This window comes from Prosopis cineraria, unplaced genomic scaffold, assembly GCF_029017545.1.
Source record: "Prosopis cineraria cultivar Desert tree isolate PC_DT_omini unplaced genomic scaffold, ASM2901754v1 PC14, whole genome shotgun sequence".
NCBI lineage: Eukaryota > Viridiplantae > Streptophyta > Magnoliopsida > Fabales > Fabaceae > Prosopis > Prosopis cineraria.
The window spans coordinates 26,525,262-26,596,915 of NW_026555345.1; the positions used below are offsets into that span (position 1 = coordinate 26,525,262).

The 71,654-nt window shown below is 31.9% G+C and overlaps 7 protein-coding genes and 1 pseudogene across 12 annotated transcripts; 6 read left to right on the forward strand and 2 right to left on the reverse strand.

Moving 5' to 3' along the window:
• Positions 1-1,917: 1,917 nt before the first annotated feature.
• On the forward strand, positions 1,918-6,224 carry LOC129293160 (eukaryotic peptide chain release factor subunit 1-3-like). Its single transcript, XM_054930960.1, has 6 exons — positions 1,918-2,057; positions 3,072-4,547; positions 4,765-4,877; positions 4,981-5,061; positions 5,390-5,468; positions 5,969-6,224. The coding sequence occupies exon 2, from the start codon at positions 3,097-3,099 to the stop codon at positions 4,408-4,410; it is 1,314 nt and encodes a 437-aa protein (XP_054786935.1). The 5' UTR covers positions 1,918-2,057; positions 3,072-3,096; the 3' UTR covers positions 4,411-4,547; positions 4,765-4,877; positions 4,981-5,061; positions 5,390-5,468; positions 5,969-6,224.
• Positions 6,225-20,144: 13,920 nt separating this feature from the next.
• LOC129293490 (uncharacterized) lies at positions 20,145-21,760 on the forward strand. The gene has a single exon (XM_054931488.1). It carries the CDS (start codon positions 20,577-20,579, stop codon positions 21,471-21,473), a length of 897 nt encoding a protein of 298 aa, XP_054787463.1. The 5' UTR covers positions 20,145-20,576; the 3' UTR covers positions 21,474-21,760.
• A 5,530-nt stretch (positions 21,761-27,290) lies between these two features.
• Positions 27,291-29,073, reverse strand: LOC129292573 (uclacyanin 1-like). The gene is made up of 4 exons (XM_054930144.1): positions 29,029-29,073; positions 28,909-28,953; positions 28,336-28,521; positions 27,291-27,910 (listed from the first exon to the last, which is right to left on the reverse strand). Exons 3-4 carry the CDS (start codon positions 28,514-28,516, stop codon positions 27,438-27,440), a joined length of 654 nt encoding a protein of 217 aa, XP_054786119.1. The 5' UTR covers positions 28,517-28,521; positions 28,909-28,953; positions 29,029-29,073; the 3' UTR covers positions 27,291-27,437.
• Positions 29,074-29,820: 747 nt separating this feature from the next.
• LOC129292031 (dehydrogenase/reductase SDR family member FEY-like) lies at positions 29,821-36,206 on the forward strand. Its single transcript, XM_054929526.1, has 8 exons — positions 29,821-30,252; positions 30,718-30,838; positions 31,140-31,257; positions 31,568-31,704; positions 32,988-33,089; positions 34,827-34,919; positions 35,429-35,501; positions 35,702-36,206. The coding sequence occupies exons 1-8, from the start codon at positions 30,023-30,025 to the stop codon at positions 35,962-35,964; spliced, it is 1,137 nt and encodes a 378-aa protein (XP_054785501.1). The 5' UTR covers positions 29,821-30,022; the 3' UTR covers positions 35,965-36,206.
• A 2,156-nt stretch (positions 36,207-38,362) lies between these two features.
• Positions 38,363-39,585, forward strand: LOC129292419 (dehydrogenase/reductase SDR family member FEY-like; annotated as a pseudogene).
• Positions 39,586-40,573: 988 nt separating this feature from the next.
• LOC129292867 (rhodanese-like domain-containing protein 8, chloroplastic) lies at positions 40,574-45,706 on the forward strand. Of its 2 annotated transcripts, XM_054930535.1 has the most exons (8): positions 40,574-40,960; positions 41,243-41,296; positions 42,075-42,224; positions 42,509-42,671; positions 42,908-42,999; positions 43,635-43,738; positions 45,053-45,301; positions 45,397-45,706. In XM_054930535.1, the coding sequence occupies exons 1-8, from the start codon at positions 40,583-40,585 to the stop codon at positions 45,548-45,550; spliced, it is 1,344 nt and encodes a 447-aa protein (XP_054786510.1). In that variant the 5' UTR covers positions 40,574-40,582; the 3' UTR covers positions 45,551-45,706. The 2 variants fall into 2 exon arrangements, with proteins under 2 accessions (XP_054786510.1, XP_054786511.1); XM_054930536.1 differs by lacking the exon at positions 42,075-42,224.
• Positions 45,707-46,053: 347 nt separating this feature from the next.
• On the reverse strand, positions 46,054-48,622 carry LOC129292868 (uncharacterized). Of its 5 annotated transcripts, XM_054930540.1 has the most exons (4): positions 48,000-48,622; positions 47,827-47,879; positions 46,569-46,758; positions 46,054-46,322 (listed from the first exon to the last, which is right to left on the reverse strand). In XM_054930540.1, exon 1 carries the CDS (start codon positions 48,419-48,421, stop codon positions 48,056-48,058), a length of 366 nt encoding a protein of 121 aa, XP_054786515.1. In that variant the 5' UTR covers positions 48,422-48,622; the 3' UTR covers positions 46,054-46,322; positions 46,569-46,758; positions 47,827-47,879; positions 48,000-48,055. The 5 variants fall into 5 exon arrangements, with proteins under 5 accessions (XP_054786515.1, XP_054786514.1, XP_054786512.1 ...); XM_054930539.1 differs by lacking the exon at positions 46,569-46,758; XM_054930538.1 differs by lacking the exon at positions 46,054-46,322 and having other exon boundaries at positions 46,490-46,758.
• A 978-nt stretch (positions 48,623-49,600) lies between these two features.
• On the forward strand, positions 49,601-52,349 carry LOC129292420 (protein FAR1-RELATED SEQUENCE 5-like). The gene is made up of 5 exons (XM_054929974.1): positions 49,601-49,838; positions 49,896-50,533; positions 51,421-51,600; positions 52,072-52,135; positions 52,339-52,349. The coding sequence occupies exons 1-5, from the start codon at positions 49,601-49,603 to the stop codon at positions 52,347-52,349; spliced, it is 1,131 nt and encodes a 376-aa protein (XP_054785949.1).
• The last annotated feature ends 19,305 nt before the right edge of the window (positions 52,350-71,654 follow it).

Here is a 71,654-nt window from a genome sequence, read left to right on the forward strand (position 1 = left end):
GCAATGCACCTCTTTAGTGTTTTGACATTTGCGTCAAGAAATTCGCATTCTTTTTCACCGTCCAAATCAAAAGACATCAAATGGGCTAAAGCAACGAATGAATGAGATCAACAGTCTAAACCACTTTTCCTGATGGTCCTGGCTCCCACAGCCATTCATTCCAAGTGAATTTTATGTTTCTTCCTTTTCCTTTTGCTTCCTTTTAAAAAAATGATTAAAATATTAAAATGTACAAAGAGATGTGAAATGGGAAGGGGAAAGGGAGAGGAGAGAGAGAAAGGAGAAAGAGAGAGAAGAGGGAAAAAAATGAGGAGAATATCGAAACTCTTGAAAATTTTGTCCAAATTCGCAAAAAACTGAACGTAAATAAAAATTTAAATTTAATTCAGAGTCCCATTTTAATCTATTTAAAATCAAAAGGTGATGATAAGATAAAATAATAAATTCTAATTATAATGGATAAAATTTTTAGTCAAATATTTTTAATGAATAATTTTAATTTTAATATCTTAAATAAACCCTAATTATTCTAATTAACTATTATCCCATATTTTATCACAAAGTGGGAATATTTTTATGCTCTTGTTCAACTCAGTATTCATTTGCATTTTATAATTAATCCCACTCTAAATTTAACCAATCAAAGCATCTTTACCCTTGAAGCTAATGAGCTCCTAACTACCATTATTGCTTTCAAATATATGATAAAAATTATTATTTAAAGTTATTTATTACACTCTTTTAATAATTGATTGATGATTGATTGATTACATTTAATCCAATTCAAGATTTTATCATATTATTTGATATTCAAGTTTTGATTGATTGATATTTGTTATTTGTTATTTGATGATCCATTTTCAAAATATGTAAATTCTTTTTTTTTTGTTGATAACCAGAAATTTCAATTGCTTTCAAATACACACACACACATTCTCTTTATTAAAAAATATAAAATATTTTTAACTGAATTTTATTTCTAATAAAATAGTTATTTATTTTCAAATTAACTCTATCTTTTCATATTTACCTTTATTTAATAGGGTGTTTCACCTTAAAATAAATATAAAATAATTTATTCAATATGAATACTTAAAAAAATGACTTAAAAAATTAAAAATACCTTATATTTTTATTATTTAACTCTTTAAAAAATACCTTACATTTTTAAACGAAAGGAGTATATTTTCATATCGTCTGTATAAGATAGTCGTGACTAAGATTTCAATATTACAAATACCATTGCTTGAAAGTTAGAATCATATCTATCAAAATAATTCAAAATTTCGAATTGAATTAGACCTATTAATTTTAAATTTGACATACATGAATTGCCATCATTTATCAATTTCATTTGATACTTTTTAAAATTATAAAGATTGAGCATGATTTTCCACTAGCCTCTAGTATTTTTCTTGACTCAAAATTGCATTATGAGAAAACTTTTATGGTTCCTTCGAGCTAGATAACAACTTGATTTTTTTTTTCTGAAAAAATTGTACTAACAAAAGTGAACTCTTATATTTACATGGAACTGGAATTGATGGCCTGTGAACAAAGTTGACGGTCTCTATTTTTTGTTGTTAATATACTAATATTAATTATTAATGACAGTGATGGATGCTGATATTTTTTTTTTTCTAAAATTTAAATTTGATTATTTGAAAATTGGAAGAAATAAAATATTTGCAGAGAACCTAATGAAATATAAAAATGAAAAATGAAAAATTTCAATGAAAACACGAGAGATTTAAATTCTTTTGCTTAATTGTAATTGTAATTGTAATAATATCATCATACTGTTCAATATTAGCAGGGTTTAATTGTAATTTTCTTTTTTTGGGCAAGCAAGGGGTTAATTGTAATTTAATAAACGAATTCTGGCACCGCCAAAATCCCTGTATCAGCACTGTGTAAAACTGGCAGGCACATTTATATTTGAGAGAGACCTTCACGTTTCCATCAAGAATTTGAGCAAGGGAATTTCGTGCTAGGGTACACAGAACGCTCCTTCTCTGTCTCTGGCGCCGCTTCGTCTCTCGCTCTTCCGCCCTACGGTACTTCCTTTCTCTCTTTTCTTTGTCGCAGCATATTTGCTCGGATCGCCGATCATGCTTTCCGATCGCCTGGTTTCCTATGTTTTTTATATTGGCCCATTCTTTTTTCTTTCTTTTCGTTTTTGGCGAATTTTCTGTCTTGTTTTGTTGCTTTTCTGGTGTGCTGGTGTAATTTCCCTTCCCCTTGGCTGCTTAATTTTGTTCTTCACCCCATTTGTTCACTCCGGTTATCGGATTATGCTTTGTAATTCCATTGAGTTTCGTATGTTTTTCGATTCGATGATTGCATGAGTTTTCTGCGCTGAGTCATTTCATTTGGAAACTTTCATGTATTTTCGTTTTTCCGGAGAATTTTTATTTACTGTTTTTTAAAATTCTAGTTGCCCTCATCAGGCACTAAAATCACAAGATGTTTTTTCTGTTTAAATATTAGCCGATTTGATTTCATGTGTTTCTGCGTTGAGCCACTTGCTTTAGAGTACCCTGTGGCTTCTTATTGTGCGACTTCCCTCCAATTTTCCCAAATTTATATATCAGGAAAAAGCACCTTCGGTTTTTCAATATCTTCAATCATAAACAGTTTCTGACGTTTTACAGTTGGCCCATTTTTTTCTTTTTCTTTTTAATTTTGATTGCATGGGTTTTCTGCATTAAACTGTTTCCGCTGCCCTGAATTTTCAGCCATTAGTCTTTTGGTAGCTAGAGAATATCATATCATTTTATTTGTGAGTGAGATTTATTTTTCATCTTGACGATTTTATTTATGTTCATCATCATCATGGTTTGAGGAGTTGTAGTGGAGCCTTCCAGTTTTTGTATCGGGCTAATTCATTTGGAATGTTACTTGAAATTTTAGCGATTAATGTATTGATTGTACGAGCCTTGGATATTTTAATTGATGACGTTATATGTTTTCGTTATGCTAAGTAATTTTATTTATGATTTTTGTTGTTGTTGGCTTTATATGTATAAGCTGTAGTATGTGGATTAATTGTTTCCTTTATTCCTTATTAGGTTATTAAATTCTGATTGTTCAAAAATGGCTGATGCTCATGATACTGATAAGAACATTGAGGTGTGGAAGATCAAGAAATTGATCAAAGCCTTGGAGGCTGCTCGAGGAAATGGGACTAGCATGATTTCTCTTATCATGCCCCCACGTGATCAAATATCTCGTGTCACCAAGATGCTTGGTGATGAGTTTGGAACTGCTTCAAACATAAAAAGCAGAGTGAACCGGCAGTCTGTGCTTGGTGCAATCACGTCTGCTCAGCAGAGACTTAAGCTTTATAACAAGGTTCCTTCAAACGGGCTTGTTCTGTATACCGGGACAATTGTAACAGAAGATGGAAAGGAGAAGAAGGTGACCATCGATTTTGAGCCATTTAGACCTATCAATGCATCTCTCTATCTTTGTGACAACAAGTTTCATACAGAAGCTCTCAATGAGCTTCTGGAATCTGATGACAAGTTTGGTTTTATAGTCATGGATGGCAATGGCACACTTTTTGGGACGTTGAGTGGCAATACAAGAGAGGTGCTTCATAAATTTAGTGTGGATCTACCAAAGAAGCATGGAAGAGGAGGTCAGTCAGCCCTACGATTTGCCCGTCTTCGGATGGAGAAGCGCCATAACTATGTGAGGAAGACTGCAGAGCTTGCTACACAGTTTTATATTAATCCTGCTACCAGTCAGCCCAATGTTTCAGGATTAATTCTTGCTGGTTCAGCAGACTTTAAAACCGAGCTTAGCCAGTCAGATATGTTTGATCCTAGACTTCAGGCAAAAATACTTAATGTTGTTGATGTATCTTATGGAGGGGAGAATGGCTTCAATCAGGCCATTGAACTCTCATCAGAAATTCTGGCCAATGTGAAGTTCATCCAGGAGAAACGCTTGATTGGGAAATACTTCGAGGAGATCAGTCAGGATACTGGTAAGTATGTTTTTGGGGTTGATGATACTCTTAAAGCGCTGGAGATGGGTGCAGTTGAGACACTTATTGTCTGGGAAAGTCTGGATATAAATAGATACGTATTGAAACACAGCACTACTGGTGAAATTGTCATAAAACACTTAAACAAGGAACAAGAAGCCAACCAGGAAAATTTTCGGGATTCTGCTAGCAATGCTGACTATGAGGTTCAGGAAAAGATGTCTCTCCTGGAGTGGTTTGCTAATGAGTACAGACGGTTTGGCTGCACTCTTGAGTTTGTCACTAATAAATCACAAGAGGGCTCACAGTTTTGTCGGGGTTTTGGCGGTATAGGGGGAATTCTGCGCTACCAGCTTGATATGAGATCATTTGATGACTTCTCTGATGGTGAAAATGTGTATGATGATTCTGAATAGCAATCAATGAATTACTTCCCATTACTGGTGCAGGAGATGGAGGTGAAAATACCTGCACCAGTATGTGAAGTGGTCGCACATGCTGCGACTGCTTGGACTCCTGTGGTATTGCATGGAAAAGTTGATTCTCAATCAAGGTATATTTTCTTTTCCGTTTGTCATTATCTTCAATCAAGGTATATTTTCTTTTCCGTTTGTCATTTATCTTAAATCAAGGTATATTTTCTTTTTTGTTTGTCATTATTATTTACACCTGTTATTGTTTTGCTAGAAATGGCCTAAAGAAACTATTGCACAAATATTTTGACTTTTAACTTTACCTTCTGTTTGAATAACAATTTTTGTAATTCCCAGATGCTCTGCCTCCTTGATGCTTTTCTCACATCCAAGCTACTCTAGTCCACAGCCTTGTGTATCCACATGTCGGCAACACCAACCATTGCCATTGCCCTCATCTAGAAAATCAGGTAATAAAATTCCGTACCTTTTGATTTATGCACCTGGAGTTATATTTCCAACCTAAATTTACCACTTCTAAGTCTCATATATCTTAACTATGTCATTGTGAAGGTTCGTTGCACTCTGTTTCCACTCCAAAAGGAGAGCATCAAATTGGGCTTGCATCAAAAAGGGAACCTGATATCATCGAAGGTTGGTCCTTATTGGGTTTACACTTGGTAAATTAATTCCCCCTTTGTCTCACCTTTTTCTCCAATTATAGGTTTATTAAGTGGCTTTTTCTGTAAAGGTTTAATATATTTGTTCTTCATCGTCTTTCGCTCTTTGATTCATTATGTGATATAGCGCTTGTAATTTGGGTTTTTGTTTTCTTCCCTGATTTTCCCTTGAATAGTAGCTTCTAACCTATTGATTATATTTTGTTCCCTTGTGATTTGAGAGTATGATGAGCCTTTTATCTTTTTGTGTTTCTTATTAGCTTTGCTTGCTTAATTACAAAAAATTTTCTGCATTTTTGAAGTGGTTGGTCCAATCTGTCTCTGCGACTGTGCATAGCATTGATGAAGGGGAAAATGCTCAGGTAGATTATCTGCCAGGAGGTATGTTTTTCTTTTGTCCATTGCCTTTGTTACTTTGGTATCGCATTGAAGTATCAGATTGTGGAATGCATATTTTGTGCTTAATGGGTTGTTTGTGTTCTGTTCGCTGTCCAAGTATTGGTTTCTGCTTATTTGAGCGATTCACAAATGCTGGTTTATAGACAGTACGTTTTTATGTTATTTTGTTAATTAGAATAGAACTAACTGATTTGCGAAAGATGAGATCAGGAAGTGTCAATTTAAAATACTAGAATCTGAACTAAGCCTGTTTGGTTTCTCTTGCAGGATCAGTGTGTTTTTGACGGAACCTCATCTGTTTGTTCTGTTGATTATTGTGTGGTTTTTGTTGAGAAAGAAAAAAGATTTGATTGATTGCCTTTGCCTGACCCCTTTATTTTTCAATTACTTTGAGCGTTTCCTGCGAATTTTGCTTCCGGAAGCTGGTGATTTTACTTGTAATCTCTTGAGCTAACGGGTATTTAATGTTTCATGTGTTGTAGGAGGTTCCAACGTCGACTCACAATGATGCTCGAGCCAAGTTCTCTGGCACCTAGTCTAATGAGTGTGTCTGTGTTGAAACTTACTTTCATAGTACTTGGTGTATGATCGAGTCTGGGTCGAATCTTATTCCTGTATCCGCGTTGTGTTGATACTTATGGTACTTCCGGGTATTGTGTTGGTCGGGATCTGTGGCTTTTAAAGATTTCTTTATGATATGTGATGTGAAGGTATGGAAGTTAAGAACTTTGTGAATCATGTTACTGTTTTTGCTTTTGGGTGCTGATCTTGCGGAATAAACAGGGATTTTCAAGCCCAAAAAACACATCTCTAGGTTAAGATGCGTTGCGGGGTGGGCCTTCCAGCGTCATTCATAAAAATTTGATAGAGGGGTTGATCCAGGTTAATAGGATATTTTGAATTTGAATTTGAGCTATGGGGCGGTGTTTAAATTTTTAGTGGAAGATATGCTCCCCAATAGAGGTGCTCTCAATCGCCTCTACATTAGTTCAGGTCAGAGGATGGGAGTGTTCATGTGGGGAAAAAAATTGAGAGGTGAAATAATAGGTTAGGTCGTGTAATTAGGCTCGCTATCTTTCCTTCTTTTTGGTAGGCTCTATCCAATTTGGGCTTATATTGTTGTTGACGGCCCAGGGAAATCCCCTTGCCCGTGCCCTTTCTGTGTTGGGAAATCTCATGGGCATTAACTGAATTGGGGTTTAAAAACAAAGAAGAAACAGAAGAGAAAGAAATTGCGGAATTTTCAAGCCTTTACTAAAATCATCTTTATACAGGTAATTTCAACTTTTGCCAATCACCTGATTTGTTCAGGCACCTTCCATAGTGATTCACATCTTATAATTTAAGACGGTTCAAGAGTATATTAGCTTCCTGTGCTGTTGGTAGAATTTTAAGATGGGAAAAATTTGTATACTTGGGATTATATATTTAAAGTATTTATTTTTAATTAAATTAAGATGTTTATTTTTTATAAGTTTTTTAATCTATAATAAATTTTGTTATTAACATTATTAGTATGTTAAAATTTACATGTTTTGATTTAATTAGATAAAAATATATTAAGTTGTTTTCAGACCAACTATTAAGTATATAAAGTTAAATATATAAATTTTGTTCTTTTAATAATGGGTGGGACTGATTGAGTTATATGAGTTGAAGTCTCTTCTCTGGACAAAGGGCAACAAATTAATTTTCAGGTGCTGAAGTTTCAAAACAAAATTAAATATTGCTTCATCCAAATGAAAATATTTTTTTATATATGAATGGTAAAGGCCAAAGGTGGATGGACATCAAGTAAAAGCGACAAAAAAACTGGACCTACTGCTGTTCAGACGTGTCAAATACTTCCAGGAATGACTATACATTCGTAGAGAGACGGAAGAAAGAAATAAAAAGAAAACGCAATCGCGTTTATAAATTAAAAGAAAACATTATCACATCAATTAAAGAATTTAGAACCTCAACCAGAAACTTGAGTTCAATATATGGTTCGCACCATGTACATTAAAATGTAAGCGTTAGGTTCAAATTCAGAATCTCTTCCAAAAAGAAAGAAGAAATATTGTCGTTAGAACAATTAACTATTGGTAGTTTAATATATGGTTACTTTCTTCTTTGTGATCCTTCTACCAAAAGTTTTTGCTTGGTCGGGTTAGTTGAAAAAAAAAAAAAAATACACACACACGGGGTTATTATGCACTTTATTAGGGGAAAAAAGAGCTTAAACAACTAGCTCGAACTTGCCATGAATTGAGTAGGGGTGTTCATAAGATTAGATGAGACTGTCTTGATCTCGCCCTAAAAAATGGTTGAGATTGAATTTTTATTTCATATCTCACCCATTAGTAATTGGGACAAGATAGGGACATCTAGCCGTCCCAATAAAGTTAACAATTTGAGAAAAAAAATTTAGATAATAATATTTACTAGTTAAAATTTTAAATCACATAACTTATTGAGTTTAAAATCAAAATAACATAAGTATATAAATCATAATAATTTAAAGTTAATTATTAAACTATATCAATTACAACCACAAAGATACAATTTAAAGTCAAGTATATATGAGACATAATACATTATGATAGCAATTATAAGTGATCTCTAGGTCATAAGAGCATCAATAATAGATAAGACAGACACAATATTAATTCATTGCTTTTCTTCTTTAATTGAGATATGTTAAGCCAATGATTTTTTTAAAAATAAAGCAAGAAATACAATATAAAAAAAGTTAGGATAAACATAACTTTTGATCTTTGTATTTTTTTTTTGTGTTATAGGTCCTTACACTTTTATTTTTTATTATTTTAGATCCTTCTAAGGTTTTTATACTTTGCTTATAGAGGGATAAAAAATAATGAAAAATAAAATTGTAAGGATCTAAAACACCAAAAGAAATGTATAGGGATCAAAAGTAAAACACGAGTAACATACAAGGACCAAAGTTATGTTTACCCAAAAAGTTATTATATATATAAATTATATTAATATAATTAATATATTTTAAAGAAATATATTATCATGAATTACCTACTCTATGTTATTAAAATTATCAATATAAAAAATTTAATTTTAAAAAATAATTGTATGTATTGAAACTATAATTAATATAAATATAAATTATATTAATAAAATTAATATATTTAATGTATATTTTTTAATATATATATATATATATATATAATATTTGAGATGAAATGTGATATTTTAAAGGTAATCTCGTGCCTCATTTTATCTTGAATTCCTTTCTCATTCCATCCGCAAAATTTTATTCCAATTGTCTTTAAATTGGGACAAGATCGAGACATAACTGAGTTGATCTAGACAGGTGTTGAACACTCTTAAAATTGAGCCCAGCAATTGTTTTTTTAAGTAAAAAATAACCTGAATTTTCAAAGTTTGAGCCTTGAAAAAAAAAATGCACTTAAATAGATAGGCAAGTAGGTATGAACTGTATTACTGACTCCGGCCAGCGGCTGTAGTGACAACTTGTGATGTCAGCCATATACAATTCAATTGCTGTCATTACCTGAAAATATGCTCACTTTTTAAATTAAATATCTGATTACTCTATCCATTAAGCCATTCTTTGTACTTTGCTTGCCAAATGTGAGGTGTAGTTTTAGATTATTAGCATAATTTTTGTAGTTAACTTCAGAGTTCATACCATATTGTCCAAGGAATCACTGCCTCGCAGTATCTTTTCTCAAAATCCAATCCGTCGCAATGCGTTAAGTAGCGGACGTACAATCATTGCGTTCACAACTAAAAATAAATAAATTAATATATTGACGTCTCTGGACCAACCAAAAGTTTATCTGTATATTATTATATTTTCCATTTTTTTGCCCTTTTCTTAGTTAGTTAGATCTTAGCTTAATGTCACAACGAAAGAGGAATCCGCCATTATAGCCTCAACTAATAGTTTCTTTACAGTTCTTTGCAGATTGCAGGGCCATCAAACTCTTCACACATCCGATTATTATTTTTATTGTTATTTCTGTATACGACTTGATTGTTTTAAGCGTAAATAATACACTTTTGTCCATTGGCTTGTTGCCACTATTATTTGTTTGAAGAGAAATGTATGAGTCTACCAACAAAAATTGGCTTTAGTGTAAAGGTTCTCTTCATTCAAACAAATAGTTGGGAGTTTGAATTAAAACTTTTGTATATGTTCTAACCTATTTGAGACAGGTTGATCCTTTGCTCTTGATATCTCATAAAGATAATTTCTGATATCAATAGAATCTATTCCTTATACTTAAAAAATAGGGACGAGTGATACAAATCCACATCCCATGTAATATGATAACAACTGTTCGATTTATATGATACTCAGAGAGTATTGTATTAATAAAATTTATGTAGTTGTTATGGTTGAATCTTTTATCCATACATTATCAAAGCATTTTTTCACTTTAAATTAACTAATAAGAAAGAAATGACATTTATAGGAGTGACAATCAATGGTTGGCGTGAAGCCATGTAGGGATAAGAGCTGCCCAGCAAACAATAATCAATAATGTCTTCGGCTCAAAGAGAAGAAAAGCCTACCAAAATCATACATTCATTATATATTTATTTGTAGAATCATACAATCATTATATATATATATATATATATATAAAATACTCGGCTAGGTATAAAAAAAATAGCTATGTCTCATCCAATGTATATGTGGAGATGGTAGGACCAAAATATTATGAGTATTGAAGTTTCTAAGAATTTTCCGAGAAAACTAAGATCAAAATATGCAATTTGATTTTTTTTTAGATTAATGGTTTAATTAATTAAGGAATACATGGAAGATATACATGGAAGATGGGGCATGTATGTTAGAAATTAAAGCATCCATAGAATAACATATAAATGAAAGGAAGATATCAACAATTGACATCAAAACCGACAATATCATGTGCAAATTTGATGATCTATATATATATTGGATACAAATTAAAATCACTTTCAATTAATACTATTCTTCCTCTTCTTGTTTCATGCAATTTGGTGATAAGGATGTTTTAGCTGATCCAACTTTCAAAATCAATATTATTATCGAGAAGATGCACCTATAATTATTATATTCCAGGAATTTTCTTATGCTTTTTTAAGTCTCGTTTGAAACTGAGAAGAGATTTCCAGTCAATTCTCCAATTTAATTAATTGAAATTTAATTTAATTTACTTTGAATTTGATTTTTTTTAAAAAAATTACATTTAGAAAACTACATTTCTGCTTTGCGTTTCATTTATTTTTAAAATGCAGCGATACAGTTCAAATAATTGTAAGAGTTTAAAAAATGAACAATTTAAAACTATAGACTTAAATAGTTTATTAGACTTTTCAATGAAAGAATTGTGTTATGGTTTGAACCTAGACATTGGCCTTTTCCATTAAAATTAAGCAACAAATCCAATGGATACACACACCAGCACCAAACCTCGTCATTAATGACAGGTGGTCATAGTGAAAGTGACATATCACAAAAAAGCAATTTAATAATTCAAATGGGAAAATATTTTGAATTAATATTATAGGTAGGTAAGCAAGTTATTCTTCACAATCCCACCCCCACATTTGAAAGCCTTCTCTCTCACATGTTTCTTTTCAATAAAGTGCAATTTATTTATGTATCAAAGGGAATATTCTTAATGTAAACAAATGAGATATTTTGAAGGATGAATTGAGGAATTAGTTGATTAATGAGTCTTAATTTGAGATCAAAAGTTGAAAAGGAAAAGGGTTAGGCAAAATTAGGAGGGTCAATAATAATGATTGATTGCTCTTCCTATATAATTGACTTGTTTCCATAGATTTGTTTTACCAATAATATTATAATGTCATAGTGAATACGTAAATGTAAATTGTTTGTTGAATAGTGTGAGTTCTTATCAAATTATCTTGACTTAAATTCAAAATGAAAGGAGAGGCTATATACAATGAAAATTTAGGTTTATGAGAGAGGAGATTAAATATTGAAAGTAAAATATATATCTAGTGTTTATGAGATGGAGACATCTCTATATATGGACACTCACATTATTTAGGGTGGCGGCAATAGAGTTGTAGCCACTAATAATAAGCACTTGGCACTCACATTCCTTGCTTACTTTCTTTCTATTGATTTATTTATTTAGCAAAATCACACTTAAATTCTAAAATAAAAATTAATTACAAGTAGGCTTTGGATAAATTTTTTTAAAAAATAATCATGAATATTGATTCAAATCATTATAAATTAAAAATTTTAATTAAAAAATATATTTAAATCCCAAATGTAACTTTCGTTTTGCAATTGGAATTCCCACTTGTAACTCTTTTTCAAAAATAAAAAATAAAAAATCAAGAACTTAATTTCATCGGTTCTCTCTTCTAAGATTTTATTGCAATTCTCCCTTTTATTTATTTATTGTGAACTTTGTTTGGATCTTTTGCCTTGTAGGGAGTGAACCCAATGTAAACCTGGTTTTTGCTGGTTAAAAATTTGATAGAGCAGCAAATCTGTTGGCTAAGAATATCTGAATTCCTGTATATTTGAATTAAAATTGACCCATACATATATGTATGTGTGTGTGTATGAAGTAAATTTAATGAGCGTTAAGATTGAAGTTTGCAAAATGAGTAGATGGTTCCTAGTAATGCATTTCAAAAGTGGAAGCTAAGAGGGTGTTGTTGGGGAGCACAATTGGTGTGTGGAATATTATGTGGCCCTCTTTTCATCATACCATTCATTGCCCCTTTCCCTTCTTTTGCTTGCTTTCTCTTTTGTCCTTCTTCACTTTTATAAAACACACACTAATTCTGCTTCACACAGTCTTGTTAGTGCAAATTATTTCTTTTAAACCATCACATGATTTAACAGTGTACGTCCAAGTTAGCAAAATAAGCACTGCTGGGGCTGGCTAACGGCCTTTACAAGTATTTTTCAAATCAAGAATATTAACATTACTGATGGATCAAATAAAAAGGGATAAGAAACAACAAAAGATAAAGTGGAACTAAAAACAAACCACGGTTAAAAGTATGGGGACTTGCTTGGAGTGATATTTTCCCAATCTTAAGTCGCTAATTAAGTTGGTCATGTTTTCCTTCCAAACCCAGAATCACCTTCATCAAGCTTAATCATAAACAATAATTTACTGATTACTGCTAATACACACACTTGTGCATGCCCGCACACATATATATACACTATAGGCTTGTCATAATAACTAGCAAACAACATAAATAGCCCACCCACTAAAGCTACTTCTTCTATATGTACTATCTACTAACAAAAGAAAGATTCCCCAATGATTACTCTTTTCCTTCATATTTGGCTTTACACCATGTATCTTTTGCCTCTCCCACAAAATTCACATTTCTTTCACGACTATTATTCAATGCACTTAGCTTATACTTTGCCTCCTAACAAAGCTTAGTTGACTTAGCTCATAATTCAATTGGCAACAAAAACTTTATTAGTGAGTAATATGTAAATATCTTTATAAGTACTCTTTCATTCAATTCAGAGGTATGGTTTAATTTTAGTGAATTTTTAAGACTTAATTCATTTAATTTTTTTTATTACAACTTATATTTTGTTACACGTTGTTAAGCACAATTCTTCATTAACTTATTATCACAAAAGCCAAATTTCTTTATGTTAAATGTTTAGGATTAATTTCATTATTGATTTTCTTTTGGAAGGATAGATAAGGGTAACTCTAATGTATGTGTATATATATAACTCTCTCCCTTCCTAGTGAAGGAATCATGAAGAAATTTCAGAAAGACAACCTCATTTTCTGAAAGAGACCACTCATTCAATTATTGTGAGGAATGAATAAAACTAAATAAATATGGGAAGAAAAAAACAAAGAAATAATTCCATCCAAATTGTAGCTACGCATGGTGGCTAAGTGAGAATTAGCCTCATAACAGTGCCATAGATGTAACATGTCTGACTCAGCCAAGAGCCAAAGCTGTTCGAAAACGAAGCCATTTATAGAGGGAACATTGAAATCTTTGACCTCCAAATAAATCCAAACCCATTTTTATTTCAATGCATGAATTTCAGATGTTAACCTGATCAAATGTATTTCTGTTATCTTATTTATAAATTATTTTTAATATATTTCACCAATATTAAAAAAAACTTTAAAATTTATTAACTTTATTTAAAAATTTAATATATTTTCAACTTTATCTATATTAAACATACATACTTTAATAATGTGCTTTTACTCACCAACATTTAATGTAGAGTACAAGAGAAATTTTTTGATAAAAATTCAATGATTTGACTTATAAATAAAATTATAAAAAAAAATTTCTACTGTACAAATAGAACTAGTGGGAGTATTTTTTAAAATATGTCTCATTAGTAAACTCTATGAAAAATATATTTTTAAAATTTAATATTGTACTATCATAATTTTAAAGTATAGAAAAAAGAAAAGGTGAGAATGGGAAATTATGTCTATAATTAATGCAAGGTGATAGGGTTTAGGTAATTGAGGAATGAGAATGACAGTTCATGGGAAGCATTACTAATTAAGTTGGGAGACAAAACATGATAGAATTAACAGAAATTTCAAAATAATTTCAAAGGAAAATTATGTACTTCTAATTCCAAATGTCATGGGAAAAGATATGGCTAAGTACACCACACTTCTCATAGTAATCCTCTTTTCAACAAAAACAAAGACGCAGGTTCATGTCTCTTTTCTTGATCTTACTTTTTAATTAATCAGCCATTTGCTCTATTTGTATTCACTGGGATTGATATGACTTTGGAGAGAGATCACCTTTTCAAAATCATTTGTCCGAGCAATTTTCATAATATCTTTTTACTCTTCTACAAAAGGGCATATTGTTATTGCCTATTTCATTCAAAATGATCTTTTGGTGTTTAGTTGCCTCTTGATAAATTTTACTCTTACGCTGATTAATTCTTATTATTTGGATCCCTATATATATATATATATTATTTTGATTTTTTAACTTTAAATGTCCATATTAACATTAGTATCTCACCCCCCATATATATAATAATAATAATAATGTTAATTTGAACAGAAAGAGACAGAAATATAAAGCTAAGGAGAATACAGTGAATGACATTATTATTTGGAAGACTATGAAGCCCAAACATCAAAGTCTATGAAAAGGATGATATATAGGGCTTAGCTTACAATATTAATCAATATTCTTTAACTCAATGAAAAATAATTAATTATATATACTCCCCCAAATTTTTAATATTAGGCAAATTTTGAAAGTTTTTTTGGTCCTAAATATAATATAAAATTAAGTAATTAATTATTTTTTCCTAATTATGCCCATTGTTTATTTATTAGCATTTGAATTCTTAGTCAACAATTTATTATGATTATTAATTGCAATGAAGCGATAAAATTTAAAAGTTATACATTTTTTTAATAATTTTAAAGATATAACTATCATTTCTTTATAATTATGGAGTTAGTTAAATTTGTCTTATATTCTCTCCAATTCCTATTATAAGATATTTTTGAATTTTAAACAGTAATCTCATTGGAATCAATGAAAGTTTGGTTAAATCATTAACTTTGTCTAAAAATAAAATAAACTTTTAATTTTATCTCTATTTAAATGAAAAAATTGCAATTACATTATAATTCTTTCTCATCATTAATGAGTTTAAATAGGGACAATATTAAAAAATATAATTAATACCCCCACCAAGTGTTATATTAAAAATTAAAATTTATTTAAAAAGGTGCCTTATAATAGGAATTGGAGAGAATATTAAGAATAGGATGAAGTGTGTGTATATAATTTATATATACACTGGAATTTTTAAAGAGCTAAGCCAAGGGTAAGGCAAAAATTTTGCATGGCGTTGAATTGAATGATAAGTGATATGATGTCTTCATTGAATGTACAATTAACTTCAATAACTATTTAATTATGTCATGATGACTGATTGAGTTTGAGTTTAATTGATAACGAAGTGAAAGCGCGAAGTGATAATAATAATAATAATAATAATAATAATAATAATAATAGTAATAGTAATAGCAATAATGTCAAGAAAGAAAGAGAGTGGTGAGAATGGGAAAGACCAATTTGGTGTCACTGTTGAGATCCATGCATGGATCTCATTTTGGTTCTTTGCGAATTGCCATCATCAAGGAGTCACGTGCATATTATATACTATTCTGTAGCAAGTAGCGCTATTTATTTACAATTTTTAAATAATATAACTTGTTTTTAATAGAATTCTGAGTGCATGACTTCAAAACTAATTTTGTCCGAAATATTATTTTATTTATTATTAAATACATTTCAGTGCTGCATAGAATTTAAATATATATATATATATATATATAACTACCGAAAACTTAATTCAATTAATAAGAAAAATGTGTCTTCTTAATACAAAATCTCGAGTTGGGGCATTGTTGGAAATGCAATGCTTTAATGATAGAGTTTTGCTTCAAAGGATAAGATCTGTCTTAATTCAAATTAGTTTGAGCCCTACATCAAGTCCATTATTTAGATTTGAAGCAAACCCAAGATATCGAGTGCTTCACATAAAAAATATAAAAATAAACATGAGTCATATTATTTATAACTAGTATAACTTGTTATAAATTTTATGTTAGGAAAATATATAGTTAATTTTATCAAGGTTGTCTATGTTTCTGTAATGCAGGATATTATTTTGCGATTTATACACACAAAAGGAAAATACTTTTCCTATTATAAAAAAACATTTTGAGATTAAAATATTAAGAACGTTAAAGAGTTAAACACATCCTTATTTCTTGTTCTCTTACTTGAAATAATTGGTCTTTCTCATTCTCATGCATATATATTAATTGTTCTTGCTTAAAAGACCAACTTTTTATTTGATTATTTGATTGAGTCCAATTCAAATATTGTCAAATTTAAAATCTAAATGGTTCTCTTAAAAATATTTTCTACATTCATAATTTATTTCATTCAAACTTAAATCTAGAATCTTGTGTTTAATTAATCATAACCTATTTGAGTCTCTAGTAAGACTATCTCTCAATACTCAAGTGATCTAAAGCTAAGTTTTTTTTATCATTATTTTAAATATGAAAATAGTTATATGTGAGTGAGTGAGTGAGTTGTGAGGGGGGCCGGGGGGTGGGTGTTCCCCGGGGAAAGACACTGAGACCCCATCACTCCACCTGCCGACAACCAACCATGATTCCTCTATTAATTTTATTAACACTTCCAAAATAAATCCATTTTTTTTAATTTGAATTTTTTAATCATATTCTAATCCCACCAACATACTGAACTGGGTCGAGATTCCCTCATTCTTATCTCTGTTTTTTTACTTCTGTTTTTTACTTAGAGGAAAAAAAAACGTAGGAGATGAATATGCTTCTTCTATCAATTTGTCTGGTAATATAACCGTTAGATTATATATTACCATGAGAAGAACAAAGGCAAGAAAAAAAAAAAGGCTAAGGATTGGAGAATATGTATAGGACAAAAGAGATGATATACAATGAAGTGCAAGAGACTTTTTAAGACAAAGATGTAATTTTAATGATGAACCATGAAAGAGCAAAGCAATAAATAAAAATTGTGGACCTTATGCTTTTACCAAGCTGCACGTAGCCCGCACAGCAATTAGATAGAGCTTTATTCCATAATTTTTTTTTTTAAAAAAAGAGTGATAAATTAATGATTCAAAAGTTATGAGCGTAAAATTTAATTATAGTTTGATAGTTGTATTTAAAACTTAAAAGTTTTATATGTAATTGAAATTCTTAAATTTTTAATTACCTGTGTCAATTTTTTAACTCATTTTTTTTTCTAAAGCATTGTTGAAAATGTCATTATCATTGCCCATAAAAGAGAAGCGCGCCTTGATGCGCAATTTTTTTTTTTATTGCTTACCTATCAAATATAATCATATTTAAGGTATGACCAAATATTAAATATGAACACTTTTTTAGTGACTATTTGATCCTCAGGCTTTGTTTGGTTTAAAAGAAGGAGAAGGGAAGTGAGGGAGGGAGGATCCCCTAATTTGGGGGTGGAGGTTTTGGAAGGAAGGGGAGCAAAAATTTTTAGTCCCTTTCTCTCTCACCTCCCAACCAAACAAGCCAACTTTTAGTTTTTTTTACTTTACCTGTTTTTTATTTTTATTTCTTATATTTTTTTTAATATTTTAGATTTTTATACTTTTATTTTTTATTTTTTTGGATCATTTTAAGATCCTTGTACTTTGTTTATAGAAGGATTAAAAATAATAAAAAATAAAAATATAAGGACTTAAAATATTAAAAAAAAGTATAGAGATCAAAAGTAAAACGCAAATAAAGTATAGGATCAAAAATTATGTTTATCCTTTATTATATTATGAGTAACTAGCTTCTTTTACTAGATATAACTATTATTGATTTACATACGCATTTTTTTATTATATTGGTAGTTTATAATTCTTAAATGTGAAAAGGTTGGGAGGATGACCTTTTTTTGCGGCTCTTATTCCTTGGATCCATGAGTAATATTTTTTTTAAAATTTAATAACTTCTCGATTCTGATTTGCAAGGTCAAAAAAAGTGCTCAAACTATGACCAAAAAACAAATTAATTCTAAAATTAAAATAGGATGGCAAACTAACGTAGAGTTCCTTTTTATTGTAAAGAAATAAACATCATACTATAGAGTTACTTGTGGACAATTATTCTTCTTTGGTGGCATATATATACAGTGCATTCAGTGTAAAGAATCAACATCATACTATAGAGAGAGAATTTAAAAAAAAAAACGAGTGTGATCATGAGATGTGAATTTCATAAATATTCATATCATTTTCCCTTAGTATGTATGAATTCATGAATGAAATTATCCGATTTGAGAATCATATACTGGATAATATGTAAATATATTTATGAATACTTTTTGAGTTTTATCCTGATCCCATGATTCTTAAGACCTGATCCACTTAAATTTTTTTTTAAAAAATACAATTTAATGAGAAAGCATCATAAATTCAGGCTCAACTTTTTAAATTAGAGAATTTGAATTATTATACAAAAGTTATGCTACAACAATAATAAGTATTATTTTATTTAGTAGTGTCAGTTATATATATATATATATATATGAATGCATTACATAATGTCATTATTTCCATTAACAATTAACTTTTTTATAATATATTATTTACCAAAAGATCTGTTCTATTGGTTAATTCCTTAATGCCTCTTTTATTAGTGTGGAAGAATTTCTAATAGAAGTAGAAGTGAAAGAGAAAATGAAGGAGAAAATGAGATGGAAATAAGATTTTAAAACATATTTAGGATGTCATAAGAGCAAGGTTCACCCTTATGTGGATATTAACGACGTAGACTCAATTGTTTCTCTTCAAGGATTAGAAAGTCTCCTTTAATCTTATGTACAGGGAAGCTAACTTCTATGTTCATTTTTTAGCCGAGTATGCTAGTGATAGGATAGAGAATTTTCATACTTATCATCAACCTCCACTTTGTCTCTAGCTCAAGGCGATGGACGATGAAAAGAGATCTCTTTAATTTATTTTGTTTTGGCTGGTTGTGCGATCTCTTTGTACTAAAAAAAAGTTTGGTATTGAGTAATTTTTTATGAAGGAAGTGAGGGAAAAATGAATTCATAAGTATGAAAGTGGAGGTGAGTTCCATTGATTTTAATGGTTGAAATTTTTAAAAAAGTGAAATTCATTATCAAACAATTCATTTTTTCAGTTTTACTTCCACCTTCAACTCTCCAGTTCCAATTCTAATTTTATACTACCAAACGGGACATAAGTTTTCTTCCACTTCTGATTATATCTTCAACACTTGAATCTCCATCTAGAACAAATAATCTCATTCATGCTCTTATATTACCCCATGTCTATCTTTGTGACCATGTGAAATTAGGAACTGAATAAGTGTACTCATTTAAAAAAAATTAATCATTTAATCTTTAGAATTTTAACCGAGCTTCCCTAACATTAAATTTAAATCATTTAACAAATGGATCTCCATACTCTCAAAAAATATCTAATTTTTTAGGATTGAATTATACAATATATGGACCAACAAATTAAATAATTAAAACTTAGGTCTGATTTAGTTGCTATAAAGGATAGTAATAGAATAGATTTAAAAAATTAAAATAAAAATTAACTAAATTATCCTTCCCTTTTATAATAAATATGATAAAACTCAATTATAAATCATGACTTCTAACTTGATGAGCATAATTATTATTTTTTATGAATATAATTCATCTATCTTTTTCACATTTTGATCATCTTATTTTTATTTTTTAATTTATTTTATTTCATTCATTTTTAGCAAATAAACGAAACCTTAAAGCATATCCAACTGAGTTATAATGGAACTAAAATTATGTGGATTAATAAATAATTTTCCCTTTTTCCCCACCAAACAAGAGGCCCACATGAATTGAACAGGTTTAGATCATCGGACGGTGGGCAATTCACCAAACCAGCCTGCCTGGCGCCTTCCTCACGGACAGTATTATACTATTTTTCGGTCATTTAAATCCTCTTCTCTTCTCTTCTGTTCTGATACCACTGTCATTCATCGGTAGTACTTTGCCCATCCCACTTCCGTATTGTGCATCTCTGTTTTTTTTTTTTTTTTTGGTTTTCCAGCGTTGCAGATTAAGCTCCGCAGAAAGCGCTCTCCCCCCCGCTCTCTCTCACACACCCCCGCCAGCTGTAAAGCTCTCTCTTCTTCGTATTCAAATTTTCTAGCTTTCTCTCAAATCCCACTTTCTTCTCTCTCACATTTCACTAATCATCACTGTTTCTACATCTGGATTCATCCATTCTTCTTCTTCTTCTTCAGTTCATTCGTTTGATAATCTTTCCTCTGTCGATTTCTGGGTCTTTTCTCTTTGGTTCCAAGAAGAATTTTGTTGTTGGTAATGTTGGATCTCTTTCAAACCCCTATAGAAAACTAGTCCAGGCTTCTGAATAGAACTTAGTTTTGAAGTAGACCCACAAGATTCATTCGTCCGAATTTTCCGGGAAAACTACTGCTTTTTCTTTACCTTGTTGAATCTTTTTCGCAAAGGATGGATCTTTTTGTGAACTCATCTTGGCAGAAATCGAACAGATTTGAAACAGCTATATGGGCGTCGAAGCTTGTTCTTATGTCCATGGGGATACTGTCCACTCTGTTGGTGTTGAAAGTGGCTGTATTCCCATTTACGTTTAACCTCGTCGTCTCCATTTTTGCTCGTCTCTGGGTTTCTGCGAGAACCTTGCTTTCGCCGCCGTTTGTTTACGTCATCGTCAACTTCATCATCATCATCATTGTTGCTTCTTCCAACTTCCAACACAAAAGCTTGCCGTTATCTGATTCTCCACCAGATAATACCGAGCACACAACGCTGTCCGCCGCCATTACAGAACACGATGTGTCAGATAGTACGACGCACCAACTCGTGCCAGAAAACCAGACCACTGACCCGAATGAAGAAAAAGGAGTTGACAACGACGAAGAAGCAGAGGTTAAAGACTCTGTCTTGTCTCCGGCCAACGCGTCACCTGCGAAGAACGTAAGCAATGAATTCTCGCCGGATTCTGATGACTCACTTGATGGAACGTGGAGGGCAATCATGGAGGGGAAGGGGAAGACGGTGACGCCGATGCTAAAGAAGAGTGACACTTGGACGGCGACGATTAGGAAAGCAGAGCCATTGTTAAGCCATGGAGATGGTAAAGCAGGGGATGGCGGCGGCGACGAAGACCACGACGACGGCGATCCAGTGTCTTGGGCTAAGAGGGAATTGAGAAAGTCTGAAACTTTCAATGATACGGCGTCGTTGAGGAGGGAGAAATCGATGAGCCCAGAAGAACTGTACAAGAGAGCAGAAGCTTTCATAAAGAACTTCAATCACCAAATGAAATTGCAGAGGCTGGAATCTTACAGGCGTTTCACGGAAATGGTGAATGGAGTTTCTACTTAATTAATTAAATAATAATTAATGTGTTTAATCACTTGATCTTTCTTCCACCTTAAAATTTGACCAAATTTGAGAGTCTTTTGGAAGCTTTCCGACCTTTTGGAAGTTACATGTTCCGAGTCTGTTTCAGTTTCAGTTCAATTTCCTCACTGCATTGCCAATTCTCTGTTCTGTAGAATCCTCGCTATGAATATTATTCTGTAATCTCTGTACCAGACGAGACCTCTCCAAAAATTATAGTATTACTCATGTGGAATCTATCTATGTATAAAATTCTAGATTCTATATTAAATATCGTTTATCTTTTGGCAAAAACAAAAAAACAAAAACAAAAAACACATTGTTTATTGTTTGCTAGCTCTTCTACCCTTTTGCTAAGGAAAATTTCGTCTCCGAAAACGGCACTGTGACTGCTCTTTCTCTGTGTCTTGCATTTAATTCCAAAAGTGACAATGTCCTTCCATGGTAGTCTGGAGAATCTTTAAATATAATCCATTTATTTAAAATAGTAATAAGCGTAAGTGAATCATATTGTAAAATATGTTTTATTTATATAAATGAACATAATTATAAAAAGGGTTCAATCTATCAGTGTTCTATTTTGTAGGATACACTTTGAAAGTTTCTCTAAATCTGTAATATCTTTTAAGTTGCGGAAGCATTGGGGTTTCAACACGTGGCGAAAGACGTATAGTAGAATGTACAGTAACAAAAACTCTAGTTTTTAAACAATTATGCAGCTTCACCTACCAAACACTGAATAAGTGTATACCTAATCCCACAGACACATTATTTGATTTGGCAGTTTGGCTATTATCTTCACTCGTCCTTTCCTTCATTGGCAGGAAATGCTATGCCACATATTTTTACTGGTAAAAATGTGAAGTCAAGAGAATCATCCAACTCTGCGTGTGTGTTTTTTAAAAATATATAAATAAATGAAAAGGTGGTTAAATCATATGAGAACAAGGTTTCAAGTTTAAACCTGTATGACTTGAAGGAAAAAATAGTCCTTGAGAGAGCAATCCTTAGTGGATTGGATAATACTTTAATATGATGCAATAATATTGGATGTCAGACAATTGAGAGAGAGAGAGAGGGAGAGAGAAAGGAATCTATAACCCTTGTTTGTCAACCTCCTGCAACCAATAAGAGAACAGGTAGAAGTCCAAAACTAAATATCAAGCCTATGATCCCAAGTAACCTAATTTCTTTGATATCATTTTGGAACAGAAGATGGAAGCCAAGTAACATTATAGCCGAGAATTTCGCTGATGACCACACCGGCAGAGTCACTAGCAACTTCGTGTTTCCTCTTCATCTTCTCGTCAAGTTTTCTTTTGACACAGTTGTCTTGAGTTACCTTACCTCTATAATTTGCTATATTTTCTCTGTTGTCCGAAACTTTTCTCTAGTTGTCCAAAACGTGCTTGAATGACGAGCTCTCCTACACAATGAGATTGCCGGATTATTCTTGTATTTGTATTTTCAGGGGTTTGATTTCTAAAACAGCTCGTGTACTTTGCACTGGAGTAGTGCTTTCTCTATTGGTCACCGGTCCTTGCATGATAATTCTTAGGATTTAAGTAAGAAATCAATAGATTTTTTTATTTTAAAATTCTTGTATATAGTAAGCGAGGTAAGAAAATTGAAGATTCTGACATTTGTAAAATGGGTTGATCATAAAAAAGTTTCATCATATTGTTTGGTTTAAAATTAGTTGGCGCACCAAAGAAAATCAAACTGAAAACTTAACAAAAGAATTAAGCAATAAATAAACTTCAATTGATCAACTAAAGGGTCTTGTGGCTGAGTTATGAACCCCGCTTAAAGTCTGATCCGTACCTTTCTTTTTTTGGGTGAGACGATGAATGATGTTATAAAGCGAATGAAGGAGCTTGAAAGTTGAAAGCAAGGGTACGAATGAGTTGTCCCTTCAAGTTCAACTTACTCTAATATCTTTCATTAAAACTTCACTTATATATTTGGGTTTCAACTTTCTAGTAGTTACCTTATCAATGTCACTACAAGGATATTTAGTTTTAAAATTAAACACATTCAGTCATAGTGTGATAAACGAGCTATTTATGACTTGCAATAAATAACTTGACTTGTTATAGTTTTTATATTGATATATTAATTAATATGGATAATACATTATGGATATTTTGAATGAAATCCTAATTAGTATGCTTATCGTGATCAATACATAGCTTAATAAATAATCTTTTTTCTACATAGAGGATATTGGATACCTTGAATGACTTTAGTGGAATTGTGATCTACTCCATCTAGTGCACTTTATTGGTCACCTTCTAAAAAAGTGAAGTGATCCACTTTATAAGTCATTAAATTAATAGTAATATTTTATTTTAAATGAAATATCTAAATTATCTTTAAAAAGTAAGAGAGAGAGAGAGAGAAATAGAAAAATAATATATAGTTTATTTATTTTTTAAAGATTATGTTTGTAATTTTACTGAATTTCATTTTTTGTATTTTTGTTACATTGGTATTGATAAGGTTGGTAAAAATAACTTAAAAATAAGACATAAGAGAGTTTATAATATTTATAGATGGCAATGAACACTGAAACAAAAAAACCCCTCTTGATGTCACTAGAGTTGGTAAACAGGCGGGTCTAACCCATATGGGCTTAGGTCCTAAAGCTCAATTATCCTAATTTTATCTTAAAATTAAAGTCCGACCCTTATTTAAAGGGCTTAGGGTTGGGCCCGTAAGTCCGAATAAAAATAAAATAAAATAAAATTTAACATTAAAATTTATTTAGAATATTTTAAAATTTAACATACACCATGTCTCACATAATCTAAAAAATGAACAAAAAATTTAAAAGTTCAAATAAGATGAAGGCAAACATCATCATCAATCCTAATCAAGATCTCCCTCATTATCATTCAAAAATAAAATATTAGAACCCTAAAATATAGGTCTACTTGTGGAAGATTGAGGCGGAGATTTAATATCAATTATTTTTGCAGCTTATTCATCATCACCTACAATAATTATTAATTAAATTGTGTTATTATCAAATATATATCTATACATATATCACAAGATAAAATATAAAAATTACCATAAAATAGCACGAAACAATTCAACCAATTGGGGTACAAATCAATGTTTGCACATTATCTGTAAAGAGGTGAAAATGATATTTTGTGAGAACATAGGAGCCAATGCTAAATGCTAAAAATTTTCTTGGCCTGTGCTTCATACGATGCATTTTAAGTTAGCTAAAGGAAAAAAAGTAAAACGAGCTTCATGGGCCACCCGAGTCCGAGCCCATTTTTCTAAGGCTTAAAAGGGCCGGGTTTCGAAATTCGATTACTCTAACAAATATCAAATTTTTAAACTCAAATTCTTATTAAACAGGTTTAAATGGGTGACCTGTCAAACCCGACCTTTATTTTTAACTCTATGAACAAAATGTAATGATGGGTTAGGACTTAAAAGACACCCTACACCTACACGACCTCTCATAAAAGAGTAAGATTTTTTATATTTGATTTTTTTTTTTTAATGAATGAATCACAGAAGCCAGATATCCCATTCTCCATTTGTAAGATAAGTCTCATTTCAACTTGCACAACCATCCTCTGTTTCTTTCTTTTTTTTTATTATTATTTTTTTATCTCTTTTGTTTTTGCTTCTTGAAATTTGTAAGCTGGGGGAAAAAATAAATTTTGTATAGTTCAGCAACTAAGTATTCCTTTCGGCAATTAGACATCAATGCAATGCAAGGAGAATGGGGAAGTTGAGGTTTTCTCGTCAGTATGAGTTGTCTGCAAAACGGTAGGTCATGGCCATAATTACGTCAAAGAACAAAAAAATTAAGTCTGTTTAAAAATTTATTCTAAAAATAATTTTCTGTTCTTTAAAATAAAAGAATAAAAAAATAAAAAAATAAAAATAAATTTTAAATGTTCTATAATTATTATTTTAAAAAATAAAAAAATAAAATAATATTTATTTTTATTTTTTTTTATTTTTAAAATATGTTTTACAAAATATTAATTTTTAAAATAATAAAATAAAAACACAGTTAAATGCCCTTTACTTTCTCTTCCCGCGGAGGACCTTATAATAAGACCCAATGTTGGCATTGTCAAAGAACAGTCAAGCCATGATATGATTGCCCAGGCTACTCTCATAAAGGCAGGCTTTGAATTGGGAGCTGTAGACGGAGTACGGACCTGGTAATGACAGGGGCAGATGCAGCCTCTAATCTTATAGTTTATATGTGTGTTTTTTTTTTTTGGGTAAGATAGTTTATGTGTTTTTATGGCTGCAACATACTCATTCGATATATCCATTAACCTCATCAGTTTTAACGTAACAAAAATATAAAGAATAGAAGTTTGTAAAATTTTAAATATATTCTTATAAAATAAATTTAAAAAGTAATGTTATATTATTTTTTATGAATAGTAATTTTAAAAGTATATTTTAAATATTATTTAAAAAAATCACATCTTAACTTATAAATGAGACCTAATAATTTTTTTAAAATGTGATTTATAAATAAAATTAAAGGGAGTATCCTTTAATTAAAAAATCTTATACTCGCAAATCCATGTACTGGGGAACACTTCTTCTTTCTTCCCCTTCTAGGAGAAGCTTGAAACTAGATTGAACCAAGATTCTAAAAACCATCTCTATATGAGATAAAAGCTGAAGCTGCAATATTTTTTAGGCATGAACAAGGACTCATCCTTGTCCTAGTTTTAGTTAATTAACTTCCACCTTTTAATTTACTCATGCTTTTCTTTTGCATTTAAGATTAGTTGTTAGCATGTAAGATTAGATTTACTCCATCTGTTAAAAAATATAAGATATTTTTAATCAAATTTCACTCTTAATAAAATAAATACTTACTTTTAAACTAATCTTATTTTTTTATATTTACCTCTATTAAATATTTTATAATAAATATAAAATTATTCATTAATAAGAGCACTAAAAAAATAATAATTATACTTTAAAAATTAAAAATATTTTATATTTTTAAATAAAGAGAATAAATATCACGAGGGAGTGGGCCATAAACAATGTCTTCGAGTGGGCTCCAGTTTCCCTATGGAGCTACCCCACGGGGCATACTGCCTCATAGAAACATTAAATATTAAATAATGCCTAGGTTATCTGGAAAGGGGCAAAGGAATAGGACAAGACCGGCCAAATTAATTCAAATTTGGTTTCTTTTTTTTTTTGAGCAAAATTCAAATTTGGTTTCTCAAAACAGAGAACTAAACTTGAAAAATAGGCTAAACGCCCCCGCAATTATTTGAGCGGTGCAATGATTCTTATCATCTAGCACATCCACTTGGTGTCCCACTTGATATACTGAAAAAACAGTATGGGCTTACACAAACACAGGCTTCCTACTACATTGTGTTTATTGGTGAGGTAGTTGCAGCTATAAGAAATCTTCGGGTCGTCAAGATTCAGGCCTCATTAAGCCTGACCAGGCTGGAGCCCACTTTCCAATCAAGAAATACCTCAAAATTGGCTATGTTGTTCAAGACATCCCAAGGTTGTAGAAGCTAAAAGCAAACCAAGGCCTCTCGAATTAAAAAGTATCTGCTGCTCATATTTTTTAAGAAATACGACCCCATCTGTCTTTGTTGAAAATGAATACACTTACTTAATGTCTAATTATACTCTTTAATTAAGGGGGAAAACTGTCACAATTTTATTTCAAACAAGGTTTCATGATCGTTAGAATATGGGACAGGGACTTATCACCATTATATAGTATATACTCCTCGGACCTCGTATAGAGAAATTTTACCGCAAAAAGTATTTATTAAAGTATGAAAGATAGGAACTCCTACAGAGCCAAGTCACAACCATGTTAGCAGCAAGATGTAAGAGGCATATATCTAAGTTTCTTGGGTAGCACTTCATCTCATATCAGAACGAGGAATCGTCAAATGGTGAAAATCAAACCAGCATGAGTGTAAGAGAGTAGAGTACTGCCAGCGCAATCACCGGAACCAGTCCTTGGAACAGCCCTAGCGTATCCAACTTGATGTTATCAACGCCAGAAACAGGTACAGGTACATCAGCTGGTGGAGGAAATGGCAGAGAAGATGGAGAGGTTGGCACAAGAGAAAGAGGTGGAGGAGGAGATCTTCGAGGCGAAGGAGGAGGTTTTCTCGGAGGGAGCCTGGGTGTTGGACGACGACGATTAGCGTTGGTTCCATTGTTGGGCTGAGCAAGAACTTGGACCTGGAGCTTGAGTCCTTGTTGACAGTGCCCTGATCGGCCACAGACGAAGTACCTAATTCCTGGTTCAGTGAGTTGGATTACAGTCTCTCCATCATCGTAGGTGCCGATGGCGCTGGAGATTACACAGGTGTCATAACCAAGCTGGCTAACTTCCACCACGTCGTGGTCCGGCGTGTACGTGAACACTGACAAGTCAAATTGGAAATGCAGAAACGTAGTTAGACTCTGTTGTGGTTATTACTTCTTGTTTATACATTTTTTCTCAAGTATTTGTTCCATTCGATTTTATCCGGAAACGCATATCATCATCATTCATTCGCAAGATTTTGAGAACAAAACCGTTCAGGGCACTCAGTTCAAGATTGCTGCACGCTGTTTGGTTGGCAAGAAACAGAATGAAAGGAAAATATTGGTAACTAAGAACGAAACAGAAGCCACGTATATATTTTTCCATGAATTCTGTTCTTTTGTAATCATGTTGATTAGCCTGATTAACTTGTTAATTTACTGCTAGGTCTAGACTTAACGAATTCAGACTTAATCATTTTTGCGATCAAAGAAGATCAGGACCTTAATAATTAAGATGAGTAGAGAGCAGGAGAAAGCTTACCGAGATTGTCACCAACAAGAAAAGAGGTGGCCGCAGACCACAATTGGACATTCGAACTCAGGTCCCAGCCGGAAGGCCCGCCGACGGAGTGGTTGTATGCACAGACGCATCGGAAAAAGATCGAAGTGAAGATTATAACAACAAGAGCCTTCCCAGCCCACCCTGGTCTCGCTCCTTGCATTGTTCCTTCGAATCAAAGAAAGAAAAACGCGCGCGTAAATGAAACGATTATAGACATAGTCAGATTAACAGAGACTAACACAATCTTGATAAGAAATCCTGCTAGTAAAATGCCATGCAAAGTTTTGAATTCATTCATCGCTAGCGAAACATTTCCGAATCGAGAATGCTTTGCACAAACAACATCGAAATTAAAATGCAGGTGGTGCTTGAGATGAAGATAGGTAAACTAGACCGGGACTAACATGATCGGAATTATTAAAATGAGGTTTTGGATTGCGTAGCAAAATTTATGGAGGAAATAACAGAGCGAAAGAAAATCAGCATGGAGGAGGAGAAAATGAACAATGTGAATCTCAAAAAAAAAAAAAAAAAGCAGAGGAAAATTAAAACCTGTGCCGGATGATGCTACTGAAGCAGAGTGTCTTCTCTGTTGAGCTGCGCAGAAATGAGAATATGTCAGTATTGCAAGTCTTGAAATCTTATTGTCGAGTAGTGTGTAAGAAAGAGTACATTGATGATGGAGAATATGAATCTCTTCCCGCCTCAGATGGTGTGAGAGGGAGAGGGAGTGAGTTAACGACTTGACACTTATTAGTTAGAGTGGGTAGAATATCCTGCAGAGGCTCTTCCCATGCATCCGTGCGCACGAGAAGGGGCTAAAAGAGACAGATTTTATTTTAAAATGGAGTTTACTTCTTATATTTTACAAATCCAAATTTACGGCGAAGTCTACTTCCTGTCACTTTAAATTCTCCCCAGTATTCATTAGAATTGTTGTTTTTTTTTTTAAATTTTTGTGTGATTGTTCTGGTTTTTTTTTTTTGGGAAATTATATGGTGCTCTTGGTTTGCTTATGTTGTTTTTAGAAAAGATTATGCTCGTTCTTAAATAAAATATTAGGGGAGAAATCACTTAGCTTAAAAATTTAATTTCTTTTTTGGATAAATATAAAGAGTGGGTTGCATAGCAAAAAATATATTAGGGTTGGGGACCACTTTCAATTAAATTGGAACATATATATAAGGGTTGGGTTTGAATCTCAATAAGTTGTTTAAACAATGAGAGCCTCTTAACATTTAAAATATTGAAAGTCAGATCAATCGTTAAATTGATTAAGATATTAATTCAAGGGTAGTGGCAAAATCATGATCAAACCAATTTTAAACAAAATAATTATTAAACCTGTCACATTCATTTGACGATTTAATTATATATATAATTGCACTATTCATGGATTCCTCTCTTAAGACCAAGATTTTAGTTTTTAAAATTCCAATTTTTCCTTTTTCCCTTCTGGGACCAAAAGTTAGCGCGACTTCAGTCCACAGTCTTCACGCTACTGAACAGGCCATACACACACACACAGAGGAGGGCGGTAATACAAAGGAATGGTATATTAGTATTACATACTCAGATGCTTTATCTCAAAAAAGACAGGTCTCCAATACGATTGTACTACTAGAGAAGCCAAGAGCGCCAGAGAAGGAGGAGGGTTTCGCCTCAGATGGCAACGACGTCGTCTTCCGGCGAGGAAGCCAAGAACAAGGACGAGAAGAAGAAGCTGGGGTTGGGTTGGATTGAGTGGTTGAGAGGGTGGTTCCTCTTGGCTTACGAAATGCTATTTCAGAGAATAATGGCTAGTCACTTGCCAAACCCCATGCCTCTTCCCCCCATTAATGATCTCACTTGCATTGTCACCGGATCCACTAGTGGCATAGGCCTCGAAATCGCCAGGTTTGCCTTCTTTCTTTGCCAATTTTTGCTACTTCTTATTTTCCCATATAAGCAAACTGGGATAAAAGAAGCTGAATTGGAAGGAAGCAGGCTAAGAGAGAATGTACTGGAACTGCAATTATCTAAAAACCATTTCGGCTTCCTGCTTCTCCTTGGTCAGCTAGGAGATTTGTAAAGGTCGACTAATAGATAAGACTGCAATTTTTGTTGTTGTTTAATTATGGAGTTGTGGACACTTCGGGAAACTGGGATTTTGCTGTGTTTGTTCCAATAAACCTTTGTTAAGGAAGGCCCTTGCTAATAGTATATGTAGCATATTTACTTATTTGTGTTTCGTAGTCCTACATTTACAAGGCAGTCAAGCAGAGCCCGCGTAGCTATTTATTTAATTTATGTGTGCCCCTTTTCATTTATAAAAGGGGGGGATTTATGAACTGGGACTTTTGTTATTCTTTTATCATGCAGGCAACTGGCTCAGTCAGGGGCGCATGTCATTATGGCAGTGAGGAAGCCAGAGGTGGCTCAAGAGCTGATACAAAGGTGGCAGAATGAATGGTCAGGAATGGGTCTTCCTCTCAATATTGAGGTAACTTGAATGATCATTAGGGACTTCAAACTTCTATCAATGAGCAAGGTTTGCTAAATTCTGTGTGATGTATGAAAATTTATATATGTTAGCCTTATTTGTCAGCTTACTTTTGGCAATTGATCGTAATAATTTCAAACCAATGAGGCACTTCTTATCTTTGAAATATGTTGTGTTTTAAAATTTTAAATAGATCATCACAGGCTCTTATCAGTTTGGCTAAACTTGCATATGTCATAGTGTAATTTTAGTTGTTAAATTCTTTTGTTGTTTGATCGGTACCTACTTGTGGCTTCTCAAGGTGATGGAGGTTGATCTTCTCTCATTGGACTCTGTTGTGAGGTTTGCTGATGCATGGAATGCACGCCCTGGGCCCCTACATGTTCTCATTAATAATGCTGGAATTTTTTCCATTGGAGGTCAACATTTTTTGATTTAATAAATATGATGCTGAATTTTATTTGCAATTTCATATTCCTATTGCTTTGAACTTAAAACATCTCCAATTATTGACTCTTCAATATATATATATATATATATAGAGAGAGAGAGAGAGAGAGATGTTGAATACTTAACTGTAGTTTATGAAATCGCATACTTTGTCATTTATTTTTATCAACTTTTTGGGTGATACAATAATAGGATTAATTTAATGATAGGTACTTTTGCATTAATTCTCATTGAATATCTCTAAAACTGACCCACTCACTTGTTTCTCGTCTTATTTAGAGCCACAAAAATTTTCAAAAGATGGTTATGAAGAACACTTGCAAGTGAATCATCTTGCTCCGGCTTTGCTTTCTGTCCTTCTTTTGCCATCCCTTATTAGGGGTTCACCAAGTCGAATTGTTAATGTGAATTCCATTGTAAGTCCCATACTGTTTAAATTTATCTTGCATGCACATGGTGTGATTAAGCACCTAACTGTTTCTTCTAATGTTTTTGATTAAACTGCTAGAACTTTTATTTATCAGTTTTTGTTTAATAAATTGAACTTTATCATTCATTATCTTTTCTTTTGGCATAATTTCGAAATGAATTTTATTGTTATTATCTGAACAGACATGCTTTGAAAATTAATAGTATATGTTATTCCTTTTAGTGTTTTTTTAATTCTTTGTGTGCTAATTTGATTTGGAGCATGCAAATGCTCGATCATCATATTCTCTGTCTCAACTATTTCTTACCATGTAGAACATAATTTACAGATCATTGGTTTAGTTGGAAAATTCCAGTGAAATGGTTCTGAGAAGAGTATATGACTTACGTTAATCGTCTTGTCTATGTAATTTGCATGGCTTAATACTCTTCTAACCTGTGGTATTGACTTTTGGGGGTCATTTGTTTGATTTCAACAATTGGAAAGGATAGTACGTATGAAACTGGCTGCCATATAATGTCAAAGAACCAAATTAAAAAAGGTTTAAAATTAGTAAATAAAGAGATGAGAAAATTTTCTTTGTGAAATTATTAGAAGTCCTTTGTTCTCAAATCTTCAGGTTTTCCATTCCTTTTCTTGAATCTAAGTGTTGAAGAATACAACTGAATGGGCTCTCCGTCTATTGCAGTATCTGGAAACTCCTTCTGCATAGTCAATTTCCATCTCATGTTTATCTTCCCTTTTTGGGCTAAATTTGTGCTTATTTCAGTGAAGCTAAAGACACTAAAGCTTAGCACGTTGAAGTACAAGTTTCATTTTTGAGTATCCATTGATGAAACAGAAGAGAAACATATTTCTATGTATTTGTTTTCCTTTTCACCAGGGCTTGCTAGTCTTTTCTATAAAGCTCTACAAACTCGCAGATGTTTTCTTCGTTGTGATATTTTTATTATAAAGTTATGTTATACAAAATCTGACTTTTTATTAATTCATGTATTTCAAGTACTAAAAGTCAGATGATTTTGGGAAAGAAAACATTTTAAACTAGTGTTTAGTGTAACACAGAGCTTGTTATTTGATATTTGGTATATACTCCAAATTCTCTACTAGTCTGATATTATTCCTTTTATTCTGTTCCCTGGCTTTTGTTGCCATGGACATTGCTTTACTGTTCCATGGCTCTCTACTAGTCTGATGTTAGTCTGTTTACTTTCATTCCTTCACCCTAATAAATCTTATTGGGTGCTTTGTCCATTTTCCTTTATGTAGATGCATCATGTTGGCTTTGTTGACCCTGATGACATGAATTTCACTTCTGGAAAAAGGAAATATACAAGTATGTTGGGGTATTCTAACAGCAAGCTGGCACAGGTGCACTTACCCTTCAACATTTTAAACTTCTGATGGCAAAGGCTGAGAAGCATTTTTGAAAATTTTATTTCTTTTCGTTTATTACTATAAAAAAAAAAATATTTTGAAACCTGCCTGTTTAGGTTTTGGATATTTGAATTTTTTGAATATGGGATTTTCAATTAAACTTGGTCTCTTAAAAATGTGAAGTTATTGCTCTTTGAACCGTGCAGTTACATGGTGGCATGCATATTAACGAAAACATAAAACTGATTATATATATGCATTAGCTTACCATTCATATTCTTACTGCTTATGTTTTGATTTCATTTTATGCAATGCGATAAAGTGTTGAAATCTCTGTTAACTTTCTGATTCTATTAATAATAAATAGGTGTGCAGCCCAGTTTTCTGTTTCTTACTAATTTAGTTCATTTAAATAAATGTTGTTATCGTTTTATTTTACTAAATTTTATTTGATTTAAACTGCAAATGCAATGAAACCTAATTACCTATTTTTCTATGGATACAAGTCCATTTCATTCTTCTTTCCAGCCTTGAATTACCAATGCTTCAATGCCAGCAGCACCAGGTGTGAGACAAATTAACCTCAACAGTTTTCCTTAAAACAAAAAAGTGTTGAGGGAGAGCCTATCATTTTTCCTATTTGGTTTCGAAATTCATATGGAGACAAATTGGAAGGAAAGAGAAGAGCTAATGCCATGTCCATGTGTTGATTTGTTCTGACATAGATCATAAAAGCTTAGAGAATAGGTAGTATTGCAGATTAAATTGTACGGGAGATTGTGAATCTGAAGTAGGTATGTCGTGAGATAAAAAAAAAAAAAAGAAAATGCAGACAGGAGCCATTCATGAATCTAATTCCTTGTATTGCCCTTCCTTTCCATTCTTTCTTTTTATATTTTATTGATAATTTATAACTTGTGGTTGAGGTTGGGGAATTGAAATAGCAGCCTCTGATGTCAATACTATGAATCATATTACATTTATAGAAAGTGTAAAACAAAACAGTGAGATGAACTGTGTTGAACTTGAAAGGTAAAGTGAAAAAAAAAAAAAATACGAGAGGATGATTGGACAGATTTAATTTTCCTATTCCATGCTGGCAGCGTTTGAGGTTCACCAGCTGTAAACAGAAACATAGTTCTACTCTACATGGTTGGGATCCTTGTGCCATTTCTCCTGAGTCTTTGACTAGTAGGCGTTTTCTAATTTAACATCAAAATTTGGGGACAAAGAAAGTAGGGCTAACTTGCTTATCCGCCACTCAGGTTATATGATCATATTTCCTTACCTGAGTTATTTTAACTGCTTATTTTTATATTTCTCCTGTTATATTTCCATTTTTAATCACGAATATTTTCTTACTGGAAATATGCTGCTATGCTGATATGGCTTATGCTGCTCCTAACCTGGTTGTAATTTATGAATGATCTAGTGCTTAGCTTGTCTTGGATTGCTGTGTAAGATTCAACGGCGTAACCCCTGCTGTATAGTAGCCTAACTATATGCATTTGTGATCGCATGCTTTGTTCTTGATACTAGAGTTAGCATAACATTGTACTTTGGTTTCCCCCCGTGGTTCTCCTTTTTTCTTTTTTCAAAATTCAGTTTATTTTTATTGGTTTGCAAAGTTATTTTTGCTTTTTGATGATGTAAACTCATGTGAAAGAGAAATTACTTTAACTTTCCATTTTTAAGCTGTGATTGGAACAGGACTTGGCCTTTTGATTGCAGGTCATGTTTAGTAGTGTTCTTACAAAGCGACTCCCTGCCGAAGCTGGCATCAGTGTGGTGTGTGTGTCACCTGGAATCGTCCAGACCAATGTTGTGAGTCTTCTTTAATTATACTTCTACTATGTGGTTATAAAAGACCTCCTGGAAACATTTCGGAGATGAGGAAAAAAAAAAAAAAAGGGTTTTTGGGAGAGCATATTAACCAATACTTCATCCTCATTCTGAACACGGTGCATGTCATTAAGCTTTAAGTATTACAGGGTTGAGTTTGAGACTTTGAGTGATATAGGGGAGCATTGTAACTAATTGCAATTGAGTATGATGCCGATGACTTGATTTAAAAATTATCATTTTGGGTCAAGTACAATCTCTCTCTCTCTCTCTCTCTCTCTCTGATAGTTGGGTCAAGTACAATCTCATGCGAAAGCTTTTTTCCAAGAAATCCGTAATTGCTACAGTGCAGTCACAATCTTGAACTAATCTAAACGGGCTCATTAATCTTCATCTTTTTGGTTTGGTTCAATACTTGGCTCCACACTTAATTTATGTTTTACTTCACGAACATATTGCGTCTCTTACAGTTTCAACTTTATCACATGCAGGCAAGGGATCTTTCCAAATTTGTTCAGGCTGCTTATCATTTGATACCATATTTCATCTTTAACGCTCAAGAAGGTTAGTTCCCATTACTTCGTGCTACAAGTTGCCAACAATCATGAAATTCAATTCAATCATAATATGAATCAATGTCAATGCAATATGTTACAAAAACCTTATCTCAACACCGACCGATCAGTCATGAAGTATTTGTTCTAAAAGCATTTCTGTGAATAAATTTTTGATGACCTATCTTGATTATCCCACTATCAATGTAGGTTCCAGGAGCACACTTTTCGCTGCAACCGATCCCCAAGTTCCGGAGTACTGTGAAATGTTGAAAGCAGATGAATGGCCAGCTTGTGCCTATCTCTCTCAAGATTGCCGTCCAACAAACCCATCAGAAGAAGCACACAACATTCAAACATCATATCAAGTCTGGGAGAAGACATTAGAGATGGTTGGTCTTCCTTCAGATGCTGTGGAGAGGCTTATAGAAGGAGAACAAGTAAAATGCCGTTATGAGGCCCCACGGGAGTAATTAAATTTGTGCTGTGCTTGACGCTAACTGTCGGTAATATGGGGAACTATATGTGTTTTAATAGAAAGGTGAATGACCAAAAATCATTTTGCCTCAAAATGTTGTCGGGGAACCGAAATTGGTACAAGTTCTAGTTCACTAAATCGGCTAGTTTTTCTTGCTTGGAAACTGTAGGTCAGTGATTCTAAACCAAAAATACTTTTATGTTTCACAGAATTCAAATTATTCTCACTTGTACACTATTTGGTTGAAGTTTTAAAGGAGACAAGGATAGGGAATAAGAATATAACAAATGGCCTATAAAACTTTTGGATGCTTGGGGATCCGATTCGGAAACAAGACTTGTGTGAGGATTCTTTGTTGTTAGGGTGATTGATGCTCGCTGAAAAATAGAGAAATTTTTTTATGGACTTAGGACACCATGTCTTTTATGCTCCATCTAATAAAGTTATATTAATTTGATCAAATAAAATTTTGTTTGTCATCATTTTTAATGACTTTATTTTTATAATAAAATGTTTATTTAATTTTTTTCTTTTTGTTTATCTATTGAATTAATTTATATCTAATATTATTTGAATATCATTGTTTTTTTTTTGTGAAGCATGGATGATACGGTGTATTGAATTCATATAAGAATTTTTATGAAAAACATATGGAGTAAATATGTATTTCATTATATTTGAAAAAAAAAAAAACCAGCGCCAAGTATTCTTGGGCCTCGTTTGGTATGATGGAAGAGTTTTTGATGAAATCGGAATTGGAATTGGAATTGAAATCGGAATTGGAATCAGAATAGAATTGAGTTATAAATGTATGTTTGGTATGAAGATGGAATCTGAATATAATATTAATAAATATATGTATTTAAAATAGATAAAGACCAAAATACCCTTATAAAAAAAAAACTCAACCATCATGATGGAGTGTGTATGTGGGGCACTTATGACAATTCCATGGAATTGTGGCAATTCCATCATGATGAAGATGGAATTGAATTCTAGGTATTTTGGTTGAATTGGAATTCATAAGGAATTGAATTCATGCATACCAAACAAGTGAAAACATGATTCCAATTCCAATTCCAATTTCATTTCTCTTGGACCCAATTCTAATGTACCAAACATGACCTTGAAGAGCTATCCTTGCAAATTTTTTTTCCCCTTAATACCATGGTATGATGTTGTGTACTAATAATTCTCAATATCTGACAAATATTATTGTTAATGTTCCAATAGCAAGCGCGCATGTGTATATACTCCTTTCAGTCTAATTAAATCACATCGATTAAGAAATATGGTTAAAATTAGTTAAGATTCTTCATGTTTTACGAAAAATTCTGTAGAAATCTCAAATTACCCTTAATTAAAATGGTTAACTTTATCCTTAAATCTTAAAATTAAACATGCCACCATGAGGCGAAAATAGACAAGGTCAGGCCAAGTTTTGACAAAACAAGCCTAATTTATTTATATAAATAGGCTTAACTATATGTTTAAGCCCAACATTTTGGTTGATCAAGCCAAGCTAGAACTAGATTTAAACAAGCTACGTCACAGGCCACTGTAGGTTTATTTATCTAATTTAATATTTTAATAAAATTTAATTTAATTAAAGTATAATATATTATATATAGATTTTATTTATATTACAAGGGCAGAAATGATAATTACTCAAGATACATATTTACTCAAGATATTTTTATATTACCATATCAAAAATGACTTGAGCTTGGACTGGATTTGGATCAAGTGAATGATTTAAATACATTCACTTAATAAACGTCTTATAGGATAGGATCATAATGGTTTAATTTAATCGAACAGTTATCAAATATTTTATGATATGATAATACTCTGAAAGTATTAAATTTTAAATTTTTAGAGAAGGTAACGTTAGTAAAAATTGTTCTGATCGTGATAATTGTTTTAAATTTTGAGAGAAAAATATACTTTAATAATCTTTAAGTATTGATAAAATTCAATAGTTATAATTGAGATATTTATTGAATAAGTAAATTTAAATTATTTACCGAATACAAATCTGCTTGATTTCTAACATGAAAATCATGCATGTTGCAAGCTACAAACAAGAAAGTAAGCTCCAGTTCCACATGAGGCTGGAATAGAGAACAATTAGTTATCTACGTGAAGCTTTCCTAAAAATATATAAAATAGTCCATTTCATCGTTCTTTTTAGCGTTGAATTACCAATACTTTCAAGTCCACTTCACCAGCTGTACACAGAAATATAGCTGCAGTTCCTTACATTTACCTGAGTAATTAATTTACGCTGCTTATTTTTACATTTCTCCCATCATATTTCCGTTTTCAATTTTGAACATTCTCTCAGCGGAAAGGTGCTGATATAGATCAACTGAAACTTTATGTCGTGAGATATGGCTTATGCTGTTGCTGGCTTGTTTGTAATATATATGAATGATCTAATGCTTAGCTTGTCTCGGATTGCTGTCCAAGATCCACTGGCATAACATTGTACTTTGATTTTTCCTGTGCTTCTCCTTTTTTTCTATTTTCAAAATTCATGATTATTTATATTTACTCATGTGAAAGTGAAATTACTTTAACTTCCATCTTTAAGCTGTGATTGGAACAAGAGTTGGCCTTTTGATTGCAGCTCATGTTTCGTAGTGTTCTTACAAAGCGACTTTCTGCTGAAGCTGGCATCAGTGTGGTGTGCATGTCACCTGGAATTGTCCAGAGCAATGTTGTGAGTCTTGTTTAAATACGTTTCTCCTACTATATATATGGTTATAAAAAACCCTCTAGAAGCATAGTAACCAATACTTCAATCTGTTTCTGAACAGATTATACGTCATTATGACTTAAGTATAACAGTGTTGTCGCAGAAATTTGAGAGATATAGGGGAGCATAGCAGCTAATATTTTTATTGAACACGATACAGAATATTGCTGATGACTTGTTGCAGAAATTATCACTTTGGGTCAAGTACAATCACTTGCTAGAGTGCTCCAAACAATCTTCAACATTTTGTATCTCACACTTTCAACTATATCTCATGCAGGTGAGGGGTCTTTACGAATTTTCTCTGGCTGCTTATCGTTTGATACCATATTTCATCTTGAACGCTCAAGAAGGTCAGTTCCTGCTCCTTTGTGCTACAAGTCCTCCACAATCATGAATTATCGAAGGACTTATAGACCACAACTTTTGCCTGTGTGTGATAGATCTTTCCAAATTTCTTCTGCCTTGTGCTGTATGTCCTAATGATTCTGAAGTTTTCATCTGCTAGCTCAATCATAATATGAATGAATGCCTATGTAGGTATTGTTCTAAAAACATTTCTGTGAATAAATTTCTGATGCCTTGTCTTTGGTTATCTTATCCACCAACGTGAGCTCCAGGAGCACGGTTTTGGCTGCCACGGATCTCCAAGTTCGAGAGTAGTGTGTGCCTATCTCTTTCCAGACTGCCGTCCAACAAACGCATCAGAAGAAGCACATAACATTCAAACATCATATCAAGTGTCGGAGAAGACATTGGAGATGATTGGTCTGCCTTCAGATGCTGTGGAGAGGCTGATAGAAGGAGAACAAGTAAAATGCTGTTATGGGACCCCACGGGAGTAATTGAATTTGTGCTGTGCTGGATCTTTTTTGTGTCTAGTGGCAGAATTATGATGTGCACTAATAATTCTCAATATTTGAAAATATTATTGCTAATGTCCCCATATATATATATTGATTGTTGTTCCTATGGTTTATTATATATTTTGTGGTTTGTCACTAGAGTAGCCTAGCTCAAATTTGCTTGGACTTCAAGATTTTTAAACAATAAAACATGTGATTCAAACATGTGACATTCTTTTGGTGAATTGAAATTTTATTTTATTTTGTTTTATTTTTTATATGTTGAGATGATTTGAACTTTTGACATTTACTCATCCCACTCCATTCCTACCACCTAAGCTATTTTCGTATTTTTTTTTTTTGGTTAATGCAGTGAAAACTTGTCATTTATCTTATTTTTCAGTATCAAGACTCATTTCATATAAAAATTAGAATTAAAAAAAGAGTTCTATTATGCATATGTTAATGACTTAAATTTTATTTTTATATTAATGCTAAGTGTTTAATCAATTTGAAAATTGATCCATTTATAAAATAAAATAAAATAAAATTTTATTATCAACTCATCAAAAGAATCTATTTCACATATAATAACAAAAAGTCTTCAAATTTAATAGCAAAATTTTAAAAATTATTCTTAACTTTTTCTTATTTCATAATTGGGCTAGACCCTATTAAATTGGGTTTTTCCTTTTTTTTCCCCTTCATTTTCCTTTACTTTCTCAATCTTCACTATTCATTAATTTTATAATTAAAAAATTTATTTAATAAAATCATACGAATGGTGAGGATTGTAGAAATGGAAGAAAAAGAAAGAGATAAAAAAAAGGGAGAGGCCCCACTTCCATTAGAGTTTGGGCTCAACAAAATAAGATATGGGTAGAATTGGGCTGGCAGTTTGAAAGCCCATCATCCAGTGGGCCCCCAATCAGTGCTAGCTCAGGTTCATACGTTAGGCCTTGCGCACACGCCGTCAAATTCAGCTTAGTCTTCAATCTTCATCTTCAATGTTCTGTAATCGGTATCACGCCCAAGAGTTCTCACTAAGGATGAGCGTCTTGTGTGAGGTTATCTTCGGTGCACTCACTCCTAAAGTTACTACGTCATTCTCCAACAGAGATTTCGTTCCTTTCCAAAACCACCTTGTCAATTTGAAAACCTTTTCTTCTGTCTCTTTCCGCCATCGAAAATGGTTTGTGCTCATTTCACAGCCCAGCTCCGTGAAGAAGACGCGTGGCAAGTATAGCGGAGCTGAGTGTTCCACTTCTAGCCAGTGTAATGCTTCAGATGCTTTGGAGGGTGATTTTGTGGTTGTGAATTTTTACCATTTTTTGTACATCAAGGATCCGGAAGCAGAAGTCGCCAAACACCTGGCTTTCATGGAGGTTCCCGCTCATTTTCATTCTTTCTTTGTGTTCACTAGGGACATTTAGTGACGCAGAATTTCAACTTACTATCCATGCATGCATCTATTGATACGCGCATAAATTGGCAATGGTTACTGTTTGTGTTGACGATAAGAGTAGTAACATAAATGATATTCAATATGTTATGTTATACGCCACACTTTTGGATAAGGCTTGTTGTTGTTGTGTGTGTTGCTCTTTTGTAGTTAGTTCCAATTTCCATATTTTCCTCTCCGGTATTAATTATTGGTCTGTCGACAGGGTCTTGACTTAAATGGCAGAATATATTTGAATGAACAAGGTATAAATGCGCAGGTTAGTAAAGTCTTCTTTTTATGGATTGAATATATTTATTCTCCACATGATGCTGGACTTTTTCTCCCCTTTTAAACTGTTATTATTTTCATTTCTACCTTACGTGAGCCAGATTTAGGAGTTGCAAGTAATTCTGTCATGACACATTCGTAAAAAGCGTTCTTATTTTTGCTGACCAGAACATGATAAGCATTAGTTCCAAGTTTTCATGTCTCTTAACATTCCATCAAACTAAACCACTGCAATCTGATGTTAGTTGGGGTTGAGATTCTTGTTTGACATTAATTCTCAGCTAAATAGCCTTCAAAATCATACTGATTGGCATGATGCAGCATTTGTGTGACTCCACTACTGGGTGTAAAAATGTTAAGGATTAGCCACTTCTTTGAAAGCACAACTGTACATAAATACGAATCTACCTAAGACGTTTAAGGGAGATATTCTGGAGAACCTTTATACGCCAATGATAAAGTACAATGTGATTATGTAACTTGAAATAAATAATATTGTCATATTTGCCTCCTGTTGCATCATTATACTTTCTTCATTGATTACATCATTACAAATGTTAACTTCTTGTGTTAGTGGGGTTCAAATTTCAGTACATTTTTTTTAAAAATTACCTAGGAAAAAAATATTATATCTTGCTGCTTAAAAGAGAGGCTGTAATTAAAATAAAAGTTAACTTCACTGGAGCAACTACCAGTGAAATTCAGTGTTCCAGAGTCTAAGTAAAGATTATATGTTTCCTTCTGATATGGTTTATTACTGGATGCAGTATAGTGGACCATCAAAAGATGCTCTGGCATATGTCCAATGGTTAAGACAAGATGAAAAATTTTCTGATATCCTAGTTCAGATTTCTCCATCAGTAAAAGGGCATGCCTTTCCAAGGTTGAAGTTGCGGTACAAGCCTTCACTTGTACAGGCAAGCCGTACGTGTTAGTGCATCAAGTAGTATGTCATAAGTTCTTGTCATCTAGACAAATTAAGTTAGAGCGGATAGTGTTTTATAGTCCCTTGTCTATATTTTCTCTGTCATCTAAGAGTTCATTGAAACTAATTATCATGTTGTAGTTAAGATTTCTGAGCTGTAGCTTTATAACTACCAGTTTCTGTATTATCTACATTTATTGTCTTTATAATGTTTAAGTTGAAGAGTTGTTCGTCTTAAAATGAAACCATCTCCCTGTAACTTTATTTGTACTACAGTTGGAAGGTGGCATATCACATCTTCCTCTTCTTGATCCTTCAATGCGAGCAATGCCTTTAGCGCCATCAGAATGGAGAGATAGATTGGAAGCAATGAATAGGACTGGTCTTACTTCAAAAGAGTGTGCTGACACCAATTACATTCTATTGGATGTGAGAAATGGTAATAGTTCTGTTCTCCCAAAATGCTAGCTTTGTTTTCTTTACCAGGAAGAGCTAGGGACATTATTTGATCTTAGAGGAAGTTCTGTGGCTCATATCTAGCATAGTTTTTGTTTTCACTTTTAGTTAATATTTCTGAAGATCTATTTGTGCACTTGCATTTCTATTTCTAACTTCGATAAACTTTACCACTGCCATAGTTCTTTGTAAAATGAGTATATTATGTATGGTATTCAGGTTATGAGTGGGATATTGGACATTTTCGTGGTGCTTTGCGACCTAATGTGGACTGCTTTAGAACCACTTCATTTGGTTTGTCCCAGGAAGAGGTAAGGCCATTATTTGATGTGTCCATAAAAAACAGTAGGAATTTTTCATGATGCTTGTTCCTATGGTATGTATTTAATATATGTTTGGGGCAGCTGAGACTTCTTACAAATAGGAAGGATAACAACGCATCTTCCGGAATGGGAAACTATAAAAGAAAACAGAGACAAAGAGGCTAAAAATGTGTTAAAGCTGCCTGATCTTTATATATATATATATATATATAACAGAAACTCTCCTTGAACAGCTAAGAGCAAAGCATGAGAGAAATTTAATAAATACAATCCTCTCATAATATATTAGGGTTAAAGATATGCTCTTGAAGATTCAGGCATTAAGCTCCAGCCAACGTGCACTGAGAATTGAAAAGTCAGTCACAAAATTTGGATATAATGCCACTGAAACATGAGCTTAAGTTTTATGGATTATTTTTTAATTCTATTAATCTTTTCTTTATTACAGCATTCTAGCTTTTAACTTTGGTTACCTATTTCAAATATTTTTCTTGTTAAGGGTAGTAAAGAGTTTTACCTAGGTCTTAGGTTAGCATATCATCGGTAACTGAAAAGAAGTTTTGGAAATTGATCTTCCCATTGATGGCTTTTAATATACTCCATTTTTGTGTCTCCAAAGTTAGGTCACTGCTTCAGATCCTTTAGCAAATGCAGATAAAGATAAAACAAATATATTGATGTACTGCACTGGAGGGATTCGTTGTGACATATATTCTACAATATTGAGGTAAGTTACAATGTCATCTTTCTCCTCCTTTTCTCAGGCTGGCAAGAAATACTTCTTCCATTATTGATATGTGGTTTGTTTTCAACAGACAATACAATGCACTCTACAATGTATTCTTCCGGTCTTCTTTATAAGTCATTTCCACCAACTTTATCAATACCAATATAAAGAAAGTACAAAGAATAACAGCATATAAAATTTTAAATATACCCCTATATAATAAATTCAAAAAATGATGTCATATTACTTTTTCTTTTTCATGAAGGATAATTTTGGAAATACATTTCAAATATTATTTAAAAAGCCGCATTGTGACTTATAAATGGGACTAAATAGACCTTATAGAATGTGCCTTATAAATAGGACTGGAGGAGTATTCATTGAACAACCACAAAAGTTACCATTAGCTTAAAAACTAGTGTAGCTAGAAAGGGAGAATGATAATTAAGGGCTCGTTTGGCAACTTGTTTTGGAAACAGTTTTCTATTTTTTATAACAAAAAAAAAACAAAAAAAATCTATTTGGTAACGTGTTTTCAAAAAATATTTTGAAGAACAACAAAACAAAATAATTTTTTTGGAGAACAGAAAAATGAAAACATCTTTTAAGTATTTTGAAATTATTGTTCTCGAAAATAAGGTAGAATGAAAAAAATACCTATTTTTATTATTTTTTGTTCTCAAAATATGTTCTAAAAGACCTTGCTTCTAATTGTAAATAATTAAATATAGACATTTGAGTTGTAAATTTCAAAATTTTAGTTGCGAGCAGGTCTTGGTTTTGTATTAATTCCATTTGAAGTCCCTTAGTTGTCATTCTCCCTACTAAGGGAGAAATTAGAGATAGGGACTCATCACATACTTCTAGGAATTGAGTAGCGCTGCTTAATCCTTTCTTAGGCAGTTTTTTTTTTTTAACCAACCTTAGGCAGTTGAAGTCATAAGAATTAGTTATCTAGCTAAGGATGTGAGTAGGTGTATAAGACGCAAGTCTATTATATTATATGAAGCTCAAATACACTTCCAACCTCCGGCTCTTCAAATTCTTATTGCTTTGTGCATGTACTGAGGTGGATGGTGTGTATGTGAGAGAGAGAGAGAGAGAGGGAGAGAGAGGGAGAGAGATGTGGGGAGAAGGATTACTCTGGCACAGGCAGCCTCACTCCCCCTGCTTGCATGGCAGGTGATCATTCTCCTCTTTATGAAAGGAAACAATTGACTAATGGAGCTGGAACCTTGGATAGAAATCTGAGACCTTCATTTTTTTTTTCCCGGTGATACTAATTTTGATGAATTGGTTTGGTGCATATGCTAGAAAGCAGGGCTTTCGGAATTTGTATACCTTGAAGGGAGGTGTTTCTAACTATTTAAAGAATGAAGGTCCTGCGGAATGGGTGGGAAATCTATTTGTGTTCGACTCTCGTCTGTCTCTGCCTCCTTCTTCATATTATCCTGGAGCCACAATTGAAACAGACATGTTTGCAAAATGCTACATATGTGGTTCTCAAGTCAGTGAATTGAGGCATAGGAACTGTGCAAATCTTGACTGCAATTTGCTTTTCCTGTAAGATTCTCATTTGCATGCTTCCTTGCTTCACACAGGCAGCCTGCCTCTGTTGGCTCTGGCATTTTAAATTTGGTTCAAATCTTGTGTTACAGGTGCTGCAGAAAATGTGTGGATGATGTAAGGGGATGCTGTTGTTGGAGTTGCACAAAAGCTCCTAGAATTAGGCCTGTTTTAGATGGAGGTCAGAGATACAAAAAATGGCACATCTATCGTGATATAGATGTGCAGAGCAAGATAACAACTTGAGCATCAATAAAATAGACCTTTGTTTTCATCACAAATGTTGGTATCTTATGTTGGTAGTGTAATTACAACTGACTAAACTTTAATGTATTTTCTTTACATTTGTATTGTAAGAGTGCTTTGGCAGGGAAATGGAATGGAATTTTGCTGAAGTGAGAATAGAGGCAAGGTTCAATTTTACCCCCAAATAAAAAAAAATGTTAGAATTCGCACTTCACGAATCCTCTAATTTCAGATCTGTGTCCGAGAGAATGGAGATGTCGACTAGGTGCCCACTTGAGGAACGAAATAATTGTCATATTAACATGATAATAACACTTTAAGAAGAAAATACTATGAAGACAAATTTCTAAAAGTAATTTAAAAAAATAATTAAGAGTTTTTCCTCTTGATATGCTTTCTTTCTAATCTTCTTACGTAAACCACGGGTTAAATATTTATCAAATTTAAGCCACCGCTCAACAAAACTAGATGTTTGTTATCCAAAACAAACAGGAGAAGCAATATCAAGTAAACCTTAAAAAAGGATCCTAGCACTGAATTGTAAAGATCAAGCAAATGCAGAAAGATCCATGGCTCAGATAGTTCCGGGGCCTACCAAATGTAGTCTGTCATCTGGTCACAGCAGCCTAATTTTTGCTAAATACAATATATTGAAGTTTACAACACAATAGCTCATCCAAATATAATGCAAAATATCAATTAACCCCTTCAAGGACAGCTTCAGAAGGACCATAAGTTAGTTACATGCTCAACTGCTCTATCGCACCAACGCCTGCAAACAAACAATTCTCGTGCGTTAACCAGATGACTAAAGGTAACAGGTACTGCCACAGTTACCATTTCACAAAAATGAACAAGTACAGATGTACAAACCAAAAAGTAGCCTAAATGCTGTCAAATGGAAGAGTAGCCAATATAAGGCCGGTAATTCAAAGAGGATAAACAATGAATGGTATTACTAGTGATATTAGCTTGTAATGATGTAATCCCACTGTTACATAACATTAAATATCCATACAGATATTTAGCATCCATCCAACTGGAGATATGCAGGGCGAGTAGCCTAAGAATGCGGCAGACCCCAAAGAGGTCAAAATTTGGCCTCCAAAGCCAGTTTCAAGTAATTCTCCAAAAAGCAGCCCCTTGCCCTGCCTTTCTATATCCCTATCTCTGAAATTAGCTGAGAAGATAGCTAAAAAGAATCTCCACTGCACAAGAAAAAGGCAAGCCCAAACGGATATTAATAGCCAATTTCAAGCACGTGCATCAGAAATGGGTAAAGATTAAAAGTCCTTACATGCAGAGATTTGTTCACTTTCCTGAACTACCCATAAACAACCCCCAATTATTTTAATAAAAAAAGAAAAACTAAAAAAGAAATCTTTCTCTTTCTCTATAATTTTCCAGTGAATTGTTGGTGAAGAGTAAAGTGAGAATATCTGTTAAGTAGCACAAAAATATTGATGTCAAGCATCCAAAATACAACACATACTGATGTTCAACCAATATAAGACATGCTAAACTTATAATGCCTCAAAACTGTCCTGCTCTTCGTTTTCATCAACATCAATGAGACGAGAAAGGTTAGGAAGAGTGCTCTGACTCCTATGCAGCTTAGCATGTCCTAAATTCTTTTCCTTGGAAAGCAGGACAATTAAGTCAATAGAACATCAAAACTCAAAGACTTCTTGTTTTTTATAAACGATTTGCTAGTAGCAAAGGAATGAGGAAATATAATCCATAAGTTTAACTTCCAAGACTCGCCACCAATGAATGGCTCCCATCTCTCGAGAGATTCAGAAGCCTCACAGTCTCAAGATATAAAACATATGAGATCCCTGAGCAAGATTCCAGGTTGTATAAAAACAAAAGAGAAACCCCTATGCCTTCACCATTCAAGCAAAACCAGCTCGGAAGACAAGTTCAATCATGCTCATAAATTAATATTGAAGTAAGCATGTTTTCATTGCCCTGCATATAACTAGCATCTAACCTACAATCTTATATTTTTGCTAAAGCTTGTCTTAAGAAGAATCGCATAGACAGCCACATCCCTAGCTAACAAAATTCCTTTCTATCACAAAAATACCTAACAGACAAGATCATTGAGGAATTCAACCGCCCTAATCCCCGAAAAATAAGTGTCTCTTCTATGAAATCACCATCATCTAAAGGCAATCGTATTGTGTAGCATACAAAAATTCGAAAACAGTGATCAATTACGTGACAAAACCCTCATTCCTCCAACATAAACCCTTGCTAAGCTTAGAAAGTACCTATTTTCCTTCATTTCTGCAGAGAAGTATTCGTATCAAAACATTCTACAACCCTAGAGTAAATAAAGCCAGGGATAATTAAATTAGAGGAAGAACATATTAACTTCATAATACAAACTTCAGAACTATCACTAAAATCTCAATTTAACGGAAATCAATATGATGAAACGAACCTGAACAAGAAGGGATCAAGACTTTGAAGATGGGCGGAACACTGAAGGGACAACAATTATTTACAATAACGATCAGCTTTCTTCTTGACACGATCATCAAGGGCTTCCTCGATGGACTTGAAATTGGTTTTGGATTGGTAGCCAAACTTCTTGGCCTCAACCGGGAACAGCTCCTCGTACTTCATTTTCTTCGCGGCGTCGATCGTGTAGGACTCTCCTGGCACTCCTTCTCCACCGTCTGCAGCGGAGGCCTCCGCCTCGTGCTCGAGGTTCGAAGGGTCGATTTCACCGTCGGTGGGACCGTCGCTATGCTTGTTCTTCTTCTTCTTTTTCTTCTTGTCGATGGCTTTGCTGCGCGTGGCGAGGGTTCCTCCTTTGAAGCTCAATCTCCCTCCTTTCACTCGTTCATACGGATCCGACATACTGTACAACGCCAATCTCTCGAGATTGTTCGCTTCTCTATCTTGCTTCTCTGCTTAGGTTCTTTCTGATGCTTTTTGTTGAAATCGGGAAAGCCTGTGCTATCTCCAGAATAAGAACACGATCGTCTTTTTTCTCACCCTTTGCAAAGAAGCCCCTCACCTTTCTCCTTATTTATAATTAATGGCTCTCTTCCCTGGTCCTATATTGAAATTGTCTCAAATAAATTTTTGCCCTCGTTCAGCTTCAGCATTTGTTTAAATATGGGGAAACATGGCTGCCTCAGCGGTCGGCTTGTCTCCACTGACTTCTTTCTCCATTTCCTCTCCATTTCGTTAAAACACAGCGTTTCACTTATTGAAAAAAAAATCTGGCCATTCACTTTCTTTAGCTTTCTAAGTGAAAATTACCCATCATTATAACTTCATTTCAGGTTGCATATGTTTCTCCAACAGGGCGGGAAATTCCTCAATTTGCCTCCAAAACCAAGAACTTTACAAGTGCTGTGCGATCAAGAAGAGATAGTCGACGAGCATGCTTATTGGTTTCATCACTTTGCTAATTATTTCTTCTTTGGCTCTATACACATGCATAGATGCTTCCTTAAGTTATATATGTCAATTGCTTTAATTCTGTTTTTAATACTTCATTTAAATGGTGCTGGTTTTCATAGTTTGCTCTTAATATACATTACAAATCAAAAGACTAAAATAGTTAATTGCATATGCTTATACGAAGAATAGGATAAATTGAAAGCTGCATGACATCAATGGAAGAACAATGAGGGGAGAAAGGTGAGAGAGATACGTAAAGCATAGGACAGGGTTCAACAAAACCTTCGGGTAGCGTGAGTGGGATGTTTAAATTGAAGTCTTTTTGGTCAGGATTTAGTGACACAATTCCAATGACAAGACTCTTGTTCTTAGGCCTCTGATTTAATCCTTGCATTACATGGTACATCAGTATCCAGTTAGATAAATAAGAAGAGTAGGAATCTATATATGTTGCTTTTGTGTGGCTTGGAATGTACTACTCAAGTATGTGATATTCTTCTTTCTTATTATTTATATAAACTTCTGTTAAATTATTTTACAAGTTTTAGTGTAATATTTGTGCATAAGATTTATATTTACAATCAATTTAAATTGGGTGTATACTTGTCTAGTTTTCAGGCTTATATGATGGATATAAATTTAACTCCTAGACTTAATCTTGAATTTGACAACATAGAAGACTCATGGAAATTTTGGCAAGATTGTGGAAGGAGAACAGGTTTTGGTGTTCGCAAAGAGAGATTTAATAAAAGTAAAAAGGATCAGTCATATTTAAGTTATCTATATGTTTGTCGTAAAAAAGGGGTGCGAAAACCCGACAAACGAGACAAATACACTAAGAATCCTAGACCTGAGACAAGATCAGGTTGCCAAGCTAGAATGAAAGTTGTATAAGTAAATGGAAAATACAAAATAAGTGAAGTTTTTCTTGATCATAATCATGACCTCCAGCCCCCTGAAGCTGTCCACATGTTTCCATCATTTCGTGAACTAACATCGGCTCAAGCTTTTGAATTAGAAACTGCTGAAAAAGATGGGATTAATCAAAAGTCATCATTTAAGTTGATGAGTGAATATGCAGGAGGAAGAACCAATTTGGGATATACAAGAACTGATATAAAGAATTATCTTAATTCAAAAAGACAACGAGCTATGTCATATGGTGAAGCTGGATGTATTTTTCGTTACTTTGAAGAACAATTGGTGAAAAATTCATCTTTTTTTCATGCTCATCAAATGGACTTAGAGGAGCAAGTTACAAATGTGTTCTGGGCAGATGCACGAATGTTAATTGACTATGCTTACTTTGGAGAAGTCATTTCACTTGATACAACTTATTACACAAATCGAGATAATAGACCTCTTGCTATTTTCTCTGGCATTAACCATTATAGAGGAGGGGTAATATTTGGAGCCGCATTGTTATACGATGAGACCATTGAGTCTTTCAAATGGCTCTTTGAGATTTTTTTGCGGGCACACAAGAATGTGAGGCCATTAACTATTTTCACTGATCAGGATGCTACAATGGCACATGCATTACAGGAAGTGATGCCAGAAGTAAAACATGCCTTGTGTATATGGCATATTTCAAGGAATGCAATGAAGCACCTTAATAACTCAACAAAGGATGGATCCCATATTATGTCTGATTTCAACCATTGCATGTATCATTGTTGGAATGAAACAGAGTTTGAGGAAGCTTGGCAAGAATTATTATCAAGACATAGCATGAAAGAAAATGCTTGGTTGATATCTATGTACCAAATAAAAGAGAAATGGGCAGCATGTTATATTAAGGGGTCAATGATGCTTGGTATAAGAAGCACTCAAATTAGTGAAAGTATTAATTCTTGTGTAAAAAGTTGCACACATCCAAAAAATGATATTAATCAATTCTTTCAGAAATTTGAATAAGCTGTAGAGGATAAGCATTACACGGAGTTGGAACGTGAATTTGATACACGTGATAAGTTGCTAAGGTTGATATTGCAGAATTCATGTATGCTTCGTCAGCTTTCTAAAATCTACACTTGACCAATTTTTGACTTGTTCCAGTTCCAATATGATTTACGTGATGCTGCATGTATAAAAAGAGAAAAGAAAGGAAGACAAATGAAGATGAAGAGAATTGTGCCACCTTGTTTGATTATGTAATCACCATGGTTAATAAGAGAGGAGTGTATAGTTTGACATTTGATCCGTTAATTGAGACAATTACTTGCAGTTGTAAAAAGTTTGAACGAGTGGGCATGTTATGTTGTCATGCATTAAGAGTCTTGTATGATCGTGATGTCAAGTTACTTCCAAAAAAATATATAACAAAGAGGTGGACGAGAGAAGCACGAAGTGGTGTAGTGTATGATTTGAAGGGAAAGCAGATTGAAGCCAATCCTAAACTAGAAAGGTCAAGATAATATAGGCAATTGTGCCCTATGGTTGTTAAGTTAGCCAGTGATGCATCAGAAAGTCTCGAAGCATTCTCTCTAGTTCATGAAGGCATATTGGAACTTACTAAGAGAGTGGATGAGCTTTGCATAAAGCAAAAAGATACTGATGGTGATGGGGATGGTGAAAGGAATCATAAGAGTAACTATGTTGATAGAGGTAATGGTGGTAATAGTAAAGTAATTGGCTTTAAAAAGAGAGATGGTAGAAAAAGCAAAAAAAAAACTTAGAAGTTGTGTGTAGGAATCAAGTCAGAAAAGACGAAGAATTCAAGCCTCAAAACAATCTTTACAAGCTTCTAAAAAATCTTTATCATTAGTCATTGCCTCTAAAAAAGATTCAAATGTATGCATTTTATTAATTTTTTTCTTTCTTTCTATGTTTTTTTTTTGCCTAAGATGCTTGACAAGTAATCATTATTTCTTTTCCAACTACAGCAAGGTCAAGTACATCATGATCCAATGATGTTAGATATGCTTGAAGAAGATACCTCATCGATTAAAGTACAACATGATCATATGTTGTTAGATACACCTGAACCAAGTTAAATAACTTTTACCAATGTATTGATGGTAATCATATATTCCAAACTATTTTGTTAATATCTAACATGCAATATTAAATCATTTTGTCTCTTTTCTTGAATATAGGCACCACTTGATTGTGACATGACATCACTTGAAGCACTTCAAATCAGCCAAGCATTTACAAATGGTAAGTCATTAAATTTCAAGGAAAAACTGAGTCACTTTTATTTAAATCAATATAACTTTTTACACTTTATAGTACAATACAATATCTATTTATACTGTTGAGGTAAATATAAGTTCAGATATGAATGTAGATCATGCTAAATGAAGTCATCCAATTTAACTCTTTTCATTCTAGCTGCTTCATTTGAACTACTTTTGTCACAGGTTCTGCTTGATATACTTGGGGTAATTGTGTAGCATTTACTATACTTGAGTTCTCTTTTTGGTCATGGTAGCTCTTGAGATGATTGTATAGCATTCACTCTTCTTGTGCTACTCTCCTGTTGGTCATAGTAGCTTTTGGGATGATTGTATAGCATTTACTATTCTTGAATTGCTCTCTTTTTGATAACAGTAGCTCTTGGGATGATTATGTAGATGATTTTAGTTGCCACTTTCTGTTTGGCCTGCAATTATAAAGTTGACAGTGTAAAGTTGTCATCACTGTCTATTAAAATGTATTAATGCAAATGTGCAAATATGAAATCTTGAATAGTCTCCATTTATGCATTTCCTCTATCTAACTTTATGCCTTAGTTGTTATTTGCTAGAATGAAATTTCATGATTGCAATCATCAATTCTTGAACTGGTGATTACAACTTTTTTAATAAAAATGGATACTATCAATAATCAAAATTTATAAGAAGAAATGCAAAAGTTCATATGCACAATGATATAACATGCATTCAGAAAGAGCATTGCAAACTCATCATCATGGTACTAACAGTATCAATAAGATTATCATAAGCCTCAGCCATCTTTGTCCAACTCTATAATTCAAGAAGCATAGCAATGCTGGAAAAAAAACATTACAATGAAATAAATTAGCACTGTCTGCCATCAAATTAATATCCCAAAGAAAAGAAAGCCTTGGTTTTCATAGTCAATGTAGTTATTAAGCATAAATCTTGCATAAGATACCATAGTATAATCAACCATAATCACAACTATAGATATATCTCATGCTAGTTAACCAATGAGATGTCAGACAAGGATATATTGTTTTGGCTTTCAGATCACTAGACAAAAAGGGTAAAGCAAGACTCACTTGAGTAGGTCAAGTAGCCTTAGAATTGAATGGTGTGCATTTGGTTCTAAAAATATCAGCCCATCATAAAGGAGATAATCAAATGATATATACATAATGCTGCCAAGAGTTATTATAACCCAAAAAGAAAAAAAAATTGTTTTGAGAAAGCCTACCCTAAGTAAGAGAGGAATGTGCAAATGTTTGGGACATCATAAATATTCATAATATTATCAATCTGTGGAGACCATAAAAAAACTCTAAGATCAATAACTTCATTTTAAGGCAAAGATAAGATCAATATCTAAGAAAATGAATCCTACTTGGCAAATGGTAGAACTCCGAGCACCAAGCTAATTTCACCAACAACTTATCAAAACATGAAAAAACTGTGAGAAATAGTCCTTCATACTCTCCAAAAGAGGCTGTCACATTCAGTATCAAAATATTGCACTTACTATAGACATAATTGCCAAACTAAAGGATGCATTTCAAAAGCACAAAAAACTCTACACCAGTTCTTCTAACAAGAAAAATGAGTATAAGGAATTAAAATATATCATTGCAGTCTGATGAAAGAATTGAAGAGGCAATGAGAATTTTTGACAAACAAGATTGAGTCATCTTCTAATCCTTTTCCAATCTACATATGTGCACTAATTTTGAAGAGCAAGTAAAAAGGTCTGTACATGCATATAGAAGTTTTATTTTGTAGTCACCTAGTTTATTTCACTGCACAAATCTCAAAACCAATAGCCTTTATTCAACTATCAACAATGAATAAACATTAATATTTTATTCTACACATAATGTCCTCAAATCCCACCAGATCACAAAATCCCAAAAAAGACAAAGCCCTTTTTTTACTTTTTAATTTTGTTTTCTACCCTTAACAACTCATCAGCTAACAATGCCTACCTCAAGTTTGATCTGTCGGATATCATGTATGGTGGAGGAGATTTTCCAGTAGAGAAGGCAGCCCATACAGAAGAAAAGAAGAAAGAATAGAACAATCAAGACAACACGGAAAGCAATCCTCGATGTAGATGACACCATGAAATTGTTCTATTTCAGTCTCTTGTTCTTGTTCGACTCAGCTTCAAAAAAACCTGCAACCTGATTACCTAAAATGAGAGCAAATGGAGAAAGAAGTCGGTGGAGACAAGCTTGCAATCTACGACTAAGTTCTACTTGGAAAACTGAAGAAGCAAACTGCCTATATTTTTTTTTTCAATAAGTGAAACGCTGCGTTTTAACGAAATGGAGAGGAAATGGAGAAAGAAGTCAGTGGAGACAAGCCGACCCTGCCTCAGCCTCGTTGATTGAGTTGGAGAAGGGGGTTACTAAAAAAGATGTGACAATTGCAGTTAATAGCCCACAGCAAAGTGTATTTACGATTTTATTCTCTATTCCAAACATCTAAGGATTTAAAATTTAAAATTATTGTTATTTTTTTCAAAAGACTAACATAGATAAAATTATTGTGTAAGGAAAATAAATAATTGATATATGAAAAATGAATAACTAACGTAGATAAAATTTGCAACTCTTATTAAAATTAGGGTTGTATATAGGCAGGGTTGGGCTGGGCAGTCCCCTTGCCTGTTGCCCAACCTTAAACCTCCTTCGGCCACAACATTAAGCTCAATGCTTACCCATGCTTGAAAAATGCTCGAAGTTAGAAGGGCTGAGTAGGCAGGGTCAGGCAACTCGGGCAGATTCGGGCTGAGATGCCCAATCTGGCCCCTTAAAATTTTTCTAGAATTAATTATAAAATAAACTAAAAAGCATTCAACATTCATCAAATACATAATTATTCCAACCAGTAATTAAGCCCCATGCAAACATGAACTACGACTCAACAAACACACAAGTAATACATAAATAGTAATGAAGCAAACATAAATTATCCAATCCTCTTGTCCTCCCTTCAATCAAGCATCATTGGTCATAATATCATATTGTTCTCCCTCAATGATAGTTGAAGCATCTGAAAAAAAAATAAGAATCAAATTAGAAAGGTTTTTATAATCTAGAAATTAAGGGGAAACAAAAATATAAAGAAAGCATTACCAAATTGAATAATATTATCTGTCTCCTCAAAGTTATCAAAGTCACGTAGCTTATTAGCCAACTTTAATAGAGATTGTCCAGGAAGCAGCCAATTTTGAGCACAGATAAGTGCTTCAATCATTCAAGGAGATAATGAGCTCCTATATTAATCAACTATACGCCCTCCAATACTAAAAGTAGATTCAAAAGCAATTGTTGATATAGGAATGGCTAACACATCACGTGCCATCATAGATAGCATTTTGTATTTAGTGGTATTTGCTTTTCACCATGACAAAATATCAAAATCATTACAAGGGGGAATCATCTCATTAGCTAATTTAGTTTTTAGATATTTTTCCAACTCTGTTTGAGGGTCATCAGGCATTTGCTTTTGGGTTTCTAAACATTCAAGACCTAGGTCGTCATCATCATCATCAACAATTTGTCTACCCACCTTAGATGTTCTAGATGAAGAGGGGGTGACACTAAATTGAGAAGATAGGTTTGCAGAGTACTCTTCAAAGAGATGATATAGGCACAGATTGGCTTTCAAGGCTTCACATATTTGATGATTGTAATAAATCTTATAAAAAATGTGATTCACAGCAACTACCAACAAAAAATTCATGTTATCTGTGTCTCCCCAATATTTATCATACTTTATCTGCATGCTCATGCTCATGTCTCCTAAGAGAGGATCAAAATTGACATATATATATATATATATATATATATATATTTGCAACAAAGGCCTAACACATGGAATTTGGTGGAAGCATGCGTGGGATGTCAATATTATGGCTTTTTTAATGGAACTGAAGTCTGAAATGGACTGAGGTTACAATTGACGAACTTAATATGCAATTTATTGCTAGTAATGAAGAAATATTTGTGTGATAAATTTATGAGCAGCGAATTTGAGATATATATTTCAACAAAGAAGAACGAAATTCATTCCGTTAAGTACTGGGTCAAAATATGCTGTGGCCTTATATTAAAATATATACATATATATATATACATGCTGTGTTAGGCTCTAGTAATTTTTAAATTAGGTTTTAGCATGGAGGTTAAGGCTTTCTTGTAAGTCATGTTGGTTAAATGTTCTCCTAAACCTAATACCCGGACCTTGCGGCTTCTTCTGTTGGTTGTGGTGAGAATGAAATTATGAAAATCTCTTTAAATGTCGAATACATACGAGCCTTGCTTTTGAAATGTTTTCTTTTCTTGGTAAGGCATTCGTGTTTATGAAGTGAATAAAAAGGATTTCATATTCGCATAAAAGTTCACAAAATTTAGGATGTATTCATTATTTTAAACAATCTTTTCCTTTGTTAAATCAGTAACAATACATTGAGGCTGTGTTTGGTTATGAAAACTTTCTATTTTCGAAGTGATAGCTGATCCGCTGCTATCTATAATAATGGTCATTATTAGGTGTAAATATTACTCCATCCGTTTTTTATTTGTAACAGAAAAACATTATATTGCATAATTTAAGAAAATTAATTAACTATATTAATTATGTTTGAAAATAAAAGAATTAGATTACAATATCATTTAGTAATTGTGTTAATTAAGTCTCTGTTAATTGTTTCTTTATTAAATTATGATGGATAATTTAAAAAGTTTGCAATAAATGCTTATTAAAAAATATGATTTTGTTTATATAAAAAAATAGATTGAAAATAATAGTTTTTTTTATAAATAAAAATAGAGGGAGTATTAAGTTCTATGCTAAGCAGTGTAATAAATCAGATAGAAATTCAACGTGTTGGAGTATGGAGACCGGAGATGTCTTTCTTCTCATTCGAGACCACGTAAGAGCTTTTGTTTTCGTGATTTGTCTATGGTTACCAAACGCTATCTCCTGTGAATCGATCCAAATAAATGGGTAGGACTTGATTAAGAAACTGATAAGGAACGAAGTTGGAACCTATTAATATTAATGATGAATATTTTCTCTTTGAAGCACAAACCGATGTTCGCGAGTGAAATTAAAATGAGAGCAAAGTTTCACGTTTTTTTTTTTAAACATTATAGCTTTATTTTATATCATGCATGCATGTATGTATGCATGAAAAATACTTTTTATATTGACGAATATTAGTTTTTTCTGTCGATCTTTTTATCCCCCAAAATAAATTATACAGATATAACGATGTTACAAAATATTATTTTAGAAAAAAAAAATTATGTAGTAAGTTAGATTGGGGTTTCACTAGAGTCAAGTATGCTGGCTCAGCATCAGTGGTGAGATTTGTTTCCTTATAAACTAAATCTTTATTAATTAGACTAACTTTTATTTTTTTATTTTTTGGCCAAGGTTATATGACTAACTTTTATTGTTTGATGTACACACTATTATACCTTTAATAGTCACACATAATAAAAAGGGAGAATTTTATTATAAAACCTCTGTGGAGAACTAATAAAAAATTAAGACCATAGAAATATGAAAACACACTGCAAGCAAATGTGACTAAAATGAAAATAATTTTGTAAGGCAAGTGACAAAAGTGCCCTTAAAGTAAAATGAAGAAAGAGAGGAAAAAGTATGTGTGCGCACTCTCCTCTTGTCATTGAGCCTCATTTTAATTAAGTTGAAGAATGATTTCACTTTAACAATGTTGATGAGGTCTCGTGAGCGAGGCTGTTGCTTGACCTTCAATTATGTCATTGACAAAGCAGCTGATATGCTCGAAGAGAAAGACTTGGATTTAATTTATAGACTGGGCGATCTATTGATATTGCGGCCCGTGGATTCAAGTCTATGTCACATGAATATGTTGTAGTGGTGCATAATGCAAGCAAATCTATGGCTCATGAAGGTTCGATCAACCCATTGAGTCAAATAGAGTCATAATTCATGTATGTAGGTTGGGCTCAATTTAACTTAAGTTTATTTAAGTTAAGCTTAAAACATCTTACCCTATTTAAAAAATTCATATAGTCAAGCTCGATTCTAATATTTTCGAGTTTATTCGCGCTGGCCCAAATACCTGAAACTTTTTCAAAATATTTTTTCTTTAAAAGAATAAAAAAAAATAATAACTTATTAACTTTGTACTTAAGTAACTATGTTACTGTTTTATTATATTATGTATAATTTATTTATGAACATTTCATTTACTTGTAAATTAATGTTTTAATTATTTAAATATTGATTTTATCATGTTCACATATAAATATTTTATATATTTTAATTAAATTAAATTATTTTAATTATAATGAAGTTGATCTTAATTCAATCACGATTAGACCACTAACTTAAAATTATTGTCCCAATTAGTTTAAAATTTTTAATAATTTTTGGGTAAACTATACTTTTTTTTTAAGAATATGATAAAAATAGTCACCATTATATTATATAAAACAAAATTATTTAATTATAAGTAAAATACTATTTTTTAAAAAAATTTTCTTTAGCTTTTTATATTGTTTAACCTCTACATATAAGAGATATTCACTCTATTTTATTCTTAATTTTTAACAAAGTTTAGCGTGAATGATAATCAAATAATTATTCAAGAATATTTTTTATTTATTATGTTTATCTAGTAGTAGAGTCAAGAATTCATACATGTTTGAAATTTATTTTTAAAATTATTTTTAGTTTAATTTTTACTTAAAAAATAATTATCTTATTTTATAAAAAAACATAGAATATATTTTTTTTGGATACTCAAATGATGTATAAGACTCAACCAATTTTTAAAAAATAATTAGGTCTTAAAATATAAAAATAAATATTAAAATATATTTTAAATATTATTTTGAGATATTTTATTAATTAAAAATAATGAAAATATAAATTTTTAAATTTTTTAAAAAATAATTATAGTAATTCACTCAAATATATAATATTTTAGTATAAAATGACATAAAACTTAAAGAATTAATTTATACTTATTATATTTTTTAAAAAATATTTTTTATTCTAAATTTTGTATGGCCTATTCGGGCAGCCCGAATAGGCTTGAACATTAAAAAAATATTATTTGTTCAAACTCAATCCTAAATTTTTTGTACGAGTTTAAGCTAGACCGTCGAATTTAGCCACTCGAAAGTCAAATGAAGAATGCTTTTTTTTTTTTACATGTCATAGTTTCTTTTTAATTTGTTATCAAATAAGGAATGAGTCAACTTCATGTTTAAATTAGTAGATCCACGAAGATTTATCTTATACTGGTGCTTGTCACAATTTGTAATAACAAAGTGAAATTAGTTGTTAATGGTGTAAATCTAGCAATATGAAGTTGTTATTGCCTTAACAATTATTGTTATTGATGTAAATTTATTCTCACTTTTACTTGAACTTATTTATTATGATATATTATTACTTGTCAAATTGTTATTCTTGTCAATTTGTTTAGGTAGATATCACTAATATCAAGTTCTAATATAAAAAATACTAAAGGATTCATGTATATGTAGAATGATTTGGGTAATAACTACAGTGACTTGTTCAGATATTGATAACTCGAGTATATTAACAAAAATCTTATAGCACCAGTCAATTCTATTAACATGAATTGGTATCTCTTCATAGTGTTGTGAATGAGTATCAAAGAAATAGATCATTTTACATGGTGGTTTGTCATCATCTTTCTGATGTAAATTGTTTTGCAACATTAAAATTGCAAAGTAGCTAGGTGAGGCTGCTGCACTTTAGTAGTATTAAAGTTGTGGTGTTCAGAATAATTGTATTTCATGTTATAAAAACCTTATAGTTATGTTATAAATATGATAATTATAGTTGTAAATTTATATCCAGTGGTGATAAGGTAATTAAACTTAATACTTTAATGAGATACATGTTAGCATGACAACTTGGTTGTACCTCGCAAGATGCGAGCATACTAACTTCATCCACTATAGTAATTTGAGGTCAAGCATACCTATACAAAATTTAAACATGGCCTATTAAATGACTAATTTTATAATTAAAATGTCTAACATAACTTGTAAATTTTCTTACGTTGCTTATTAAATCTAAAATATTACTTGCCAAATACCTAACTTGTATAAATTTAAACATGGCTTATTAAATGACTAACTTCACATGTAAAAATAAAATATCTAATATGACTTGTAAATATATTTTTTATGTTACTTATTAAGTCAATAATGTTACTTGTCAAATACCAAACCTATGTAAATCCATACATGATTTTTTAAATTACTAATATGACTTGTAAAATATCTAATATTATTTGTATATTTCCTTATATTATTTGTTAAGTCTGAAATGTTGTTTGTGTAATATTTTACCTTTGTAAATCTAAACATGGCCTGTTAAATTGCCAATTTTACAAGTAAAATGTCTAATATGACTTGTAAATTTTCTTACATTGTTTGTTAAGTTCATAATGTTATTTGTGCAATATCTAACCTATGGAAATCCAAACATAACTTGTTAAGTTATTAACCTCACAAGTAAAATATCTAATATAATTTATAAATTTTCTTACATTATTTATTAAAATAAAAATGTCACTTGTGCAATATTTATTCTATGTAAATTTATTCATGACTTATTAGATTATTAATGCTACTTGTAAAACATTTATTGTTGCTTGTAAATTTCCTTATGTTACTCATCAATTATACCAATACTTAGTAAATAGTCAATTAAAATAATCAAGACAACTAATTTGAACATCAAAAGAAGCATAAATACATTGCAGCAAATACTCAATTTACATTTTCAAGGTTGTAACATCTAGCTCATAACATCCATGCATCTTCAATTACAAAAGGGAAAACATCAAAATGAAACTATATTTAACTATATGTCATTGTTGCTTTTTTTTTTTTTTTGGTGCACATGCTTTTTGGCTGTTTGATATTAGTAAATGGTCCATGCAGTTCTTGAGTTATATGGATGTTCAACTAGTCACCATCAACAACTTCTTTAAACTTCCCTTATTCTTTTCTTGAAATTCTTTTATGAATATTTTGAAACATATTACTTGTTTTTTCTTTTTTCCTTCTGCTTTCGTCTAGCCATTCTTTCTTTTCCACCAAAGTTATATCCCTGCAAAAATTAACATTAAATACGTTACCAACCAACTAAAACTACTTGTAAATTCTTACGTAGCTTGTCAATCATCCAATTCCAAACAACTCATTTAGTAATTGTGCTTTTTATCTAGAAGACCTACTTGTAATTATGGTTTCAAATAATGTAAATTATGGTTATTATATTTCATCCAGTTTGACATTTTACTAGCAAATAGGCAAACATTTTGGTTGTAAAAAATTAGCATAAACAGAAAATAAATTCTCTGACACTACTTGTCATTCACCAACCATAACTTTTTCATTCTTTCAAATCAAGCAAGGATTTCAAAACATAGAGCAGAGAAGCAATAGTCAGAAAACAAAAAGATATAGTAACAAAGGGTAAATTGCTATTCTTAAATAGTTCTATAAATAGGGAAAAAATAACAATGTAGAGTCAGAATGAACAATTTTAGATTTCTATCTACCAAGTTTTTTTTTTCTTTTTGAGTATCAAAACCAATGAAAAGAGAGTTACGAGATGCGAACTTGATAACAAGCCACAATGTCCACAATGGCTTCAATTCACACAATAGCACATTTGGTATCATAGTAGATTCCTCAAGCAATTGCCTTTACGTGCGCAAAATGGGCTCCGATGGAGTCTATGTGCAAACTGTGGGAAGTTAACTTCGATCTTCATTCAAAAATGAATTCTCTCGAACGATCACTTTTTGTTTGCTTAAACAATGAGGCTTTCTAGTAATTTTATAGAAATTTTTGGGGCTTTTTGGTCATTTCACATAGATAGATAATTTCAATTTGGGCCTTAAAGTCTGCAGTGTTTTTTCAAAAATAATTAGGTCTGATATGAATATATTTGTCTACTACGGTTCTAAAGTGAGATTCTCCTTATGGTGGAGATTTAATGGAATTATGGAAGTACCTGAGCTTTTAACTATATGTCGGATCCTTCAACTTGACTAAAGTGTAAAGTTCAAAATTTAAGAAGACAAAAATATTTACAGGCTCAGATCAAAAAAAATATTTAAAGACAAATAAAAGAACATTTAACATAAAATCAGATGGACTTTCTTGCCTTATAGCAAATTCAACAAATAAATATTATATCATGTATAACCTGTGACCAGTATAAGTTATATAAATTGTATATTTGATGCATATGAATACTACCCTTTTGGGATAAAAATTGGCTTTGCATGATTAACTAATTATCGATATTATCATCCATACTAATTAGGGACAATTTCATTCTAGGACCAAGAAAGAGTTATGTACTAGTGAGGCCCAAAAAATTTTGAAAATACTCTGCATCAATTTTGGTTTCAAATGAAATAAAATTGTTAACCAAAATGACTAAAATGCCCTTCCATAAAAGAAAAAAAATGCTGCCGAATTACTTGTTAATTACATGATTTTACTTATTAATTTCTCAATAAAACTTGCTAATTATTTAATTTTATTTGTTAAATCATGACTCCATCAACTACACTACATTACTTGTTAATCGCGTAACTTTACCTATTAATTTTACAACATAACTTATTAACTACTTAACTTACTAATTCGTGACTATTTAAACTCAACTACTTTACTTGTTAATTTTGTAACAATACTTGTTAATTTTGTAATTTGATATGTTATTATTGTGACAAGATTTGTTTAATTTCAACAGGTTACTAAATTACTTGTTAGTTGTATAACTTTACTTATTAATTTTTTAATAGTGATTGTTAATTGCCTATTGACACTTGTTAAATGACACTTAGTATCTTACTTCTTCAACATCAAATGTGTAAAAAATCCATTATTTATGAAATTATCTTATATCATAAATTATATAATATTATTTGTTAATCAAATAACATTATTTGATCATGCCTGACATAACTTGTCAATTTACATTTTATTTTTAATTATGAAAGAACAATCGTCAAATACATTCCATCTCTAATTATATTTTGGCACAAGGAAGTTTTGCTATCAATTTAAATTCCATCTGTCAAGTTTTGCTATCTCTAAAAATGCATGATTCAACTATGCCATTGCCTTTTCTTTTGTGTTGACTCAATATTTGAAATTAGTGAAAGTGCTATTATAGATTTTGAATTAGATAGATGGTCCTCTAGTCACTATAACAAGTCAATTTTTAAGGTAGATAGTTCATCTTACAAGATAATCATTCACAAGGTTAATATATATGCTACTTACAAACGAACAACTTGACATATATGTTGTTAAATTACCATGAATAACTAATTCTTTAACAATACATAAGACTGCCACTTATCCATTTCCCTCGTCTTTCCTTTTCATCCTCCCGTAAAGGTCTATTGTTTGTGGTTGATAATATAACCTTGCCAGAGTATAAGTCTGGAGGCTTGGATGATATAAATACGTACTCTGGTTGATAAATATAATGTTGCCTGAGTATATCAACATCTTCCCATATTAGTCTATTTTCCTGTGACTGACAGTAATGATGATGTAATCTTGGCAAAGTATAAGAGTAAGCAAGAATCAAGATAATCTACAATTCTGAAATTGATATCAACTAATTAAGATTTCAGCCTTTCATTATTATTTAAGAGGAAAGATATACTGGAAGGTGGTAAGCTTACAACTCCAGTTGCTTGTACACACATTCTTCAATGTCATTAAGCTGCATGTAGAGTAAAAGGAGCCAGAGACAAATCACCTGTAAAATGGCTTCAATTGCAAGGAAGTAACCTCAGATAAATTAATACTAGCATAGAAGGAAAAAATAGGACGCTGTCGTATAAAATATTCACCCAATAATTTATAGGCAGGTGGAAGGGTAAAAATATCTTAATATTTTTTTTAAAAAAATATTGAATATCCTTGATTTGAGTGGGAGCAATGTCACTCCAAAATTAAAAAAAAAACAGTACGATATTATCCCACGTTAATCTTTATTAACCTTTCACTGTTAAATGTTGCTTTTTAACGAAAAAAAAGGGGCTGACGTGTAAATTTCTCAGCTTTGCCTTTCTCTTTCCTAATAATTGATGAGTCAGACCCTTTCACTTCAACCCCTTCCCACGCAAATCATCCCCCTTCCATGGAGATCTGTCCTTCATGTGTCCTTTATCTCTTGTTTCTGCCATAAAATTTCTACTAAAGCTTGGAGGTTTTCTAGTCCATCTTGATTGAGGAAGAAGAGGAAGCTTTGTTATTGTCAATTTGTTTAAAAAATTTTAAAAAATCCAGAAATTCCTCTTCTGCACAAGTTCTCTTCTACCCCTCCCCAATTAACTCTCCCAAACTCAGAGCACTATCAAATCTAGTAGAAATGTAAGGAAAATAAGATAATAGATTAATTAAAAATCATATGGTGAACTATAATTGTATGTAATATATAGTATGTCATATTACATAATAATATATATGTAAATAGGCTAATATTTTAGGTTTGTAGGTCAAGCTTGGTAAAAATAGTCTTAACTTATTTAATTAAATAAGTCTAATCAAAAGCTTAAAAGTCTATTTAGTAAATAAATTAAGCTAGACTTAAAGTAGAATAGGTTATAGGCTTTTCAAAGAGGCTTGACATATTTTTACTCCTATCTAAAACTATTTTTTCAGATTATATATATTATTTCTACAATGAATTCAACAATGGCTTTTACTATTATATATCATGTACCACGGATTACTGGAGATATCCCCTAATATAAGAAAAGTATCTTTTCTTTTATAAATCTTTGTTATTCATTCTTGTCTTGATATAAGAAAAGTATCATCGCTTAACTTAAATTTGAACGATTAGCGCTACTTCCTAAATTCTTATAGATTTCAGATTTAAATTATACATGAAAATATATAGAAGCTGAATATGAAGTATAGATTTGACAGTAGTTGAGTTCAATAGTAAATACTCAATTAAAACTGCTGTAATTTTCAAGTTTCACTTTCTTTCGTGTCCAAAAATAAAAATTCATATAAAAAGTATGCAGCATAAGGCAAACAACCCAATTCTGAGATGAACAATAATTAAATACCACCACCTGCCTCACCCCTTTATTCGTAAAAAGCAACAATTTTTTTTTTTACCAGAAAAAGAGGGATAATTGCATTGAAAAGCAACAATAAATTAAACGATCGAGCAGATATGGATCCATACAGTCATACACATGCCACAGCAAGAACCATGATAATGTGGCCATTGGATGAAATTTTCTATCCAATTTAAATTTAAGTTTAAATATTAATTCAAAGTCAAATAACTTAACCGATCAAACTACTATTAAACAAAAATATATCATTCGCGGCCTAAAAATACTATTAAAAAAGCCAAACAACAAAATTTAGCTTCCTACAAAAAAAAACAAAGAAAGAAATTATGCTACTAGGGAATAACATTATAGATTAAGAGTTGGGTGCCCACAAGCCGGTATTATTCAATCCAATTTAGCATTACTGTCCACCTTATCGATGAACATATGGACTGCAAAAAGATTAACAATGAAATAAGTGCAACAGTCATAGCAAATTCAGTGGAAAAAAACCATGATGAGACTAATATGATAATACAATAAAATGATTCGGACTTGCAGCTAATGATCAAGGTATAAGAAAAAAATAATTGAATCCCTTGATATGCTGCTGAAGTGTAGCATGACATGACCAAGAGCATGAAAGCTACCCCATATTGCATAGTCTACATATATATATATATATATATATATGGTGTTTGAAATATTTTTCATGTACTTTGAATAAACTTATTATGATATTTTATTCGTTAAATAAATATCTCAACTTTTAAATCATATCCATATTAATTAAAATAAAAAAATGAGTCATCTCATTAATCTCAGGTGAGAGAATAAAATAAAAAACTTAAATTCATTTTTTATTGGATTAAAGGGTATTTATATTCCTCAACTATACATCTAATATCTTAAACCTATATGAGATTTGATTTTGCCTTTCAAAATTTGAAAAGGGTGAGCTGGACGCCTTATTGTTAAAAAAATTCACTTTAATTGTTAGTTGATAAAAAAAATTATAAAGAAGGACTTCAAAAATTATAAAAAATGACCTAAAAGATTATAAATGAGTACCTAATTAGAAAACTACTATAAATTAAGCACTTTAAGTTACATACAAGTAACATGATATAAATATTATTTCTTACTCACGTAAAAAGATAAAATATAATTTTGACCAATTATTATTTTAGGAACTTGATCAATATTAATTTTTTTGTAGGGTACTTATTTACAATTTTATAAGTACTTTTTGTTATAATTTTTAGGTAACTTTTGGATCAACTAACAGTTAAAGTTAGTTTTTTTAACGGCAGGGTGTTCAATGCACCATTTTCAAATATAAAAAGATAAAATTGCAACACACATAAATTTAGAATATCAAACATTCTTGCAAGCAAATAGTTGAGGGACAAAATTCCTCTAACACTTTTTTTAGTTGACATCTTATAAGTATGATCACTTCTACTTTTATAATTTTTGGATTAACTAATGGCAAAAGTTAACTTTTTAATGATAGGGTGATCAATGTATTATTTTTAAATGTTGAAGAGCAAAATTACACCACATACATGTAAGTTTAGTCAAACGAGCGAGCAGTTGTTGATGGAATCATGCTCATGCGTGCTTCAAGAGAAACAACATAGATGTTGAATTGTGGCCTTCCACTAAAGTTTCAATCCTTCAAGGTTGGCAAAAATATTCCTTCAACTAAATTTTACTTAAGTTTTAAGACAATAACCAAGATATTTTAAAAAATCTAATTAAATGATTAGTTGATCGACAGATATAGTAATTTAGATTACTATTGCTTTAAATATTAATTTTTTATATAAATGTTCAGGTAAGCCCTATAATTTTTTTTTTTGAATCAAGATTTAAATGTATTCATAAAGATGAAAAAATAAACAACAAACAACTAAGGAGAGACACGTCAGTTATCATTTACCTCCTTCAGAAAGAAGAGGAAGGGATGTCAAAAAAGCAGTATATTCCCTTACAAGCATGAGCATTTCTAGCTAAGGAGGTAGCATTACAAATTACATTTCTATAAGCAAACTTAATCGAAACAGCCCAATTTTTAGTAAGCAAAAGACAGGCATCATAAGCAACATCTTTTAAAAGGACTGACTGATCTCCATGATATATATTATTATCATTACAAATCACGTCCCAGAATTTTAGAAGTCCAAGACCTAAGTGTCCATATGTAAGGAGATTACATGCAATCATGATGCAATTCTCATACGTAAATCTCAATCCGCAATGCCATTATTTTACAATCAATGTCAGTTTTTTTTTATTTTCTTTTTCTTTTCTCATTTGTGGTATTGTGTTTGGGTGCCAAGGCTGTGTGAATTATTAGGCCAATGAGGTGGTCACCTTAGGCTTCCAAAAATATTTACATGTATTCTATATGATCGGTTATTATTTTTCTTGTTAGTCATTGTATTAATGTTAATTATATATTTTTATTTGAACATGGGAGTTTTGCTTAAAAACAAAAAAGACCAATTATGATCTGATCTCAAGTATCAGCTATATCATGTGTGTTTATTCTTCTTTTACTTTTTATTTGAAATTATGATTCTTTTAATTTTTTTTTCTAAGGATTTGAAGTGGCAAAAGATTAATGATGATATATTAGGCCTCTTAAATAATTTTTCCTTTGCCCCCAAAATTTTTTCACATGGCCTATGGTGGCATTTTAAATTTCCTTTGCAATTTGCATTGGGCAGGGGTGATTTTTATTCTAGTCAATATTCATCATATTCATCAAATTTAATATTAATATGTGTGTGTGTATTACATTTGCGGAAACTTGTATTATTTCTAAGTTAAGAAAAGTGTCGCTTAACTTAAACTTGTATGAATAGCTCTCTACTTCCTAAATTCTTATAGATTTTATATTTAAATTATACATGAATATGTATATAAATTATACAAACCTTATTTTTTTGGTGAAAATATAAAATTTATTTTATAAATAATGGTTTTGGATATTTGGTATGTATAGGGGTGTTTAGATATTTGTTTTAAAAAAACTATAGTTTTAAGGTTATAGTTAATTTTAGCATGTATAATGACTGATTAAATATTTTTAGGAAAATCATGATTTTTAAGTTTATAATTGATTTTTATATGTAGTAGAGGTGTATGTACATATTTTCACAAAAAAAAAATGGTTTTAACATCTAAAATTGATTTTCATGGTTATGTAAATGCACACTAAAACTATTGTAATTTTCTTTATAATTAAAATGGCATGCACTTTATGTAACTTGCCGATTTTATTTAGGGATTTAATTATATAAATTGTGAATTAATTGAGAACTTAAATTAGGATTATTATTATCTTAAGGTTTAATTAAGGAATTAATTTCTGGTTATTGAAGCTTAATAAGGGTCTAGTATCATATATGCAAGTTAATAGGGGTCCAAAATAAGTATTGGATTGGACTGGGCCCAAATCATTGAGTTAAGATGAATTTTTGGATGTGCGACATGCGTCGCTTCTCATGGCTCAAATGTAAACTTTATTTTCTGTTTAAAAATAGAAACAAGAAGGAGGAAACTAAAGGCTTGGGGGTGATTTTGAGAAACTCTATTAAGTTTCATGATCTTTACCATCTAATCTTGATTTTGGAGCTCCAAAGACTTAAGTAACACTTCTAATCCTCCCTTGGAAAAAGTTTGCTGTTAACTTTCAAAATAGTACTAAGTTTCACAGTATGTGGATAATAGTCGATTTAGGTGGATTCTCTTGAGGAGGCTTACTATGATTAATTAAAGCTAACCAATGTGAATTAAACTACTTAAAGGGTTAATTGATTTTGATTTGATTTTTTGAAAATTAAAAAGAAAGCTTTAAAACTAGATTAAAGTGTTTTTGGTGATTTCTTATGGAATAGTAGAATCTCAAAGTTCGAGTAGTGAGTAAGTCATTGTCTTAAAAATTAATTAAGTTGGCTTTAGATTACTTTACCATCTTCACCTAAAATGAAGAAAACTAAAAAAATTATCTCTAACTTCTTAATCTTTCCAACAACCTTCCTAAGTCCTAGATTAAGGTCCTTAGTTCAATTAATTAGGTTAGTTTTAAGCATTGCTCAAGCGTCATGTGAATTATGCATCAGTAATTTGGCCTTCCCGAAAAAGCATGTAAACTCCAAAGATTATGGTGAGAAAATAAAAAATTAAGCATCAACCACTTAAGATTATGATGTAAAAAATGCCAGATAAGACCCTAATGGAAATCTTAAGATTATGATAACGTTCACTAATGCAAAGAAGTACCGAATTGAAAAACATAATTAAATCACCAAGTTCTCAACAATACACACAAATGAACTAAGATTATGGCTTAAATACATAGTATAATAATCTAAAATTATGGCCTTACAACATAAGACATTGAAGAAAGCTAGAGTAGAGTAACTAAAAATTAAAGAGATATTAAGTGTTCAGCCTCATCTTCTTCCTCCTTCTTTAAGATCCACAAGCCCCTTAGCCTTCAAACTCCATGGAAGACCTTTTCTTCATGCTTTGGCTGAATTGAAACTCACTTATCATTGAAGATAAAAACCTTCGATGGATGAATGGATGGAGACTAGGGTTGTGTGTGTATGTATTCTTGGTATAATATAGGTGACAGACGAAATTTGTGAAGAGAGATAGAAGAAAAGAAATGAAAGAATGAGAAAAATGAGTGGATGAATGATTGAAATGGGTCTTGGATGAAATTGCTCCACCCTTGAATTAGTATAGATGATTGTGTGAGTGATGAGTGATGTGCGCGTGAGTTGGCCAAAATTAAGTGTGTAGATCAAGCCTAGAATGAACTTAGACACAAATGGGATTAGGTTTAGATTATCCTTGTGTGTCTAGCTGGTTTTAAGATGATTTTGTTAGCTATAAATCTAATTTTCTAAATCACAAGGTCAAAACAAGGATTAATGAAAGGATAGGAGTTTCCTAATTAGGAGATTTGAGTGATGTGGTGCCACATGCTTGTCATTTTAAATTTGAATTAAAGCTCCCTCTCCTCTTCTTGCAAGGCCTTGCATGCCTAACTCAAGCCAAAAGCCTTCCTTACTTGCCTTTAGCCTAATTGATACAAGTTCAAGTACATTTGTTCATCTAAGTCATAAAATAACATTTAATTTAATCCAATAATATATTTGTGACAAAATAAATTATATTTTTGCACAAGAACTTAATAATTTGAATGGAGGAATATTTATAAATGAAATTCAAGATCAATACCACGTGAGAAGCATAATGTAAACACATGCACATGCAAAGCCCAAATTAGGTCAACCAAGTCAACAACTCTAAAGTGTGACTTTTATGCAATATCTACCAAACCAAAATAAATTTTTGAAAATAAATTAGACCATTGTAAATCTGGGAAAATATGGCATTTAATCAAACAAAAACTCAATTTTCTATAAAAAGTACAAATTTTGATCAAAATAGCCTTAGTGCACAAATTCACTCCTTAGGTGATTTTATCACTTTTAACACTAAGAATGCACGTAGTTAGGAAATACATCATGCAAAGTAGGTCCTAAATATATGGATAAAGTGTGTAAATAATTTGTCTAATCATCCCTCCACCCTCTAATCCTCTTTTCTAGCTTATTTACATGATGGTTTGAGACTAGGATTTCATTTTTAATGATGCCCAGCCTCTAGGTTTGAATTAAAGGAGTGTTTTGAGGTTAGATAAGTGTTATTTAAGTGGCTTTGATAGGGTTTATGGTAATGGGATGATTATATCCAAAATCTTAATGTATGTTGGGTGATTTTTTAGGATGATTAGTGGTTATAAAGGTTAAATAAGTGATAAAATAGTGTGATTATGATGAGTATTTGTAAGGGTTTAAATGGATGTGACAATTTTGGATTAATGAAATTAATTAATCTAGCCTTAGGATTTAGGTGTGATTAGTGTCTAAGCACTTGTATCAACGATGATTAGCATTATATTAATAATAATTAGCATTGTATTATGTGTAAATTGTGGTGTTAACATTGTTGGAGGTGGCAACTCACTTGCCCAAGGAATTTTACTGGCAAGGTTATTGATGTATCGTGGTGTGTGTTTTGTGATTAATTATGCGTGTTTTGTTGAAATGATATGTCATTTAGATTTTTTTTAGAAAGGCTTATTATTGTTTGGAAATTAGTCATTGCCAAGTAGTTTTAAAAGTTGTATATTACTATGTTGGTGTATGTATAGTTGTTCGAAAGCACAATTCAACTTGTTTAGATTTGTTATTGTTTGGAAATACTATTTGCATGACCTATTAGGTTTGAAAATGTTGTAGGGAATTTCTTATTCAACTTGTTTAGA

Bases quoted from the DNA above. Each gene is read 5' to 3' on its own strand.
- LOC129293160 (XM_054930960.1), top strand. From the start codon at position 3,097: ATGGCTGATGCTCATGATACTGATAAGAACATTGAGGTGTGGAAGATC.
- LOC129293490 (XM_054931488.1), top strand. From the start codon at position 20,577: ATGGATCTTTTTGTGAACTCATCTTGGCAGAAATCGAACAGATTTGAA.
- LOC129292573 (XM_054930144.1), bottom strand. From the start codon at position 28,516: ATGCAAGGAGCGAGACCAGGGTGGGCTGGGAAGGCTCTTGTTGTTATA. The intron at 27,911-28,335 runs GTAAGCTTTCTC...TTGACTTGTCAG, and splicing joins TCTTGTTGGTGACAATCTCG to TGTTCACGTACACGCCGGAC.
- LOC129292031 (XM_054929526.1), top strand. From the start codon at position 30,023: ATGGCAACGACGTCGTCTTCCGGCGAGGAAGCCAAGAACAAGGACGAG. The intron at 30,839-31,139 runs GTAACTTGAATG...TGGCTTCTCAAG, and splicing joins GTCTTCCTCTCAATATTGAG to GTGATGGAGGTTGATCTTCT. The intron at 35,502-35,701 runs GTTAGTTCCCAT...CTATCAATGTAG, and splicing joins CATCTTTAACGCTCAAGAAG to GTTCCAGGAGCACACTTTTC.
- LOC129292867 (XM_054930535.1), top strand. From the start codon at position 40,583: ATGTTCTGTAATCGGTATCACGCCCAAGAGTTCTCACTAAGGATGAGC. The intron at 43,739-45,052 runs GTAAGTTACAAT...TGCATATGCTAG, and splicing joins ATATATTCTACAATATTGAG to AAAGCAGGGCTTTCGGAATT. The intron at 45,302-45,396 runs GTAAGATTCTCA...CTTGTGTTACAG, and splicing joins GACTGCAATTTGCTTTTCCT to GTGCTGCAGAAAATGTGTGG.
- LOC129292868 (XM_054930539.1), bottom strand. From the start codon at position 48,421: ATGTCGGATCCGTATGAACGAGTGAAAGGAGGGAGATTGAGCTTCAAA.
- LOC129292420 (XM_054929974.1), top strand. From the start codon at position 49,601: ATGGATATAAATTTAACTCCTAGACTTAATCTTGAATTTGACAACATA. The intron at 49,839-49,895 runs GTTGCCAAGCTA...AAATAAGTGAAG, and splicing joins TAGACCTGAGACAAGATCAG to TTTTTCTTGATCATAATCAT. The intron at 51,601-52,071 runs GTAATTGGCTTT...TCTTGAATATAG, and splicing joins GTAATGGTGGTAATAGTAAA to GCACCACTTGATTGTGACAT.